Source organism: Chenopodium album, chromosome 11 (assembly GCF_948465745.1).
Source record: "Chenopodium album chromosome 11, dcCheAlbu1.1, whole genome shotgun sequence".
Lineage (NCBI taxonomy): Eukaryota > Viridiplantae > Streptophyta > Magnoliopsida > Caryophyllales > Amaranthaceae > Chenopodium > Chenopodium album.
Window position 1 is genome coordinate 32,483,825 of NC_137844.1, and position 72,089 is coordinate 32,555,913.

Here is a 72,089-nt window from a genome sequence, read left to right on the forward strand (position 1 = left end):
ATCCCCTTTTACGGAAGACGTGTGACAACATCAAAACAGACTAGTGCTCAAACAAGCGAACTTACAATACTTATGGTTGAGGAAAACGTATCGATAACCTTAGTGGGATGTACTTATAACGATTTTAAATTTCTTAAATTATTCTCATAGGTCGATTTGGTATAGTTCAAAACTAATATCTGGTTATCTGTGCAAATAATTTATAACTTTATGTCCTCGTAGCACAAGAAACGGTGCTATAAATCATACTGCACACTAATCTCACATGTTTTTTAGTCTTCCAACCTTTAAATGACCTCGATTAGGGTTTATTTCGATATGACCAGGCCATCAATGTTAACTGAATAGGTGTTTTCTTATCCAAGACATTGTCTTGATACAATATATTGAATATTGTCAAATCAAATGGACTTATTATTTAATTCTAATCCATAATTAAATAGCCATGGAATATTAATTTTTGCGAAAATTAAAATTACTCTGTGATAAGGTAATTTGTTTATGATTTTTAGAGGTGAGCAAATTTTGTAGGGGTGGGGTGAGTAATATTGAAGGGTGAAGTAATTGTATATGATTTTTAGGATTGGTCAACTTATTTAGTAATGGGTAAATTATTTAGCGGTGGACAATTTAGTAGAGATGAGTTAATTTGCATATGATTTTTAAGGTTGAACAAATGTGTTAGGAGTGAGGTAATTGTGTATGATTGTTAAAGGTAAATAAATTTGTTCGGGGTGAGTAAATTATTTAGGGGTAATCAAATTATTTAGGGGTGAACATTTGATTTAGGGGAGAGATAATTACATATAGAATTTAGATGTTAGAAAATTATTTAGATGTAAGCAAATTTTTAGAAGTAATTGTATATGATTGTTTAGAGATTGTGAAGGAAGCTCACTTATTATGTCCAAATGTAATAGATTTTTCGTGGTTAATATAATTTCAAACATCTCCACAAATTACAATTGTACAAATCACAATCATACACTCATAAAAATTTATATACCCAAATAAATTAACATCGAAACTATATTGGTTAAAATTATTTCTTGCATTGACAACTATTTCTTACATCACGTTTTACAAATTGGACCTGCGCATTGTGGCGAGAAGTCCTTACTAGTAAAAATAGAAACAAATGAAGCAGCGAATGCTTTCTACCAAAAATAAATAATAAATAAATAAATGCAATAAAGAAAACTGAGTTTTGAATGAGATATGCTTTTTGCCCTTATCCATGCCATATCTTCTATTCAGGGATGTCCACTTAATTATTTTCCCCAGTTTCAAAATTATAAAGTAGATTATTTTGACTTAATTACAGCTCACTAGTCCAAAGTCAATAGTCCTAAATTTGATCAAACTTACAAAAGTACAAAACCAATAATGCCGCACTAGTAATACCGACCTAAATAAAATCATAATGCACAAAGTCCCCACTATTTCCTTTTTATTTTAGGAGAAAATTGTGAGAAATGACCTTTTAAGTGGTCGACTTTTTAAAAAAGGACCTTTTAAGTTAAAATTTGTGAAAAAGGACCTTTTAAGTTGCATTTTGTTTGTAGAGGACTAGAGGGTACTTGGGTGCTCTTGCGTGGTGGTCAACGCCGGACCTCCGGCGTTGACTCCGGCATTGACTATCACATGACTTATTATTATTTAAAAAAAAAAATTCCCCAAATTTTCTTCTTTCCCAACCTAACCCTTTCATTCCCCCCCTTTCCCTCTTTTTCTCTCTCCTCCTGGAAACTCTTTTTTTTTAAAACATCCTGGAAACTTAAACAACATGACAGTAAAAGACCATAACACATAAAGATAAGGAAGATCAAATTGTTGGGATTTAATTTATAGCATATTCATTCATTCATACTCCATATCTACACCAAAACATTGTTCATCAAAATATTGTTCATCAACCAAAATATCCAAAAGACGGAGCATAATTCTAAGTACAGACATAGTTTACCAAAACACAAATGTTTACAACATTAATCAAATTTTAGATAAACAACTTTGCTGGGAAGGTTACGATGCTTGGAATGCATTCACATAAGCTGTCTTCCTTCTCTTATTTCTTGTTATAGTAGGTTGCACTACCACAAAAACTAGATTACAGATCACAAAATATAAAACGGTTATCAAAGATAGGCGTTCTCCAGAAGAATATAGAACGTATTTGTGCAAGAGGCGTTTTATGAGTTATTTATAGAACGGTTAGAATAGCTAACCGTTCTCTATTATTTTACTCAAATAATAAAAAACAAATAATTATTCATTTTAGATGATACAGAACGGTCATCTTGACAACCGTTTTGTATTTATTTTTATTCTTTATTTTTTAAAAAAAATTTTGGAGGGATATTTATGTGGACCATTGGGATATTTAGAATTACCCTAATTATTCAAAGGCTGCTTAACATGATTGAAATGCTTTTATAGTGCACTATCACTAATTCACTATTCACCAGAGTATTAACTGCTTACTGCTTCAAAAAACGATGAAAAGTAAAACCTGCTGTTGCTCAATCCACCAATTACTGCTTCGCCGCCCTACCGCACCACCGTCGCCTCATCTCCCCACTGTCGTTCCATCGCCACACTGTTGAACGTCTACTTCACCGCATCGCACCGCTCCGCTACACCGCCACTGCACTTTCTAGGTAATTCGTTCAAATTTTCTTGATTCGGATGAGTTTGTCAATCTAGTTGTATTAGTCAATCGAATTTTTCAATTCAACTGTAGTGAATTCATCGTTTTCATCCATTACAGTAATTTCAATCGAATTTTAGGTGGATTTAAAAAATTTACAATTTTAGTTTTTGGGAAATAATTCAATCGATTCTTATAAATGCAAATAATTCAATAAAATTGCAGTTTTTTCAATCAAATTACACTTAATTTATTCGAATTACAAGAAATTTCAGTATTAATCAAATTATTTTCTCCAAATTATTCTTACCTAGGTCAAATATAGAACCCTAATTAGATTAAGAAAGAAGGGTAGGGGAAATTGATTACCACTAGATTATTATGTTCTATTTGTAAATTATTTTAGAAAAATTGATTTGCTTTGCTTTGCTTTCATAAAAGGGTTGGTTATGAGATGTTGTGATTGAAATTCAGTGATGATTAAATCTAATTCTAGTGATGTATAATAGTAGTCATGGTGTTTGTGGATTTTAGGTAGCTTATTGTGAAGAGAGAAGAGCAGGAAATCAGAATCTTTTGGAAGTGAATTTAATAATAATGATAAGGTGGCAGAGTTGATTAAGGAAAAATTCTTGTTGGTTGATTGTGAAGAGTTGATACGTTAGTGCCCCTCCTCCCCTAACACTAGTAATATTTGTTGATTATATCTGCATCCTACTTTTGAAACTATAACGTCAACTAATCCATCTCTTAACAGTTAACAGGGACTTTTGCTAAGTCATCCAAAGAAAGACATGGTGACATTGCAGAATACCAGCCATTTATAAAGTATGTATCTTGTTTCATACTGTAGACACCCAAATATGTCTCCCCAAAACCAAACCCAGTGATGAATACCTTTTGCGTCGAATGATAATCGAACGAGGTGAAAGTGTGAAAGGTCACGTGTTGCGGTTAGTTTTTATTAAAAATTCTTTCTTTCTGTTTTTGAAAACAACTCTATTTTAAGAAAACAGCCAATCCAGTTTAGTTTGGTCCACGACAAAGGTCCAATAATAGTGTATTGGATGGGGCTTGCAAAGAGATTTCCAATGATATATTATAAGCCCAATTCCGATGAATAATGAGGAAGTTATGGCCAAAATACTAAACTAGGCCCGGTTTGATCTTTACATGCGGCCCAATGATTTAGGGGAGGGCCCAATGTTAATTATTATTCCTAAAGTTATTAGAATTGATTATAGTCTTCTAGAATCCTTTAGAAGGTTCTCTTTAATCCTAATAAGGTTAGAATTAATAATTATATTTTGATAAGTTTTATTTGAAATAAAATATTATTTTATAAAAAATACGATTTCAGTTTTCATACGGACTTTACAAATCGATTTTGATTGATAAGTGGACTCCGTGTTTGAAAGCGCGTAGGAATCCAGGCTGTCGCCAAACGACAGGCTTGTCGCTAAGCGACAGACCCTGTCGCCACGCGACATACCTTGTCAAATTCTACCTATTTTCGGACTATTTTCTTATAAATAGGGTCCTAAACCTCCGTTTTTCTCATCAATTCTCATCTACAATCAACTATCTACAATTAATCATCTTTCTCTCTCAAAAGCTAGAAGCTTTCTCTATTCTTTTTCTAAACCTTCCCTCTTACAAAATTCCGCATTCACGAGATCTAGATACACCTAGCCAAGTTCGAAGTTTCCTTCGCCCTAGACGTGAAAGGTTATAATTTCTGAGGGTTTGGTCCCAAATCTCTATTTCAATTATTTAATTTAATCGTTTGATTTATTATTTTCTTTGAAGTTACTAACGCGTGTATTTTGTTATTAGAAAGAGGCGCGAGGCATCAAAGTATGTAGTTTTATTTCTCTATTCTTGTAGAAAGCATGTTTAAATTTGTTTAATTCCTAGTATCATGTTAGGATGTTATTATTGCTTTCTAGTATCATGTTTAGGGTGCCTTTTACTCTTTTCTAATATCATGTTAGTATCATGTTAGAGCTAAAGCTTTGATCTTTATTATTTAGTGACATGCTAGGGTTTGTTATTAATCTTGTTAGTATCATGCCTAGGGTCTTGCTATTATATTTAAGCTTTATTTTTAACATGATTATAATTGTTATGATTATTATGGTGATTATCATGTTGCTTGTTGCTTTATATTGTTATTGCTTGATCACACCTTTTATGCATGTTTAAAGGGAATTTGTACTTGTAATCACGCTTAATAAGATAATTAATAATCTTGTTTAGTGCTAATTTGATTATAATTCAAGTGATCGCCAATAATAGTTTTATTTGTGCATTAAGTTCAACCAACATAGATAAACATGTGTAGGGTTAACCTATTAATTGCATGTTAGTCAGAAAGCGCACATGAATACGAGAAAAATAAAGTAGAGGCCTATTTAGGGCAGGTTCAATCTCTTTTAGGTTGGATTTGTACCTTCATCCCCGAACCCTATTTGGTTCAAGACCTTTTGGAGTTGACGATCTCATGGATCGTTAAGGGGTGTAATCTTCACCTTGTGAACGGTTTACAAGTTCCTAAAACTTGTTGGCGACTCTTTTGCTCTAGCTTCCTTCCCTTTGGACGCCACCATGCTTAAGTGTATGATCACAGTGGGGTTCATGCTTGGGGTTAATGGCTTGAAATATTCCCTACACATACTCTTTTCTTTATCTAGCTTTTTCTTTCATATATGTTGAATTGCTCTTCTTGAACTAACTTATTTAGAATATTCTGCTCCATTGGAATACATGATAAGTAATTACATCTGTGAGTTTGATTTTGCTATAAAATACTAATTGCTTTTCTTAATATGAGTAGAGAAATTCGTAGAAAGGCACTTTGGCATCTTGCTGTTGAGTTTCTTGGTGCACAGATCCAGAACAGAGAGCATTGTCATGTGAGTATCTTATCTTGAATTCCTGATCCATCCAATGACGTGTCTTAGTTTATAAATTTATCTTTGATAGTTGAACTAGGGTGTCAAGCTGTCAACACTCAATACATGTAGTTTCTTACTTTGTATTATTTTGTTGAGATATGGATTCAACCGATTTGAAGGTGTTGATCTTGATACTATCCCTCTTGTTGAGATGGAGAGATGTGCATCACAAATTCATTGATTGTTCGTGGGCAATGTTTTGGATGCTCACTATTTACACTAAGTCACTAATTCACAATCGTTATATGTATCATAAGCCTTGCTTTCATCACCCTATTTTAACTGATTTAAACTTATGTTCACCGATTCTATATTATGTTTTCACTTATTATAGCTCTGATTTAATTTGATAGTACTGAAAAAACCTTACTTTTACTGCGAAAGAATGATGTATTTTACGTTGTTTTGCAGCATATTGACAAAGCTCCTCCTACATATTCTCGACAAATGATCGACAAGCTTAGGGGAAGATGGATTTCATATGTTACCGGATGCCATCAACCAAATGACGACGTTGATGATTTATGTGGATTGTAGATCTATGGTATTGGTATATCTAAGCTAGATTATACTTTTTAATTTATTTTTATCAACATTAATAAGAAAGGTGTTTTGATAAATGTATATATCTTGTATTTGTATAGAACAAATTTCTAATGAATGATTAAATTTAATTGTTGGATGTCTTAAATTATATGAAGTATATATTTATGGCTTTGGTTAATTCTATTATACTGAAATTGTACATACTAGATCATGAATTTCTTTTACACAGGAAATGTAGATTTTTTCTTACAGGGTAGATGTAAAAGATAAAATACAAGGATACAACAATTATACGTATACAGGAAAAAAGTCCAATAATATCGTCAAAAATAAAATACAGGAATAATACAACTAGCAGGAAAATAACGCAATATATGATCTCTTGATTGGATTTTTTTTTTTTTAAAAAAAGAAACTTTAGAGAACGGTTATCTAACTCAACCTTTCTCTATTGTAATGCAACATAGAACTGTTGAGTACTCTAAACCGTCCTATTTTCCTTCATTATTGTACGATTATAGGAAGGGTAAAGAGAACGGTTGTGACTAACAACCGTTCTCTATTTGTTAGTATATAAAACGCCTAATTGACCCGTTCCCTATACTTTACACATCACTTAGCAGAAGAACGGTCCTAAAGCGTTCCATAAAGCCTATTACAACCGTTCTCTAAGCCCTTTTTTGTACTAGTGTTGGCTGGCAGACTTTGATTTTTTTGATGTAGATGGTGCTTGTGAAGTTCTAGATGTTGTTAAAGCAGGGGTTAGTGCTTGTGAAGTTGCAGCTGTTGTTGAAGCAGGGGTTGTAGATGGTGTGGCCTGTTGTGAAGTGTTGGCCCCTTTGTCTCCCTTTGGTGGTCTGCCACCTTTGCTCAAAGGCCCTTTGCTCAAAAGTGGTCTGAAACATTTTGTTTTTGAACGACCTAAGCCACCACACCTTTTGCAATTGTTTTGCTTCTTTGGCCTATTCACATACTTACCCTCACCAAGTTCTTTCTTTCTGTTTTTCTTTGAAGGCCTGCCTGGCAAAACCCTATATGGAGGTGGGAGGGGTTTTGGCATGGTGGAGTTCTCCCATTGGTTATGACCTAGCATACCAGGGAACTTAGGAGAATAAGTTGCAGCATAAGTTGTTACATGATAGGCTGGATGCACATACTCTTTGTAGTTCAATCTTCTCTTTGCAATGCAAGCTAATGCATGCCAACATGGGATTCCCATCAAGCTCCTTCTATAACAACCACAAGTTTTATTTTGAAGGTTCACAACATAGGTATCTTCCTCATGGTCCACTTCAAACTCAAAAATATCAGCTTGTCTGATTCTCATGTTGCAGACTTGTTTCCGTCCCCTCTCAATCATCTTTACAAGACTTGGCATTATAAGACCATCAAAATCCTTTAAGCCTTCTCTCTTGGCACAACTTCTCATCATCACAAATCTACGATTCCACTCTGTTTTGGATGTTTTTGTCCCTCGGGAGAGTTACAACTCGAAGACTGGTCCGACTGGCTCTGTACCTGCAAAATCAACGGAGACTCCGGTTGGGTGGAGCTCCGCCTCCGACGATCAAGTTAGAAACTTGAAAAAGGATAAAAAGTGCGGAATTTAAGGTTGGGATATGCTTGGATTCCAAGCTCAGATATTCTCTGATATGAGAGAAAATGGATGTAATAAATGATTGTGAATTGCCCCTAAAATGGGGGAATATCTCCCTATTTACAGGGTCATGGGGAAAAGTGCCCTCTACTAGGTCATTCTGACCTAGGGCAGGTGGGCTGCGCCGCAAAAGTGCGGATTTGGGGAATTGGGGCCCTTGAAGGCCGCAATTCTGAGAACTGATCTGGGAGTGCCACGTGTCAGCTGGGGTTTGGTCAGAGGTGACTTGCCAGCCTCTGACACGTGGCAGGCCCTCATTGGTCCAAGCGTTTAAGGTAAAAATAACCCAAACATTTGCCCCTCACAAGTGGCACGTGACAGGCCACGTGGCGCCGGTGACACGTGTCCACCCGTGAAAGGTGAACAGTAAAAACGACTCTTTTAACGGAGGTGTGACGGGGATTCCGCCGTTTCACCCTCCTATAAATAGGGATTTACCCCCGTCTCTCTCCACTTCACTTTTCAATTTTTATTGACTTTTTAGAGAGAGAAAGAGAGATTTTAGAGAGAGGTGCTCTGATCCCGGTTGCGTTCTAGCAAATTCAAGATCTCCGTGTGCTTTCTCAAAGTCACCCGGTCACCGGTTGTTGCTTGTTTTCAGATTTTCAGAACTTAAAAGTAAGGTAACTATCCGTTCCCTTCTTTTAGTTTTTTCTTCTTTTAGCTTGTATACATTCATTTCTGGCTGTATACATTAGTTTTTCAAAAAATAAAATGGACTCTCCATCCGCACACACGACACTGCCTAGGACATTCAGCCGGTCTCCTGGTACGGCTGAGTCTAGAACCGGTGGTGTCTTGTTTGGAGTTTCAGAAATGCTTTGCTCATCTCCGGCTTCCTCCCTCTCTGTGTCTGTGCAGGAGACAATGGATAGAGTAAAACAAACGACTACCAAACCCAGGTGGCGGCGCACTAGGAAAGTGCCCGCTGATAAAGTTGTGAGAGAAGAGGACTATGAAGGTCCTGATGAACAAAGTGACTCCCAGAAGGATGCCCCCCTCCACTTCCTCAAGTAACGAAATGGAAGAGGGAGACGGTGAGGAAGTCGCCTACTCTCCAGAGCAGCAAAATAACTCCGACGGTGAAGCCGCTGAGAGGTCAGAGGCCGAGGCATCCGGCTCTGACCAAGACGACCTTGCTGAGGCGTACCCGAATTCAAGACCCTCGGAGGTCAAGGCATGGCCTTCGTCATTTCCCCTTCAAACAACCTCGGTAAGGCCCTCCCTAGTCAATACCTTGGCCTTTTCAATGCGGCGGATATCAGAAACATCACCAACCATATCTTTGCAGTTGAATTCGACACGGTACAGGATTTCGAGTTTGGTGATATAAATGATAATCATATTGGTATTGATCTTAACGGCTTGGTGTCGAACTTCTCTGTTCCAGCTACATATATTATGGAGAATTCTACCAAACAGAATGTGTCCATGAAAAACGGACATACCATTAAAGCTTGAATTGATTATGATGCTACAAATCATCTTATAAATGTCATTATATCACCTTTTCCTACAAAACCAAGTGTTCCTTTAATTTCATACAAATATGATCTTATCGAAATTTTTGAAGAAGAAATGTAAGTTGGATTTGCTGCTGCAACTGGTTTACTAGCAAGCTCACATTACGTTCTTGGTTGGAGTTTTAATATGAGTGGTCCGGCCAAATCTCTTCCAATGCCTTCACTCCCACACCCTTCTAGTACCTCTAATAGTAAACACAAGGAAACTTTGGCCATTTCTTTGTCGATTTCGGTATCGATTTTTGTCTTTCTCGTTATTATACGTGTCATTTATGTGATTGTCAGAATTAGAGACCGCGAAATAATAGAAGAATGGGAGCTAACAGTCGGGCCTCATAGGTTTCGGTACCTCGAACTGAGAGAAGCAACAAGAGGGTTTAAAGAGAAGGAGCTACTTGGGAGAGGTGGCTTTGGAAGGGTGTATAAGGGGAGTTTAAGAAAATGTAATACCCAGATTGCGGTAAAGCGAATAAACCACGAATCGAAACAGGGGCTACCTGAATTTGTTACTGAAATTGCAAGCATTGGTCGCCTACGCCACCGGAATTTAGTCCAGCTTTTAGGTTGGGGTCGTCGTAGAGGCGACTTATTGCTTGTGTATGATTATATGCCTAATGGAAGCTTGGATAAGTACTTGTTTGATCAAGAACAACAAGGTTTTTTACTTAGTTGGGAACAGAGGTTTAAAATAATTAAGGGTGTTGCTTCTGGGCTAATGTATTTACATGAAGGGTGGGAAAAAGTTGTTATTCATAGGGATATTAAGGCGAGTAATGTATTACTTTTTTTTTTTTTGACGGGGGAGTAATGTATTACTTGATGGTGACTTTAATGGTCGACTTGGTGATTTTGGGCTAGCACGATTGCACGACCATGGGGCGGACCTAGGCACGACTAGGGTCGTAGGCACATTGGGCTATCTAGCACCGGAGTTGTCACGAACGGGTCATGTAACAACTTGCTCTGATGTGTTTGCGTTTGGGGCACTTTTACTTGAGGTAGTATGCGGGAGAAGGCCTATAGAGCCAAGGTTTAAAACTGAGGAGCTAGTACTAGTTGATTGGGTTTGGTCAAAGTGGAATGAAAGGAAAATAATGGAAGTAATTGATCCTAAATTGAGAAGCAAATTCAACCATGTAGAAATCTTAATGGTATTAAAGCTAGGATTGAAGTGTTCGTGTGACGATCCTTGGTTTCCACCGAGTATGAGGGTCGTAGTGAGGTACTTGGATGGAGAGATGGCATTGCCAGAGGTTTTGAGAGCACCTAATACAGATGATGAGTTGATGGTTTTAAGTAGAGAACCTAGGCATTAAGGTTTTGTTTACTCATTTGCAAGGTCTTCTTCTGAGGTGAGTCTGCAATCACATAGTACTGGAGATAGAACTAGGGGTGCTAATAGCTATGCTAGTGTTAGTCCAAACACTATGTGATAAGTACATCAATGTGATACATTTTTTTTTGTTGATGATCGACTAGATGTATACTTGTATTACATAAGTGAGGCAATATCCATTTTTTTTGGAAATGAATAATCTTCTTCCATCTGTAATTCTGAAAATGATATTAGTGTATACAACTATACAAGTATTAAAGGTGAATGTCTTCAAAAAGATAGCTCCAAGTGAATCTGAATATCACAATTTGTAATTGAAAAAAATTATGACAAATTTTTGCGAAACTTTTTCATTGGTGCTATATCTCATTAAAATTCTACTTTATTTTTAAATGCAATACTTGTACGCTATTTATTTACCCCTTTTGTTTTTTAAATGTCTCATTGGGTCTTTTAGCACTATTTCATTTGATCTACTTTGATCAATGTTAAAAGCGGTGTTTTGTTAGTACTTGTTGAAATCATCGCAATAAATGTTTCATTTATATTTCATTGTTTTAATTCACAGTGATTGATAATTAAAGATATTACTGATCAATGTTCTACATTGGCATATATGTCAAAATGACAAGGGACTTAAAAATAAAGAAGGATTATTAACTTTAACGTTATTTTTTTTTATAAATATACATTTATTTAATATTATTATATAAGGCTTCGTTCACTTCACCTTATTTTTACTGAATTGAAATTATTTTTACTGAACTGAAATTATTTTTGCTGAACTTAAATTATTTTTACTAAACTGAAATTAATTTTAATGAACTTAAATTATTTTTGCTGATCTGAAATTATTATTTATTGAATTTTATTATATTTTTTCTTTGAAGTTATCGATTTTTACTGAACTGAAATTATTTTTACAGAACTGAAATTAATTTTACAGAACTGAACTTATTTTTACTAAACTAAACTTATTTTTACTAAATTGGAATTATTTTTAATGAATATTAATTTTTTTTTAAGGTGAAGTGAACAGAGCCTAATACTTCGTATGTTGTTAGATTAGTCACAATATCGATTATAACTTAATGTTTGTAGATTTTTTACTGACAATTAATTAATTAGAGATACTAATGGTCAGTGTTTTACTATGAGAGCTAAGTTATTAGCTTTCTTAATCAATGACCAAGAGATGAAATTAAGTTGTAGGCTCCTTTATGTTATTTGACTAACAACATGAGATTGAATAAGATTAATCAAATCAAGGGAATGTTTGTGTCATCTTGATTAAGCTTTAGGACTTGAGATTATGTTGTGTAACCATGAAAATAGGTTATAGTTCATGGTTCGATTCTAGCTTGAGAGATCAGAGTAGCTTGTGTGTCTTAGGTGATTTTCCCAAATTTGTCCCTGTTAATTGAGACGACCACTACAAGAGAGGGGGTGAATTGTAGGTGAGTTCCTATAGCTATTTTCGCAGAATATTAAAACAGAATGTAAAGGAACTTGCACATCACACAGTATTTTACGAGAAAACCTTCTAGGGCCCAATTGAAAGTAAAACCTCGACTCTCTAAGGGATTTCACTCACAAACCAATTCACTAAAATAGGGCAAACACACAAGTTACAACCTATTATAATCAAACCTAAAACTCACAAGTTCCAGACTGAATTTGCTACACAGTAGAACCCTATTCTACCTAATCTAAGTTCCTAACATAGATCCACTCTGTACTCCTTGAGTACTTAAACTCTCAGTCTCTCAAACGAAGCCTACAATATTGTATGTAGTTATAATTCACTCACCCAAACCCAGCCAATACAAACACTTGACTTTTAGTATATGAAAGGAAAGCTACACATGAAATCCGAAACTAATATAACAAAGTATGGACTTGGCAAACTTACACAATTAAGGACTCTTCAGATTCTTCACGCATAAACTCACAAGTTGTGTGAAATCTGAATTCTACCTTTTATACAAGATTAATTCTTGTAGAATGTAGGATTTTCAAAAGATAGAATTAATTAAATTGCCGAATTCACAAAACTCGTTTTTAAGTAAATCCTTTGTGAAGAAAATCTTTTTAGAAAACTTATCAAAGATAAAATCATGAAAAGAATAATATCTTTTAAAACTGGATTTTATCAAATAAAATCTTTTAGAAAATCATAAACTTAAACATATCTTTTATAAACATTCCATTTTGTAAGCTTGTCAAGCTTTGCCACGCTTCCAATAAATTTCATGTGTAATCTTACCAAACATATTTACAATTATCCTTAAAATATAAATTAGGAAAAATTGTCAAATATAATACAAACTGTGATCAATCCGTTAAAAATAAGTCGATCTTTTAATTATTTCTAAATAATACAAACTTTGAGTGATATCAACTTTAAACAAGTTATTTTACCTATAACTTATTTGGCCGGTTAATTTTTTTAGTTATCTTATAAAGTTGTTTGATAGTTTTAAAAAAATAATACAATGTCACGTGTTCCATATAACCTGTTCATGAGGTAACTAATCGGTTTTAACTTGTTTAAAGTAGATACCCCTCAAAGTTTGTATTATTTTTGACAATTTTTCCTATAAATTATTAGACAAGTTCTAACTTTTAAGTAAATTTTAAGATTTTTAAAAATTCCATCAATAATGTAATTTCAATTTAATTATTAATGCAATTTTTATCTTTGAATTAAACAAAGTTTGGCATTTAATGTTTTGTTTATTGAAAGCATAGAAACAACTTGAGTAAATTTGAAAATAACTTGAGTACGAAAGTTAAAAATTTATGAAAAATCGACTTTATCGCGGTGCGATATTCCATCGCGGCGCGATATTCCATCGCGGCGCGATACCTTTGACATGGCACGATAGGACTATACTGCGCGATGATTCTTATTCTGGTGCGATGCTTGATTTTTGCGATGCTGAGTTGACGCTTTGTCGTAAAAATGCAGGATTTTGTAAAATTAAAGTGGTCGTACATTGTACAGGCTTGCCTGTGTATCCTTACTAAGGAATCAGGCCGAATGTAGCTCTCTTTTGAGTATGATACTCAATTAAATCATGAGTAGAACTTTTTAAGTTTGTCAAGATTTGTCATATTCGAGAATTCTTTCCCGTCCAAAACTGGTAATTTAGCAGTGCCTCTAGATAGGATGGTTTTGACAATGTATGGTCCAGACCAATTAGGCCTAAACTTGCCTCTTGGATCTAGAACATTCTTTCTATGTGATTTTAACTCCAAGTCTCCTACTTTGATGTTTCTTGTCTTGACCTTCTTATTAAAGTGTCTAGCCGTGCGAGTTTGGTAGCGTTGGGTATGATGTATAGCTTCTAATCATTTCTCATCAAGTACAATTATCTTTTCATTTCTTGCTCTTGTCCATTCAACCTTATCGAGTTTACTCTCCAATGCTATGCGCAAGGACGGTATTTCTAGTTTTACAAGTTCTACAACGTCCATTTCATAGACCAAGGAGAACGACATATTTCCTGTGGATGAGCGAATTGACGTGCGATAACCCTAATGAGTGAAATGGAGTTTGTAAGGCCAATCCTCGTAATTTTCTATAATCTTTTCGATGATTGTCTTTAAGTTTATATTGGCTTCTTCTATTGCACCATTTGCGTGAGGTCTATATGGGGAAGAGTGGTGATGTTGAATCCCATATTTTTGAAGTAATTCCTCACAATTTGCTTGAAAGTGAGTTCCATTATCACTTATCATCTCATCTGAGACTCCTTATCTACATATGATGTTTCTTTCGATAAAGAGTGCTACATGTTTAGCTGTGAGTTTTGCATAAGACGCCGCTTCAACCCATTTGGTGAAATAGTCTTTGGCGCCGCGAATGTACTCATGGCCTCCTGTCCTAGGAGGAGTGATTTTTCCAATGATATCTATACCCTAATTTGAGAATGGCCATGGAGATGTGTAGGTGTAGAGAAGAGACGATGGAACATGATGTAAGTTGACATATATTTGGCACTTTGACATCTTTTAACGTATTGATGGCAATCTCTATTCAAGGTTGTTTCGGGTGTTTTTGTGATTTCCCCTAGGACATTGGTAACGCTCTACGGATAGACGGCCCGAACACCTACAAAATACGAATATCCCGTTGTCGGAATATTCGCCTCCGATGGTTAAGTTAGTAATCGGAAATTGGAAAAGTTAGAGAGAGAAAGTAGAGAGAAGTTGGAGGTGTTTTAATGCTTTATTGAATGTTATGTCACAATCCACCCCTCCCATCATAAATTATTGGGGTTTTTATAGGGGTGGGGAGTTACGCTTTTTTATGGTTGCTGCCCTAATATTTTGTACTCTGATTGGCGTCGCAATTAGGAGAGGACACGTGTCCTTGGGGGCGCCGTTTTGCGGCTTTCTTGGGATTTAGGCCTCCTGATGTAAGGAGGCCCTTGTCTCTCTTTTTCAAGTACTCTTTGTAGGGCTTGCATACGTGTCATCTTCCTATAGGGACACGTGTTGCCCTTTGATTCGGCCACGTGTCACTATGGGATTGGTCCATGCTTTGGGGGTAATTTTTACCCTAAACATTTGCCCCTCAGAGGGGGTGGCTCGTACTCTATGGGCCGCCTCCTCTAATTTTCTACTCGTCTAGATATGTCCGAGTATTTGTAGAAGTTTTGAACATTTCTTTGGTATGCGGACAGTACTGTCCGTCTTAATAGGGGATTCCTCCCTTGGGCTGAACTCTTTGTTTGGTTCGCCTGAAATTCCTTTATTGGACATTTCTGGGTCTTGAGGTCATGCGAACGGAACAGGCCGAATGTGTTTTAGGGAGGACACCTATTGTCCATAATTTTGGGATGGCGGTTTCAATTCCGCTGACATGGTCGTCTATTTCGATGCGCCGTTAGCCCGTTCGCATCCTCTTTCTTTTAGAATGACGGAATTGGTTTTTAACCATTTGAATTCTAGGTGAAATTTTTCAAAAAGTAACCGTTCCAATTCCTGTGCGGGAAAGACAAATTTACCGTGTTGGCCTTATAAATTTAGCCTATAAATATAAGACGTTTGACTTCATTTTGTTACTTTGGAACTTTGAGAATTTTAGAGAGAAGTTAGAACTTTTTACAGTGAGAAAGTGATTCCTCCCTAAATCCTCGAGAGCTCCACCGTAAGCTTGAGGTTTCTGGTCAGAGTTTTTGAATCTGGCTTAACACTCGACTTTGTCCGTTTCTCCTCATGAGGTCGGTCGTTCACCTGGGACTGAGGAGTCTAGAGTGGACGGGGACGAGTCATCTCCCTCGTGGAGTGGGTCCATTTCTAGTGCGTACCAAGCAACTCACCTGAACCTATTCGTCTCTGTCCATGTAGTCACAAATGGCATGGATCATGTAGACGTACGATAGGTATGCTGCCAGAAATCCAGACGATAGTCTGGCAAACCCAAGGGTTCCTTGTGATCTGAGTAACACAGACGGGGAGACCGCAAACACCACCACAAACACAAACACAAATACCGCCACGGTCAGTGGCGGCGAATGCTCGGTGGTCGAAGTGACGCTTCATTCGAAGAGCGCCAGAGGAGGCAAGGCATATCTTCTGCTAGGGAAGCATCTAGGCAGACTTCGGGCCTTCACTTTCCTCAATTTGCCAACTCGGTCAAAGATCCGGCCGAGTTGAAATCCTTGAAAGAACCTCAATTCTCTTCTTAGGCGGACGTTGGGGCGGACATTGGGGCGTCCGCCTGAATTCCTGAACTACCCTCATCACAAACTGCAAGGTCAGCTAGGCCTAGGACATGCATAGTAATTGTTGAACCGACCGACCTACATTCTCGCAGCGCTCCTCCTCCTAGAAATCAAGCGGACGCCAGGAGGAAGGATAAAGACAAAGGACCTTTTGAACCAGTGGGAGTCTATATCATCGAAGGAGGTCGGGGCTCCAAGACTAGGAGCTCGGCCGAGGCTGCTAAACTGGACACGGTGCTGTCCTCAGAATTTAGGGCCGCCCCTCACCCCGATGAAGGGGAGGCGGAGAATCAAGAGGCCGAGGAGGGGGGCGAGGAGGCCAATGCGGATAATTTTAAAGATCCGTACGCTTGTCCGGTGGAGACATGCCCTTGAGCTTCCTCAATGACGGGCTCAAAGAGTTCAAAAGTTTCCTCATGCTGTGAGAGGAGTATGAACTCAAGGCGCCGAAGCGTTCTCATTTTGTGGGCGCCTGGGAGAATGAGCGGCCGTGTCGACAATCTTTCAACGTTTATTGCGCTGCCTTGGAGGTGGGACTCCGCTTCCCTATTCACCCGTTCGTCTAGGAGCTCTTAGACGAGTACGACATTGCTCTCTTCCAGCTGATGCCGAATAGCTGGCTAAACATCTTTGGGTATCTGGTGACGTCCATTTAATAGGGCTTTAAGCATGACGTTCTAGTTTTTTGTGAGATTCACTCTATGGTCTGCCTGGACTCGGGAATGGACGGTTGGTTCATTTTGAGCACCACTAAGGACTACCTTGTGGTGATGGGAAGACTATCCAAGTGGCGTGACTGGAAGAAGTATTTCTACCGCATTAAGACAAAGATCTTGGAGTTCAACTTGCAGATGAATCGGTTTAATGCTAAACCCATCCACCTCGGCCGAGGGAAGCACTGACCCTACAAGCCACCCGTCCACCCTGACTATGCGTACCAACTTGACTACTTTGGAGTCAAGAGGGTGATTAGGGATGGCAAGAAGGTGGCCATGCCGAAGAACTGGATTCCCTTGTTCACCTGGCTTAGGGACCCGGTATTTATGTCGGCACGCAGCCTATACCGAAATCTTCCCCAAGGTGGAAACTCGTACCTTTGCCACTTTCAAGTAAATTGTGTTGAAATCTTTCTAACTTTTTCCTCTTTGTTGTACACAGAGAGCTAGCCATGCTAGACCCAGAGTAGAAGGGGGATGTGGATATGTGATAAAAGAATAATTGCGTTGTTAAACAACTACACCTAAATCAAATGCAACTTATAACACTCGACTTATCCTAATACAAGTATATGGCAAGAAGAGGGGTCGAACCACAGGGAAAAGCACATAAACACCGCATTCATCACTAAACTTTAAGCTATCTCGGGACAAAGGATAGGAATGACTAAGAGATTAAACTAAAGATAAAACGAGTTAAAATCAATATAACTAAACACCAAGGAAGATGGGTAGGTATAGATGCCGCTTGATCATGCAATAACATAAAAGCAAATCAATAGTGAACTAAACATGCATGAATATCGATATAAGGTTCAATCTAACTACCTTCCGGGGTTAATCGGTTTCTCCTAACATAGCCTCTACGTTTCCACACTAGAACCATATATTGGGAGGTGCAATCAAAGAACAATTGATAGAAATGAACCTTAACTAAGTCAACTTCCATTCCTTGTTAGCAAAGATTCACCTTTAATCAACTAACAATGTGCACTTGCAAGAAGATCAAAGAATATCAAGCATGCAAAGATTTTAATCACAATTAACTTAATCTCAATATTAAAAGCATGAACAATTAGCAACTACACCATCCCCACACCCTTGGCTAAGAGACTACTCACAAATCATGTTGAGAACAATATCAATCATCAAATCAATAAGCATCAACATGATTAATAAGCAAAGAAGGAAAATCAAAGTAAACAAGCAAAATTAAATGCAAAAGTAAAGAGAAAGAGTAAGAGATTGCTCATTAATTGAAGTTGAAGATCTACAAAAGATTAAACAAGCTTCTTCTTCAAAATCCAAGTTCATCAATGAAGAAATCCACACTTTCTCTCTCTACCAAGTGAAGACTAATAGTGTTTCTCTCTCTTGATTAAGCTAAAAATTGTGCAGCCAATTAAAACTAAGTTTTTTTCTAATTACATCAAAACATTCTAAAATGGGACTTATATAGTCCATACAGAGCCAGCTGAAATAGAGGAGTGGTCCGACCGAACACTGGGAAGGTTCGGCCGGACTACAGGATAGGTTCGGCCGGTCTACAGGGTAGGTTCGGTCGAACCTCCCTGATCCTGGTCTGGTCGAACTTCTGAGGTTCGACCACTTCTGCAAAATTGCCAAATTGCTTCTTGACTCTACCTCGGCGTTCGGCCGGACCACTGAGCAGGTTCGGCCACACCATGGTTCGGCCACACATTCAGGAGGTTCAGCCGAACCTCTTCTGAATCTTATTTCCTTCAACTTTTCTTGAGCTTAGCTTCCTCCTCTTGAAAACCCCGATGGTTCCTACAAAGTATAAGCATGGAAATAAAAAAAAATGTAGGAAAAAGGGGCAAAATCTAGGAAAGAAGATGCATAAAGGGAAAGGGAACTAAGTGCAAAGAAAAGGATGCAAACAAGCCGCAAATGTGGGAAAATGACCATCAAAATGAACCTTAATCGTGACATAAATGCCACTCATCAATATATCCGAGCTTGACTTAGCTCGGTACCAGGCTCGTCAGAAACTGTACGCGTAGATCAAGGAGGTACTGGTCGTCCGCTTATTTTCTTTTCTTCACTTTTTTTTATTTTTTTTATTTTTTTTTTCTGAGCTGGTAGGTTGGGAGAGGAGTCATTCCTTATTTAACTCGGACGATCCCAATTTGGCCCTTCGTCCGAGTTGAGACTCTGGAAGGGGCTTCCTTCCTACTTATGCTCGGACACTTTATTTCTTTTAGTTAGCCACTCCTACCCCAAGGTCAAAGAGGAAGCTGACGACCTCTACTTCAAAGGACGGGAAGCCGTCCAAGTCCAGGAAGTCCACTGCTATGAAAGTGACGTCTTCCAGCCAAGCGGCCAAGGCCACGCCGTAGACTGCTTCAAATCAGTCTAAGGGAGAGCCACCACAGCTGTCACCTGGTGGGGTCTCCAAGTCCATGGATCCAACTGTTGAGTTGATTCATGAGAAGTTCGTCCATGCGGACGATGGGGGTAAGTCGACTCCGACAAAACCGACCGTTCCGATCTCGACTCCACATGTCATGTTAGTGAAAAAATTTGATTAGTAGACGGCTCCCTCTCAGTTGGCCGAAGATCAACTCGGTCGCCAAGACGGAGAAAAGGGTGAACCTTTAACTCCTCCTCCTTTCAACCTTTCCACCCCACCATCTTTCTCGGATGGTAAGTTGGGTTCTTGACTTAGTCTTATTTTTAAGAAACTTATTTTGTTTACTCTAACCCTATTCTTGGCCATGTGCAAATATTGCCGAGGAGATGAATATAAAGTTACCCGGCCAGTCGCTTACGGGCAGGGACCAGAAGGCTATGAGGAAGCCATGCATTGAGCCGTCCCTCATGAGCAGCGGGACAAGTTTCGTGGGATTAATGATGGCTTCCTCGGCCCCATGATAAATTGCAGTTCTGAGGTAGTTTACTTTTCGGCTTATATGGCCGCTTTTGATTTTTTACTTAGAACATTTTTCACTTTTTCATGTTTGCTAACTTTTCTTTGTCCGAATATAACTCTTCCTTCGTCTCTGCGCCTTCTAAGAGTGGAAGGACAAGGAGAACGAGAAGATCAAGAAGGCTAGGGCCCTAATCAGGAGGACAGAGGACGCGAACACAAGCAACGTCGTCCTCCTGAAGATTCGTCATGAGACGCAAGTTTAAGGAGTGGGTGCGGTCGTCTGTTTTCTCTTCTTTGCTTATTTATATTCTTGTATTTCCTTTGGAAAGGAGAACTTTTAGACTAGCTTATGATTTCTCTTTCATATTTTTAGCTTAGTTGAGAGCTTCTCTCTCTAGTTTTAGGATTAGTTTAGGAGTAGTTTCAGAGTGAGAAAGTGAGGGATTTCAATGGTTGTTTGAGAGATTGAAGATTCAAGGTGATAATTGTATTGAAGATTTCCATCATCAATCAATGAAAATTTCTCACTCTGTCTCCTCTTTATTGCTTTGTTTGATTTCATATTTGTTTGATTTGGTTTGATTATTGATTCTTGATTAGTGTAGTTGTTCCTCTAAATTTGTTGATTCTTGAATTCCTTTTACTTTCTTGTTGTTTAGATGATGAATCTTTAGTAGTTGTTTGCTAAGGTTGGGTAAAACATGTATGATTGATGCATTGAGATTGATTTGGGAATTTGAGTAGTTCTTGTGTTGTAATTAAATTAATTAATAGAGGTTTGCATATTGTCTAGTTTGATTGGAGTAGCTGACCATGATGCTAAACTTGATTGCATGATTGAAATGATTGACATGACCACTTGATATTGATTTGATCATAATTGATTGAGTATTTGATTATGTTTCTCTTATTGTTTAGCACTAGAGAAATCTAGGTTAGAGAGTGTGAGGGTGATTAATTGAATGCTCTTAATTGTCCCTACTAATTTTCTTTACATTGCTTGCATTGCTTGATTCCCTAATTAGCTTGATTATCATGAATGCATGTTGATCCCCATTCCCTAGTGTTTTATTTGGTTGATTCTTGGTTAAGGTAGTTGATTAGTGCTAGCTTTCATCTTCGACTTCGACCTAGCTTAGGCGTTAATTGGAAATACTTGAACATAACCATTCCTAGTAGTTAGACCCTTGACTTACTTCTATACTTGTATTTAGGTTTGTTAAGTGATTATAATTTTGTTTGGCTCTAGGGTGGATTAGATAACGACCTACTTTTCCTTACGTCAGCGGCTTGGTTTTAATTGGTGCAAATTTTTGCTTTTCCATACTTAACATTTTTAGCAATATTTTCATGCTTTATATATGTCTGTACGTACGAGTATTGGGGGTATCCCCCTTTGTTCAGAATTCGCGTAGTCCATATTCCAGGTGGTTTGATTATCTTAGTGGGTTTTATAACTTAAAGGGTATAACGGCTAATAAGTTAATCAAATCATAATAATGATTGCCCTTGGACTAGGTGAATTCCGAATCAACATCTTATATGACCGCTTTATTGGCTTTGTTTGAGTTGTCCTTTGACACTATCTCTCGGACGCAACTCAAGAAATTTCATGTAATATCTCAACATGTAAATTTCTAAGTGTTGGCTGGGCTTATACACCTAGACATGCCCTTGCCCTTATTTGGGTAAAACTACCTTGGGCAATTTTTATGGCTTCCTAATGCTCAACCGTCTGACCATGTTGAGGTCGGACAGTTTGATTGACTTCACAGTCTCTGTGGCCGAGTTATGTAGCTAAGGGATGCCCTTGCTGTACACCTACTCGGTTGTTCTATAGCCCCTTTTAAAGGCCGAACTGTTATGTTGCAAGCAACGTTGTTATTATTTTCGTTCGGTATATCTGCTTAAATAATCATAAATAAATGGCAAAAAATTTAGATAACAATGTTCGACTATTAATTTTGTCAAAATTACATTATTGGGGTTCTACGGCTTTAATTAGAGTGCTCGGTCGTTTAGACCTAGTTGTATATACAAATTTTTGGCTAAGTACTAGATTTAAAAATAATACTTTCTTAGATTATCCGTATTCCAAGTACGAGGAATACGACGACCATCTAAAGCTTCGAGACGGTATGTACCATCCCGCACTTCTTCTCTGATTCAATATGGCTCTTCCCTGTTCGAAGTTAGCTTTCCGTCTTCATTAGCTCAACCAACTACTTCCATATAGCATTACCTGGAGGGTAGGCTCGTACATCTCAATTGGGAGCATGACTTTAGCACCTTAGACTAGAAAGAATGGGGTCTCTCCTGTTGAACTCTTGGCTATTGTTCAAATGAACCATAACACATTGACCAACTCATATGCTCAAAAGCCGCCTGCTTTCTCAAGCTTGCGCTTGATAACGTTGGAGATCACCTTGTTGTAAGCCTTAACGTGGCAGTTGGCTTGTGGGTGTCCGATTGAGACAAAACAGTGAGTGATGTATTGGGATCCATTGTCGAACACTATTGATTGTGGCACACCATAGCGAGTGATGATATTTTTCCAGATAAAGGCGGACACATATGTCTATTTGATTACTTAGACGGCCTCAGCTTCAACCCATTTGGTGAAGTAGTCTCCTGCTACTAACACATACCGCCTTACGCTGGAGTATACGACCCTAAGATGTTCATGCCCTATTTTGCAAAGGGGAGCAGACTGCTTATGGCCAACAAGCTATTTATCAGGCGGTGAATAAAGGTGGCAAACCTTTGGCACTTGTCACATTTTCACCATTTTCATGGTGTCCGAATTCATGCTCGGCCAGTACTACCCTAGGTGGGTAGCCTTTTCTGCTAAGGCCTGTCCGCCTATGTGCGATCCGCATTGTCCTTGATAAAGGTCATCTAACACATCATGCCCCCTCTCTAGGGTGATGCACTTCAAATATGGCTTAACAAACGCTCTTTTGAATAATTCCTCACTCTTCATTTTGAACCAAGCGGCCCTCCTCTTCATCAGCTAGCTCTCTTTGGGATCGTCCGGGAGTGTTCCACCCCTCAGATAGGAAACCACTCTGTCCATCCAAGTGGAGGTTCTGTCTATGATCTTCATAGGCTCGGCATCAATACTCGTCTTCTCTTTTACTTCCCAAAACACTGATCTGGGAGTATCATATGATGCCGAGGATGCTAACTTGGAGAGCGCGTCTGCTTGATGATTTTCTGAATGGGGAACTTGTTGCAGGGTGAAATGCTCTAGGCCCTCGGCCTCATCTTTCACCATCTGAAGGTATTTTATCATAGCCGGCTCCCTAGCCTAAAAGTCACCATTAACTTAGTTGACTATCAGTTGGGAGTCCAAACTAGCATCAATTTTTGTTGCCCCGGCCGCCTTACACATTCTAAGGCCAGCTAGAAGGGCTTCATACTTGGCCTCGTTGTTAGAAGCTTGAAACTAGAATCTCATAACATATTCAAACTTATCTCCCTCGAGAGACTGCCAAATGATACTAGCACCACATCCATTCGCTATAGCACTTTCATCCACAAAAAACTTCCAAATTTGTTCCCCTGCCAGCTGTAAATCCGACTGTGTCATTTTAGCTAGAAAATCAGCAAAGGCCTGCCCCTTGATTGCTCTCTTGGGCTCTAACGTAATATCAAAACCCCTTAACTCCAAGACCCATTTAAGCATTCGGCCACTGGCCTCCAATGTTGTGAACGACTTCTTTAGTTGTTGGTCCGTGTAGACCACTATTGAATGAGCAAGGAAGTATGGACTTAGCTTTTTTGATGCCATAAACAATGCCAGCCCAAATTTTTCAATGGGTGGGTACCTCAGCTCGGCATTGTGCAGGACGTGGCTTATAAAATACATGGGGATCTGATGGTCGTCTCTCTTAGCAAGGAGGACGGCACCTAAAGAGTGATCTGAAATTGCAAGATACATGTACAACTTTTCGTCTTTGAGCGGACTAACGAGCCTCGGAAGTGTATGCAGATGGTTTTTCAATTGTACAAAGGCTTCCTCCGTCACTTCGGTCCACTCGAACATGGCTTTTTTCTTGATTGTCCAAAGAAATATTGGCACTTATCCCCTAACCTTGACAGAAATCGGCCAAGTGCAGCTAGACAGCCAGTCAATCTTCGAACCTCTTTGATAGTTCTCGGCGATTTCATGTTTAGGACCGCTTGGATTTTTTCAGGGTTGGCCTCAATGCCGTGCTGATCAATTAGGAATCCGAGAAATTTACCAGACTTAACACCAAAAACAAACTTCTTTGGATTCAACATCACCTTATGCGACCTGAGTTCGGTAAATGTTTCTCGAAGGTCATTTAGATGGTCGGCCGGCTATTTTGATTTAACAATCATGTCATCAATGTACGCCTCCATATTCCGGCCGATCTGATCTCTAATGATAGTGTTGACAAGTCTGTAAAATGTAGCAGGGGCATTCTTCAAGCCAAACGACATGACTTTGTAGCAATGTAGGCCCTGCTCGGTCATAAATGCTGTTTTTTCTTAATCTTCTTCCCATAGAGGGATCTGGTGGAATCCGGAGTATGTGCCCATAAAGCTCGTTAGGGCGTCTCTGACCGTTGAATCGACCATGTAACACCCCGTCCTTTTAGAATTGGAAGCGTTAGTGAAAATACGCTTGAACGAGAGGTTACTTCACTTCGATTGTCAAAGTAAAATCTTTACCTAGGTCTAAAAGTTAAATTTAAGTCATTCAAATTAAGTTATTTAACTTAGCGCAAACTATGTGATGAAATTGAAATAAACAAAAGAACATAAACATAGACAAAAATTACATTAAAAAGCCAAGGGCAGAACAATCCTTATCGGCCAAATTGAAATCAAATTAAAACTAATTTCAAACTCATTAAACAATCAATTAACAACAAAGGTATACAAGCCCAAAGGTTGGTTTCTAAACTATCAATTCCCAACCCATCACCACATAGATCAAATAAGCAAATAGAACCTGAAAATTATAACAACGTTCCACAAACGGTGGGGAGAAACTAGCAGTTTTCCCTCAAATCAGAAATAAAAGATTTTAGACTTAAATTAATAGAAAGAAACCACAATCACAAAACTTGTAAACTCAAATGAAATCACCTAAAACCATCAAACCATAAAACAATAAAATATTTCGCAATAAACTTAAACTAAGAAATTGATATTAAAACACTTAATTTTATTCATCATTTATATAAGCTTTAAAATAAGTAATAATTTCATAGTTTCAATATTTCAAACTCAAAACATTCAAAACAGTAGACAAAGTTATTAAAATCGGGATTCTACTTTGAATCGGAAGGCGCTATCTGGATCAAATCGTAAAATCGAATCGTAGAATCGTAAGATTCTACCGACATGCATAATCAAGACGTCAAATCTAAATTTTATTAAATATATTGAAATTTTGAGTTTGAAACCTAATTATTGATAGATAATAGTTATTTACCTATTAATCAACCACTAATTGACAATATATATTTATAAATACCTATATAGACATGTTTTAAACTTGTAAGGATTTCAGTAGTTAAGAAAAATAAGTAAAATCGGGTAGAATCGTAAATCGAATAGTGTGACATAAATGAATCGTAAAATCGTAAGATTCTAAGATTACATCGGGATTTTAATAACAATGAAAGAAGAACTGGCATGGAGGGAATGCTAGTGGCCTCGCGATCCACTTTCTAAGGTTAGTCAGGACGAATCCCCGGTCATCTCGCAGAGACCGTGTCTAAGATTAACCAACTCTCGGTTATGGGTAGATGCCTATAAGGTCTTGCACACCTCCGAACGACAACAATTAACCCAGGTTTAGCTACCTAAGACTCGCAATCCAGGTAGTTAGCATGTTCATTACCCATCGGAAAGCAGACTATGCCTCACACCAGACTATGGCCCCACACACAATTCAAAAATCACTTAAAATACTTAATATAATATATCTCACTCTGAAATCTGCAGAGAAGCCCAAATGGTCTTACACTCAATTCAAACTGCATAAAAAAAATCATATTTCTTAAATTCTATTGAAACTCCATTTCAAAACACACTTCAACATAATAAATCATAAAAGGTATCGTCTGAGTTTGGGAATATAATTCATTATCGAAAAACAACAATTAACTGCATTCACAACTCTTGACGAAGTAATGCTAAAGACTGTGTTACTCTTCTCTAAAGCATTACGACGTCGACAATACAATTACCACTCACACATATTAAAACACACATCAATGTATTTTACTTTAGGGGTTTATAATACCCAAAGATTCCCACATCACTTATTTAAAAGATAATTTCAGCTAATATATAATAGTTATAAAAATTCCATAAATTCATTTGATAAAACCAAAAAATCCAAACTACAATTTCATAAAACAACTAAAATAGGACAGCAAGATGCGAGTCCAAAAATAATCATAAAAACCCAATCAAACATACTTCAAATGCGAAATAAAAATTAGGGCACATACATATACTCAATAAGAATCATATAAAACCAATTCGGACTTAAAATTCTAGAGTTAAGGTGCTTAAATGAAATCATAAACACAGTAGCTCCAATTTAGGTATTAGCAGTACCATTCCCACAAAACACCCCCAAAACCAACCTTAATCATGAAACTAAGCTTAGCCCATTTTAGTACACACTTTAAAAACACAATAGGCCATGTTGAACATGCATTTGCGCTTAGAAATCAAGGAATACACAACTGATAGTCACCATCATTCACACGCCTAGCAGATTAGGGGCAACAGCTATGTTACACTAATTTAGACACTTTAAACTATTCAAAATTATATAAAATCATGCCAAATCAATTTAGGGAATATCCTAACATGAAGCTAATTCAAATTTGGTAATAAAATCAATCAAGATAATTATTTTAAGGCTTAAGAACACAATATACACAAGCTGCTATAATAGACTAATGAATCAAAATGCATGCTCATATAAAAGGTACAATTTGCCTAAAAACATGAAATTTCACTTTTGTATAAACTCATAACAACCCTAGCATGATAATCTAAAAGATAAATATTCAATTAACAACAAAAATTTGAGTTTGATATGCCCTAGACTACTACACTTCCGGCCAAAACAGCACAGACAGCACTGCATTGGCTCGCAAATTCAGTTATTTGATGACCTTAAAGACCTCCAAATTTTACCCATAATATATCAAATTGATCGTAAAACAATCCTCTACATTAATATTAAATATAATCATTGAAATTAAGGCTCAGACATGAGTAAACTCCCCACAGAAATTTCAGTTGTATACGCTCATAATCAGTTTACATAACCTGATTTTTAGTGCCCAAAAGCCATCACAAAACCTAATATAATCATATCAAAATATCACATAACAATGAGGGACTAATAGTAATATAATTGCAGCACGAAAAACATGATTCAAACATCTTAAATCACCTTAATTGTACACGAAAATCTGACATACATATCAAGAATGAAAATAAAAAAATGCATCTAACCTTAACATGATTTCTACCAGTCAATTCAACCCTAAAACCTAGCATTTCTAATCTAAGGGAAGAGAGGCTAGTTACCTCTTGAAGTGTGAACAAATTATAGTCTAGCACGAGGTGGGAAAGCCACGAATTCAGCCCCTAAACCCACCCACAAGCAGCCCCTTGAAAACCCCCAAAATTCTTCAATTTTCACACTTCGAAAGAGGGGGAATTTGCACACGAATTGGAGTAGGTTTAAGCAGCAAGTTAGGCTTTGATTTCCCCCTTGATTTTCCTTTGAAACCCACGAATAATAGAAGGGAACAGGAAGATATGTGCTGCGTTTTTTTGGTGAAGAAAACCGATGAAAGCTAGCCTTGTTTGGTACGTAAAAGGAGAAGGAGAAGAGGAGGAGTTGGGCAGCCATAATTAGGTGTTCTTACCATTGATTAGAGGAGGTTAATTAGGTAAAATGATCAGCCACTAATCTCGCAAAGCTGCTTTGTAAATCAGCATAAAATGGGCTCAAATGAAGCTCACAAACAAGCCTCATAATACATCGGTTCAAGGCTCTTCTTTTGGGCTTGATTGAATGGTTAATTTAGGATTAAGAATGTATTAAAGGAAGGTAATAAACAAGTCTATCTTAATCTATTTAGTCATGAAAATGTTAAGGCAACCCGACCCATAAATAAATTCTAGTTAGCCCGAAACCAGACTAGTCAAGGAATGTAAAGAGAGGCGATTTGAAAATATGTTTAAAAACAATAATATAGATTATATTATTGATATCTTAAAAATAATATAAATAGTAATTACATTAATAATAATGAAAACAATAATGTAAATTACGATACAAAAATATATATAAAGTTCATATTTTACGGAAAAGCAATACAAAAAGGCGAGATGTGAAACCAATAATATTATCCATCTATTATGACCTAAATAATAAAAAGGAAATTATAATGAGTTTTATAAATATAAAATACAAGAATAGTTTATAAATAATATCAATTTGATAAATAAGTTGACTGAATCACCAAGTACAAGTTTACATATCGATATTGATACGATTGAACGTAAAATGTCTTTAAAACCATAGAATCACTTTATACCTATCAAATTGGCACTCCAGTCAAGGAATCACCCATGATGACCCGTATCAATTGCAATAGGTTAAATATTAAAATTACATATAATTTAGTAACACTTAATGAATTGGCGCTTAAGCTTAAGGAATCACCCTTTAAGGCTAATATCAATTCAAACATGTCAAATATAGTTGAAATGATTAAAACTCAAATATGAACCTTTTAAATAATAACGTTGAATCATTTTGTCAAAACATTAGGGTATCAAAAGTTGGGGATGATATTTAAATAAGAAATTAGGTTTAATAGGTTGAAATGCACATAAAATAGTGTTTTGAAAATACGGGGTGTCACAATCACCCCTCCTTATAAAAGTTTCGTCCTCGAAACTTGGAAACAACCTAGAAAACCCTAGATTCCCTAACATGTACACAAATAAAAATAGACAACAATGTCTACGTAACATTCAACAAATAGAGACGCACCCTTTCCTCCTAGCCAATTAACTCTCACTAAGGTCAAGTTTAAATTCATTTTACTTTGAACTACAAGTTTCTCTAGAAACTGCAGCAACTCGTTTAGAGTTTGGACCGTTTGCTCTGATCCCAACTGTAACTTCCCGTCCTTTTAGAACTGGAAGCGTTAGTGGAAATACGCCTGAATGGGAGGCTACTTAACTTCGACTTGCAAAATAAAGCTTTACCTAGGTCTAAAAGTTAAATTTAAGTCATTCAAACATCCAAATTAAGTTATTTGACTTAAGTGCAAACTAATTGATGAAATCAAAATAAACAAAAGAACATAAACATAGACAAATCAATTACATTCAAAAGCCAAGAGTAGAACAACCCTATTGGCCAAATTAAAATCAAACTAAAACCAATTTCAAAGTACTTAAACAATCAACTAACAACAAAGGCATACAAGCCCAAAGGTTGGTTTCTAAACTCTCAATTCCCAACCCATTGTCACATAGATCAAATAAACAAATAGAACCTACAAATTATAACAACTTTCCACAATCATTAGGGAGCAACTAGCAGTTCTCCCTGAAATAAGAAATAAAAGATTTTAGACTTAAATTAATAGAAACGAACCACAATCACAAACAACTTGTAAACTCAAATGAAATCACTTAAAACCATCAAACCATAAAACTATAAAATATTTTGCAAGAAACTTAAAATAAGAAATTGATATTAAAACAATTAATTTCATTCATAATTTATAGAAGCCTCAAAATAAGTAATTATTTCATAGTTTCAATATTTCAAACACAAAACATTCAAAACAGCAGAACTGGCATGGAGGGAATGCTAGTGGCCTCGCAATCCACTTCCTAAGGTTTGTCAGGACGAACCCCCGGTCGTCTCGCAGAGACCATGTCTAAGATTGGCCAACACCCGGTTATGGGTAGATGCCTATAAAGTCTTACACACCTCTGGACAACAACAATTAAACCTGGTTTAGCTACCTAAGACTCGTAATCCAAGTAGTTAGCATGTTCATTAACCATTGGGAAGTAACTTAGCCTCACACCCGACTATGGCCCCACACACAATTCAAAAATCACTTAAAATACTTAATATAATATATTTCACTCGAAAATCTGCCGAGAAGCCAAATGGTCTTACACTCAATTCAAATTGCATAAAAAAAAATCATATTTCTTAAATTCAATTGAAACTCCATTTCAAAACACACTTCAACATAATAAATCATAAAAGGTATCGTCTGAGTTTGGGAATATAATTAATTATCGGAAAACAACAATTAACTGCATTCACAACTTTTGGCGAAGTAATGCTAAAGACAGTGTTATTCTTCTCTAAAGCATTACGACATCGACAATACAATTACCACTCACACATATTAAAACAAACATAAAAGTATTTTACTTTAGGTGTTTATAATACCCAAAGATTCCCACATCACTTAATTAAAATATAATTTCATCTACTATATAATAGTTATATAAATTCCATAAATTCATTTGATAAAACCAAAAATAAAAACTACAATTTCATAAAACAACCAAAACAAGGCAGCAGATACGAGTCCAAAAATCATCATAAAAAACCCAATCAAACATACTTCAAATGCGAAATAAAAATTAGGGCACATACATATACTCAATAAGCATCATATAAAACCATTTCGGACATAAAATTCTAGAGTTAAGATGCTTAAATGAAATCATGAACACAGTAGCTCCAATTTAGGTTTTAGCAGTACGATTTCCACAAAACACCTCCAAAACCAACCTTAATCATGAAACTAAGCTTAGCCCATTATAGTAAACACTCTAAAAACACAATAGGCCATGTTTAAAATGCATTTGCGCTTAGAAATCAAGGAATACAAATTTGAAAGTCACCATCTTTCACACGCCTAGCAGATTAGGGGCAGCAGCTATGTTGCACTAATTTAGGCACTTTAAACTATTAAAAATTATATAAAATCATGCCAAATCAATTTAGGGAATATCCTAACATGATGTTAATTCAAATTTGGAAATAAAATCAATCAAGATAATTAATTTAAGGCTTAAGAACACAAGATACACAAGGTGCCATAACAGATTAATGATTCAAAATAGATGCTCATATAAAAAGGTACAATTTGCCTACAAACATGAAATTTCACTATGGTATAAACTTATAACAACCCTAACATGATAATCTAAAAGATACATATTAAATTAACAACAAAAATTTGAGTTTAATATGCCCTAAACTACTACTACATTCTCGGCCAAAATAGCACAGGCAGCACTGCAACGGTTCACAAATTCAATCATTTGGTGACCTTAAAAACCTTCGAATTTTACCCAAAATCTATCAAATCGATCGTAAAACAATCCTCTACAATAATATGAAATATAATCATTGAAATTAAGGCTCAGTCATGAATAAAAATCCACACAAAAATTACAATCTTATACATGTCAAGAACGAAAATCAACAAATCAATCTAACCTTAACATGATTTCTACCAGTCAATTCAACCCTAAAACCTAGCATTTCTAATCTAAGGGAAGAAAGGCTAGTTACCTCTTGAAGTGTGAACAAATTATAGTCTAGCACGAGGTGGGAAAGCCACGAATTCAGCCCCTAAACCCACCCACAAGCAGCCCCTTGAAAACCCCCAAAATTCTTCAATTTTCACACTTCGAAAGAGGGGGAATTTGCACACGAATTGGAGTAGGTTTAAGCAGCAAGTTAGGCTTTGATTTCCCCCTTGATTTTCCTTTGAAACCCACGAATAATAGAAGGGAACAGGAAGATATGTGCTGCGTTTTTTTGGTGAAGAAAACCGATGAAAGCTAGCCTTGTTTGGTACGTAAAAGGAGAAGGAGAAGAGGAGGAGTTGGGCAGCCATAATTAGGTGTTCTTACCATTGATTAGAGGAGGTTAATTAGGTAAAATGATCAGCCACTAATCTCGCAAAGCTGCTTTGTAAATCAGCATAAAATGGGCTCAAATGAAGCTCACAAACAAGCCTCATAATACATCGGTTCAAGGCTCTTCTTTTGGGCTTGATTGAATGGTTAATTTAGGATTAAGAATGTATTAAAGGAAGGTAATAAACAAGTCTATCTTAATCTATTTAGTCATGAAAATGTTAAGGCAACCCGACCCATAAATAAATTCTAGTTAGCCCGAAACCAGACTAGTCAAGGAATGTAAAGAGAGGCGATTTGAAAATATGTTTAAAAACAATAATATAGATTATATTATTGATATCTTAAAAATAATATAAATAGTAATTACATTAATAATAATGAAAACAATAATGTAAATTACGATACAAAAATATATATAAAGTTCATATTTTACGGAAAAGCAATACAAAAAGGCGAGATGTGAAACCAATAATATTATCCATCTATTATGACCTAAATAATAAAAAGGAAATTATAATGAGTTTTATAAATATAAAATACAAGAATAGTTTATAAATAATATCAATTTGATAAATAAGTTGACTGAATCACCAAGTACAAGTTTACATATCGATATTGATACGATTGAACGTAAAATGTCTTTAAAACCATAGAATCACTTTATACCTATCAAATTGGCACTCCAGTCAAGGAATCACCCATGATGACCCGTATCAATTGCAATAGGTTAAATATTAAAATTACATATAATTTAGTAACACTTAATGAATTGGCGCTTAAGCTTAAGGAATCACCCTTTAAGGCTAATATCAATTCAAACATGTCAAATATAGTTGAAATGATTAAAACTCAAATATGAACCTTTTAAATAATAACGTTGAATCATTTTGTCAAAACATTAGGGTATCAAAAGTTGGGGATGATATTTAAATAAGAAATTAGGTTTAATAGGTTGAAATGCACATAAAATAGTGTTTTGAAAATACGGGGTGTCACAATCACCCCTCCTTATAAAAGTTTCGTCCTCGAAACTTGGAAACAACCTAGAAAACCCTAGATTCCCTAACATGTACACAAATAAAAATAGACAACAATGTCTACGTAACATTCAACAAATAGAGACGCACCCTTTCCTCCTAGCCAATTAACTCTCACTAAGGTCAAGTTTAAATTCATTTTACTTTGAACTACAAGTTTCTCTAGAAACTGCAGCAACTCGTTTAGAGTTTGGACCGTTTGCTCTGATCCCAACTGTAACTTCCCGTCCTTTTAGAACTGGAAGCGTTAGTGGAAATACGCCTGAATGGGAGGCTACTTAACTTCGACTTGCAAAATAAAGCTTTACCTAGGTCTAAAAGTTAAATTTAAGTCATTCAAACATCCAAATTAAGTTATTTGACTTAAGTGCAAACTAATTGATGAAATCAAAATAAACAAAAGAACATAAACATAGACAAATCAATTACATTCAAAAGCCAAGAGTAGAACAACCCTATTGGCCAAATTAAAATCAAACTAAAACCAATTTCAAAGTACTTAAACAATCAACTAACAACAAAGGCATACAAGCCCAAAGGTTGGTTTCTAAACTCTCAATTCCCAACCCATTGTCACATAGATCAAATAAACAAATAGAACCTACAAATTATAACAACTTTCCACAATCATTAGGGAGCAACTAGCAGTTCTCCCTGAAATAAGAAATAAAAGATTTTAGACTTAAATTAATAGAAACAAACCACAATCACAAACAACTTGTAAACTCAAATGAAATCACTTAAAACCATCAAACCATAAAACTATAAAATATTTTGCAAGAAACTTAAAATAAGAAATTGATATTAAAACAATTAATTTCATTCATAATTTATAGAAGCCTCAAAATAAGTAATTATTTCATAGTTTCAATATTTCAAACACAAAACATTCAAAACAGCAGAACTGGCATGGAGGGAATGCTAGTGGCCTCGCAATCCACTTCCTAAGGTTTGTCAGGACGAACCCCCGGTCGTCTCGCAGAGACCATGTCTAAGATTGGCCAACACCCGGTTATGGGTAGATGCCTATAAAGTCTTACACACCTCTGGACAACAACAATTAAACCTGGTTTAGCTACCTAAGACTCGTAATCCAAGTAGTTAGCATGTTCATTAACCATTGGGAAGCAACTTAGCCTCACACCCGACTATGGCCCCACACACAATTCAAAAATCACTTAAAATACTTAATATAATATATTTCACTCGAAAATCTGCCGAGAAGCCAAATGGTCTTACACTCAATTCAAATTGCATAAAAAAAAATCATATTTCTTAAATTCAATTGAAACTCCATTTCAAAACACACTTCAACATAATAAATCATAAAAGGTATCGTCTGAGTTTGGGAATATAATTAATTATCGGAAAACAACAATTAACTGCATTCACAACTTTTGGCGAAGTAATGCTAAAGACAGTGTTATTCTTCTCTAAAGCATTACGACATCGACAATACAATTACCACTCACACATATTAAAACAAACATAAAAGTATTTTACTTTAGGTGTTTATAATACCCAAAGATTCCCACATCACTTAATTAAAATATAATTTCATCTACTATATAATAGTTATATAAATTCCATAAATTCATTTGATAAAACCAAAAATAAAAACTACAATTTCATAAAACAACCAAAACAAGGCAGCAGATACGAGTCCAAAAATCATCATAAAAAACCCAATCAAACATACTTCAAATGCGAAATAAAAATTAGGGCACATACATATACTCAATAAGCATCATATAAAACCATTTCGGACATAAAATTCTAGAGTTAAGATGCTTAAATGAAATCATGAACACAGTAGCTCCAATTTAGGTTTTAGCAGTACGATTTCCACAAAACACCTCCAAAACCAACCTTAATCATGAAACTAAGCTTAGCCCATTATAGTAAACACTCTAAAAACACAATAGGCCATGTTTAAAATGCATTTGCGCTTAGAAATCAAGGAATACAAATTTGAAAGTCACCATCTTTCACACGCCTAGCAGATTAGGGGCAGCAGCTATGTTGCACTAATTTAGGCACTTTAAACTATTAAAAATTATATAAAATCATGCCAAATCAATTTAGGGAATATCCTAACATGATGTTAATTCAAATTTGGAAATAAAATCAATCAAGATAATTAATTTAAGGCTTAAGAACACAAGATACACAAGGTGCCATAACAGATTAATGATTCAAAATAGATGCTCATATAAAAAGGTACAATTTGCCTACAAACATGAAATTTCACTATGGTATAAACTTATAACAACCCTAACATGATAATCTAAAAGATACATATTAAATTAACAACAAAAATTTGAGTTTAATATGCCCTAAACTACTACTACATTCTCGGCCAAAATAGCACAGGCAGCACTGCAACGGTTCACAAATTCAATCATTTGGTGACCTTAAAAACCTTCGAATTTTACCCAAAATCTATCAAATCGATCGTAAAACAATCCTCTACAATAATATGAAATATAATCATTGAAATTAAGGCTCAGTCATGAATAAAAATCCACACAAAAATTACAATCTTATACATGTCAAGAACGAAAATCAACAAATCAATCTAACCTTAACATGATTTCTACCAGTCAATTCAACCCTAAAACCTAGCATTTCTAATCTAAGGGAAGAAAGGCTAGTTACCTCTTGCAGCATGAACAAATTATAGTCCAGCACGAGGTGAGGAAAGCCACGAATTCAGCCCCTAAACCCACGCACAAGCAGCCCCTTGAAAACCCCCAAAGTTCTTCAATTTTCACACTTCGAAAGAGGGGGAATTTGCGCACGAATTGGAGTAGGTTTAAGCTGAAAGTTAGGCTTTGATTTCCCCCTTGATTTGCCTTTGAAACGCACGAATAATAGAAGGGAACAGAAAGGGATGTGCTGCGTTTTTTTGGTGAAGAAAACTGATGAAAGCTAGCCTTGTTTGGTACGTAAAAGGAGAAGGAGAAGAGGAGGAGTTGGGCAGCCATATTTAGGTGTTATTACCATTGATTAGAGGAGGTTAATTAGGGTAAAATGATCAGCCACTAATCCTTCAATGCTTCTGTGTAAATCAGCGTAAAATGGGCTCAAATGAAGCTCACAAACAAGCCTCATAGTACATCGGTTCAAGGCTCTTCTTTTGGGCTTGATTGAATGGTTAATTTAGGATTAAGAATGGAATTGAGGAAGCTAATAAACAAGTCTATCTTAATGTATTTAGTGATGAAAATGTTAAGGCAAAACCCGACCCAAAAACAAATTCTAGTTAGGCCGAAACCAGACTAGGAAAGGAATGTAAAAAAAAGGCGACTTGAAAATATGTTTAAAAACAATAATATAGATTATATTATTGATATCTCAAAAATAATTAAATTAGTAATTACATTAATAATAACGAAAACAATAATTTAAATTACAATACAAAAATATATATTAAGTTCATATTTTTACGGAAAAGCAATACAAAAAGGCGAGATGCGAAACTAATAATATTATTCATTTATAATGACCTTAATAATAAAAGGGTATTATAATGAGTTTTTTAAATAAAATACGAGAACAGTTTATAAATAATACCAATTTGATAAATAAGTTGACTGAATCACCCAGTACAACTTTATATATCGATATTTGATACGATTGAACGTAAAACGTCTTTAAAACCATAGAATCACTTTATACCTATCAAATTGGCACTTCAGTTAAGGAATCACTTATGATGACCCGTATCAATCGCGATAGGTTAAATATTAAAATTACATATAATTTAGTAACACTGACTGAATTTACGCTTAAGCTTAAGGAATCACGATTTAAGGCTAATATCATTTCAGACATTTCAAATATAGTTGAAATGATTAAAACTCAAATATGAAACCTTTTAAATAATAACGTTGAATCGTTTTGTCAAAACATTAGGATATCAAAAGTTGGGGATGATATTTAAATAAGAAATTAGGTCTAATAGGTTGAAATGCACATAAAAATAGTGGTTAGAAAATACAGGGTGTTACAGACCAATCGGTCAATTTTAGGCAAGGGAAAGCTATCCTTGGGACACACTTTGTTATGGTTGGTGTAGTCCACGCACATTCTCCATGTTCCATTCAGCTTCTTCAACCAAAACTACATTCGCTACCCAATTAGGGTAGTAATATTTGAAAGGACTAGTGTCCTTCGAACAAGTGTATTATTCCGATAGAGGGTTCAGAATTATTAGAAAGCTAATTTTTCAGTGAGGTCAAGTGATCGGAATGCTTGGGTGGAGGCCGCTTCCGATCAGTAATATTATTGCATAATTAATATTACAGCTTAATCTTGACTGAACCCTTCGGGTCACACCCAAGCAACTAACGAGCCAAAGTGACGAATTAATTAGGAATTTATTAATAAGTCGACCGAGTAATTAATATTTAGATGTCGGAAATTCGAGCTTGGAGCGTCGAAACCGAGCGTCGAAAGTCGAGTGGAAAATAGTAAAAGACAAGACGTGAAAATAATAATAAATCAACAATGACCAAAATACCACTAGCATCAGAAAACCGAGTGCTAGGGGCGCGACAAATTCTAGCAGCCCGCACCAAGTGCGGGGCTAGGCTAGCATACGGCAGCTAGCAGCCTGCCCACTTGGTGCGTGGCTTGCTAGGCCGAGGCACCAGCAACCCGCACATTTGGGTGTGTGGTGTGCGGGGCCGAAGCATCACAGCAGCACCGTGGCGGTCCACAAGGGAGCCATGGGTGCCCAAGTGAGCTGCTTCATTGCCGAAGCTAATGGGAGGGCTAGGAATAGAGGTGGCCGGTTATGGGAGTAAGAGTGGGAGGGGCAAGTTTGGTCCCCCCCTCCTCCAAATGGGGCTCACCTACTCTTCCTTATGAGCTTGCCACTTGTTGATTTATTACTAGTTTGATTATTAATTTTATTTTAGCAATAAAATAAAATGAGAAAATCAAATTCTCCCACATTGTTGGGAGAGCTTTTCACACTCTTGCATTTCCCTATAAATACCCAACTTGGGGTATTAGGAAAATTACTTGAGTAAGAGTTGGAAAATGCATCACTAGTAGTGAAAACCTTTGAACTCAAGAGTTGAAAAAGGCATCACCATTGTGAAAACCTTTGAACTCAATTACTCGGGTTTTTCGGTCGGGCCTTGCTAACTCCAAGGCATTGGACCTGGTCGGTGTTCGAGTTGTGGGTGGAATTCTGTTGGAGGTCGTCTTATTTTTTAGGCTAGCTTTCAAAGTAAGAGCCCCTCGAGGTCGGGCGAAGCACGCGTCAAAGGTATAATTATTATCTTAATCTTGTCATAAAGTTAATTATGTTTATGGTTTTATTTATTGCGAGTGCGGTCTTGTTTTTGGGTTTGTTTCCGTGGTGAGTCGGACTCACCAAACCCAAACAGCAGTATTGGAGCGTCGCTCGTTTATTTTTAAAATCATATTATTTTTCAAGGTGTTTTTATGGCTTTGTTTTTCTGGTTTTAAGTTGCTAATTAGATTAGTAGCTTGGTTTATTAATTTTAATCCCGTATTAGAGCTGACTTCAGCTCACGAACCCAGATTTCGACCCAAAAATAGTGAATTTTGGGTGAAAAAGGCGTTCTGGAAATGGTTTTACCCTTTAGGGCTTGGTTTTTAGCCAAAAAACGCCAGAAATGCACTTTTCGAGGGATTTTTCGTTTTTACGAAAAATTTTAAGTCTTTCTAACCTTGAAAATTAATTGCATATTTATGGTGGTTATGCAATTGGTTCAATCCTTATTTTACATGCAATTTTGAACCTCTTTAGGCATGATTACTTGGTAGTTATTTGTGTTTGAAAGCTTGGTTTTATTTTTCACATAATTGCAAATTAATTGCATTAAGTGTGAAATTGGTGTTCTTTGAGGCTTATAAGCACTAAAGATTCAATCTTTAATTATGTTAAGTGATTGAAACTTTGAGTTACTAAATTCCATGAATTTTTGTTGAACTTTGTTGATTTAATCATTTCTAAGTTGATTGGAATCATAAAGTTTGAAACTTGTGATAGAAAATTGTTTATTTTCATATTGGAAGATATAATTTTTCAAGGATTCACAAATATTAAAGTTGGAATCTTTATTGAACTTATGTTCATTTTTCTAACTCCCTTTTATTTTGTCAAAATCTCAAGATTAATTCAAATTGATTAAATTAGTAGTGAGTAATTGTCCTCTTATTTTTGTTGCACCATGTTAAATAAATTTTATTAAAGAATGGTTCTTGGAATAATTATTGGTTTTATGCACTTGGATGACTTTATTTAAGTTGGACTTGTTATGTTTTCATTTTTCCTCAAAATTAATTGATTCTACAATTAATTTAGAATTGATTAATTATGTCACACAAAATCGGGATTTTTCCCGAGGAAAGAGCACCACAAGTCAAGGCCGAAGAAGTCCCGAGCTAGCTCTCGGCCAGCCGGACTGCTTACGCAGCCATGGGCTGCGAGGCTGCTCGGGTGCCTCCACGTGGTGCTGCTGTGTGCAGGGAGGAGCTGCTGTGTGCGGCACCATGGCGCACAATGGCAGCCAAGGCAGCCACATAGTGCGGCAGTAGCTAGATGTTGTGCGCGCACCGTGTGTGCGGCCTCGTGGCTTGCCATGGGTAAGCCGTGTATGGTGCTTGCATTGAGCTTGCTTTGAGCGTGTTTTTAGTGCGTAGCTTGGTACATAATTAAGGGTAATATGCGTAGACATTTCTTGCGAAGCAATATGGTGCAATGAGATCGTGCAACACGGCCATAATGGGCCACGTATTGGTGTGTAAAAGTTCGTTGATGTGGGCGATGTAACGCTTAGCGACATCGTGTCCCACTCCCACGTTCCTTGAGCATCATTCGGTTGTGCGAGCTGTGAGCACTCCAAGTCTTAGTGCTAGGCACTTAGATATGTTGGGCTACGTAATTTTTTGCTTGATTTGTCGTTTTAATCGTTTTAATTACTTTATAAATTTAATTTGGTTTTAATTATTTTAATGAATTTTGGAGGCTAGGCCTTAGTTTTTTGAGCGGCATTTGAAAAAAATTTATTTTGGCAAATAATTGAGTTTTACCGGCTTAATTAATTGGATTAATTAAGTTGGATGCGGAATTTAGTGGGAGCTTCAAATATTAATTTCGCTTATTTAAATAATCGGTTAAAACAACTTTGACTAGTTTTAATTAGGCGTGTTAATTGGATTAACCACCTAGATTAGTTACTATTTATCGCGTGTTTATGCTTTGTTGCTTGTTTTATCGTTGTAAATTGCATGGGCCATTCACAAATAGTAAATGGATGAATGGAATGTATATTCTCTCACGGATTTAATAAAATGCCAACTAGTGGGGCCTGATTAGGATAGAAAATACGGACTGCGATCCGTGATGTATTTTTGTAAATCTAAATACGGTCTGCGTACCGTTGAGTATTTTTGTACCTTAATATTTATAATAGTCCTAATCGTAGATACTAGTAGTTGCATAATTTTGGTCAAGTCTTGAAGACGGAGGTTCTTGGAAGACAAAGCCATGAAGTTGCAAAAGAAGACCTTTTGAAGACTTGAAGAATTCAAGAGGTCATGCTAGTTGCAAATATGCATCAAAATGCTTATGCTTTACATATTTATGATCATTTATATATGAATTATATGTTAGATGCATGTTTAGGATTTCGAATGTTGTGATGATTAATTAAGTTCACTTAAATCAACCAACATAGAAACCCTAGGTCCCTAAAATATTGAGTGAAATTGCCATTCCGAAACAACACTTATTGACCTGTTGAGAGTAATGATGGGCTACGCCAAAGTGAGGCATCACTATTACTCCCTAGACTCATAAGGTATATCGGGTATGCAAGTTGGTTTTGGTTGTACTCAACAATATGAGTGATGGAGTCCTAACATGTCGTGGCAAAGTGAATAAATTGTTGAGAGAGCATTAGATGCGACGATTTATTCAACCAAGAGTGGCTTGAAGCCATTAGCAAAGCGTTGCTTACCTTGGGAGATTGAGTGCTAAGACAAGCCAAAGCATGCTTAACCACTCTTTGTTTCCTTGGATCTTAGAATCGACTTATTTTCACAAAATAGGGACAATTTTATGTGTAAATAAGACGTTAAATAAGTTTGAAATATGCATGAATTAAATTCAATCTTATTTAAGTATCATGAATGGTTTTTCATTAAAATTCTTTCAAATTGTAGAATCATGTCTTCAACTATCGACAACAATCTAATATTCCCAGATCTTCCCGAGAAGTTACCATTTAGCTTGAATTTGGTGAACTTCAAGGAATGGGAGGAAGAACTCCGTATGACCCTCCGCAATTGCTACCTAGAGCATATCTTGGATACACCCATCCCGAGTTTCTACTCAAAAGGGGTTATGAGCGATGAAGCTCATGAGGAGTGGAGTTATGATTGCAAGAGAGTCTCGCGACTCATGGCAAAATCCATTCCGAAACAGTGGAAGAAGAAATTCTCCAACTACCTTCCGGATGTACTCCTCAAGGCTCTAGAAGATGTGGTCAATCGGAGGGTCACAAAGAGCGACAGGGGCAACTATGATGGAATTGTGGAGGAAGTGACTAGGTCACTTTCTAATATGAGGATCAAGCCACCGCAAGATGGTTGTCTCAGCAAAGAGAGGCAAGAAGTATGGGCTAGGGTCTATAGTGCATGACTTAGACCCGGGATGCCGCTTCAAGCCCATGTGCAAGATGACAAGCTTATTTAACCATCTGGAACTGATTGGTAGGCCGGTGGAGGATGAGCAAGGGACTCGTATGCTTTTAAGCTCACTCCACTCGGAGTACATTGCAATTAAGATGCAACTTACCAACAATCGGGACAAACTATCCTACAAGGAAATTATCCAAGAGCTCTAGAAAACCTATTCTAGCAAGGCGGCTAAGTTTGCTCTAAGGCCCAAGAAGAAGGAGTTCAAGAACAAGGATAAGATGCGTTGCTTCTATTGTAGTAAGCAAGGTCACTACAAAGAGAATGTACCGAGTATCTGGAAGATGAGGCAAGAGGAAAAGGAGCCTCAATCTCAGGTATCATCTTGACACCTCAATACAAGCAATTTAAAAGGTATTAGATACCGAAAAATTGACTCACTCTATGCTCCTATTTGAGGAACAAAGTGAGCGGCGCTTTTCAAGTGGACATGAGTACACAAGTGGAAGATGAAGATAATCTATCCAAAGAAAGCTTGTATTCTCATGTGTTTTGTCTAAATTCTAAAACTTGTTGAGTTTTATCTACCATACTTTGATCTCTTAACGTTGGACGTCATTTAACTTTGATCACAAGACTTTTGTTTCATGTCTTGTTTATATTTATGGAAATGACACTTTTGTGTGTTTAGACAAAATTGTTTATAATGATACCATAAGAGCTAAGACCATGGAGTCAAATCAAACTTACTTGTGGCATTGTCGTCTTGGCCACATTAACATCAAACGCATCAAGAAGCTTCTACAAGAAGGCGTTCTTGACTCTTTCGATTTAGAATCTTTTGAGAATTGCGAAGGATCTTTATTAGGCAAGATGATAAAGCAACCATTCTCCAAGTTGGGAGAAAGAGCAGGTGACTTATTGGCTCTAATACATACCGATGTATGCGGACCAATAAGCTCCGCCACAAGAAATGGACATCGATATTTCATCACCTTCCCAGATGATTATAGTAGATATGGCTATGTCTACCTCATTTCGCATAAATCTGAATCGTTTGACAAGTTCAAAGAATTTCAGAGTGAAGTGGAGAATCAGCTTGGCAAGAAAATCAAAGCCCTTCAATCAGATCGAGGTGGTGAATAGTTGAGCTAAGAATTCGATGACCATCTAAAAGACCATGGCACTTTCAGAACTGACACCTCCGGGAATTCCACAATGGAACGGAGTATCCGAACGGAGAAATAGAACCTTGTTAGACATGGTACGATCAACCATGGGTCTTAGTGATCTACATATCTCTTTCTGGGGACACGCACTTTTAACTGCGGCACTAACATTGAACCGTGCTCCATCGAAAGCTGTAGAAAAGACTCCATACGAGTTATGGACGAAGAAACCTCCTAGGTTGTCTTTTCTAAAGATATGGGGATGCAAAGCATATGTCAAGAAATTGATTTCTAATAAACTTCATCTTAAATCTGATAAGGTTTACTTTGTGGGCTACCCAAAAGAAACCAAAGGGTATTACTTCTACAACAAATGGGATAAGAAAGTGTTTGTTGCTCGCGATGGTGTCTTTTTGGAGAAGGAGCACCTTTCTAAAATGACAAGTGGGAGGATGAGCAACAAAGTCACAATGACAGTCAAAGTGCTTAAAGAGCATCTGTTGAAAAAAGTCAAAGTGATCAAACTATGCATAGTCGAACCGACAATGCAAATGCTCAATCCATTACCCTACGCAGGTCTCAGAGGCCAAGATACCAACCTGATAGATATCTTGGTTTAGTATTAATCGAGAATCAGGACATCCTGATCATGGATGGAGAAGAACCGGCAACCTACAAGCAAATGATGAAAGCACCGACTCTGCTAAATGGCAAGAGGCCATGAGATCTGAAATGGATTCCATGTTTAAAAATTAAGTCTGGGACTTGGTTGACTTACCCGAAGGTTACACACCTATCGAATGTAAGTGGATTTTCAAGTTGAAAATCGACAAAGATGGAAATGTATTCATTTACAAAGCTAGATTGGTAGCAAAAGGTTATAGACAAGTTCATGGTATTTATTACGATGAAGCCTTTTCTCCAGTCGCAATGCTTAAATCCGTTCGGATTCTCCTAGCGATTGCTGCATATTACAATTATGAAATATGGCAGATGGACGTCAAAACTGCCTTCTTAAATGGTATTTTGGAAGAAACTGTGTATATGACACAGCCTGAAGGTTTTGTCAACCAAAACAACGCTGGAAAGGTATGCAAGCTTAAGAAGTCCATTTATGGATTAAAGCAAGCAATCAGAAGTTGGAATCTGCGATTCGATGAAGCCATCAGTAAGTTTGGTTTTATCAAGAATCCAGATGAGTCTTGTGTTTACAAAAAGGTTAGTGGGAGTGACATCGCCTTCCTAGTCTTATATGTCGAAGACATATTACTCATTGGAAACAGCATTCCATTATTAGAGTCTGTAAAGGCTTGGCTCGGAAAATTTTTCTCAATGAAAGACTTGGGAGAGGCTCAGTACATACTAGGCATCAAGATCTATAGGGATAGATCGAAAAGCATGATAGGATTGAGTCAAAGTACTTATATTGATAAGGTACTAGCTCGTTTCCAAATGGAAGGGGCCAAGAGAGGTCATCTACCCATGTCTCATGGCATAACCCTAAGCAAGAAGTAGTGTCCTAAGACACCTGATGAGAGAGAAAGGATGAACCAGATTCCATATGCTTCGCTAATTGGACCAATCATGTATGCCATGTTATGTACTAGGCCAGATGTATCGTATACCTTGAGCGCTATGAGCCGATACCAATCAGACTTAGGAGAGGTGCATTGGACTGCAGCCAAGAATATCTTAAAGTACCTAAAAAGGAACAAGGAATTAGTTGTTGAGGGTTATACCGACGTAAGCTTCCAGACAAACAGAGACGACTTCAAGTCACAGTTTGGGTACATATTCTGTCTCAATGGAGGAGCGTTTAGTTGGAAGAGTGCTAAGCAAAGCACAACTGCAGATTCTACAACTAAAGTCGCATACTTAGCAGCATCTAAGGCAGCTAAGGAGGCAGTTTGGATTCGCAAGTTCATTGGTGAACTTGGTGTTGTACCCTCCATCAAGGGTTCAATAGACTTCTATTGTGACAACAATGGAGCTATTGCTCAGGCCAGAGAGCCAAGAGAACATCAGAAGGTCAAACATGTCAAGCGGCGATTTCACATGATTCGAGAATGGAAATCAGAAGGTGAAATCAGAATTTGTAAGGTTGGAATGAATGATAATGTAGCCGATCCAATGACTAAACCTTTGCCTCAATTGAAGCACAACAAGCACGTTGAGGCAATGGGAATCAGGCATATCAGAGATTGGCTTTGATTTCCTTATTTTTAGTGTTTTAATTAATTTTGGACAATTTTAATGTAAAGCACTATAATGAACTATTCAGCTTTGGAGTAATTAAAATTTTCATGCGATTTAAATCACTCCGTTGACTATTTAATTGTGGTTTAGAATTAAATAATGAGTCCATTCGATTCTTGGGATATTCAAAATAGGGTATCAAGACCAGCCTTGGTAAGGAAACACCTATTAAGTGAACATTGAATATTATAATCGAAAATTATCCATAATCGAGGTCATTTAAACGATGGACGATTAATGACCATTTGAGATTAGTGTGTAGTTTGATTTAGAGCACCGTTTCTTGTGCTACAAGGACAGGATCGTCATAAATCATTTACACAGGTATTGGTTTAGAACCATACTGGATCGACCTATGAGAATACTTTAAGAGATTAAAATCGTCATAAGTATACTTCTCATTATTGCTATCAGAACCTTTTTTCCTCAACCATGAGTATTGTGAGCTTTCTTATTTGAGTACTAGTCCGCTTTAATGATTGTCAAACGTCTGCCATAATAGGGGATTATAATGACATCACTCGGGCGGCTAGGTTCTCTCAGTAAGAGGAGCTACATTACAAGACTGGAAATGTCCCCCCTACTAAAGTAGGGAAGATATCTTTGTTGTTTACAAGGCCTCTCGTAGAGCAAGACTGTAAAATGCATGGCCGTGCTCGAATGGATTTTAGAAATCATCTGTTTATTGACAGTCGGACTCGGAATCGAGAAACACTTCTGGACGCAATAAGGATGACAAATTAACCTTACCTTATAGTTCATGAAGAGGCATTAAGCGACATAGGAAAAGGGCTATACACTGAAAGCACACTTGTCCAGAAGGACAAGTGGGAGATTGAAAGGAATAGTGTCCTTCGAACAAGTGTATAATTCCGATAGGGGGTTCGGAATTATTAGAAAGCTAATTTTTCAGTGAGGTCAAGTGATCAGAATGCCTGGGTGGAAGCCGCTTCCGATCAATAATATTAATGCATAATTAATATTACAGCTTAATCTTGACTGAACCCTTCGGGTCATACCCAAGCAACTAACGAGCCGAAGCGACGAATTAATTAATAAGTCGACCAAGTAATTAATATTTAGATGTCGGAAATTCGAGCTTGGAGCGTCGAAACCAAGCATCGGAAGTCGAGTCGAAAATAGTAAAAGACGAGACGTGAATATAGTAATAGATCAACAATGACAAAAATACCCCTAGCATCGGAAAACCGAGTGCTAGGGGCGCGGCAAATGCTAGCAGCCCGCACCAAGTGCGGAGCTAGGCTAGCATACCGCAGCTAGCAGCCAGCACTAGTGTGCGTGGCTGTGCTAGCATACGAAAGCTAGCAGCCCGCACACTTGGTGCTTGGCTTGCTAGGCCGAGGCACCAGCAGCTCGCACATTTGGGTGCGTGGTGTGCTGGGCCGAAGCATCAACGCAGCACCGCGGCAGCCCACAAGGGTGCCATGGTTGCCCAAGTAAGCTTCCACATGGCCGAAGCTAATGGGAGGGCTAGGAATAGAGGTGGCCGGTTATGGGAGTAAGAGTGGGGGAAAGTTTGGTCCCCCCCTCCTCCAAATGGTCCTCACCTACTCTTCCTTATGAGCTTGCCACTTGTTGATTTATTACTAGTTTGATTATTAATTTTATTTTAGATTTAAAATAAAATGAGAAAATCAAATTCTCCCATATTAATGGGAGAGCTTTTCACACTCTTGCATTTCCCTATAAATACCCAACTTGGAGTATTGGGAAAAGCACTTGAGTAAAAGTTAGAAAAGGTATCACTAGTAGTGAAAACCTTTGAACTCAAGAGTTGAAAAAGGCATCACCATTATGAAAACCTTTGAACTCAAATACGCGGGTTTTTCGGTCGGGCCTTGCTAACTCCAAGGCATTGGACCTAGTCGGTGTTCGAGTTGTGGGTGGACTTCCGTTGGAGGTCTTCGTATTTTCGAGGCTAGCTTTCGAAGTAAGAGCCCCTCGAGGTTGGGCGAAGCACGCGTCAAATTTATAATTATTATCTTAATCTTGTCATTAAGTTAATTATGTTTATGGTTTTATTTTTTGCGAGTGCGGTCTTGTTTTTGGGTTTGTTTCCGCGGTGAGTCGAACTCACCAAACCCCAATAATATTCCCGAATGAAACCGGTGTCCAGCAGCTTCTTTACTTCTTCTACAGTCTCCATATTCCTTTCTTCTCCGTGATTTTTCTTTTTCGCCGGACAAGCTTTATCACCGGATTCACCGCCAACTTGTCACTAGTAGAAAAAACCAATTTGGAAGCGGGTTTTCAATTCTGCTTCCAAAAACCCACAAAAACCCTCCAAAAAAAACCAAAGATTTGCAAAGGGAAGCGGTTTGAACCGAACTGCTTCCATAAATCAAAAGGGAAGCGGTTCAAACCGCTTCCTTTTAAAAAAAAATTTGCCGCCCAGCACAAAAGTAGCTCTCTGTTTTTCGATTTCTCTCCTCTCATTTTTCATTCCAAATTCACATTTCCCTCCACTCCTCTCATACTTTCGTTCCCCTCTCATTTCAGTCCGACGAGACTCAACCACCACTCCTTCTCTATTCATGGGTGTTGCTGCTGGTCGTGGTTGTTACTACAGGGTTGCTGGTGCTCGTAGGTGGTTGTCGGGGTGATGTGCTGTGGGGGAGCTGGTCGTGTTGCTGTGGTTGTTGATGTGGTGTTGCTGCATGTAGGTTGGTTGCTGCTGCCGGAAGCTGGTGGTGTTCGTGGTGTTGCTGCTCGGGTTTGCTGTTGGTGTTCACCTCTCCTCCCTGCCATAAGTACCTAGCACCACCACTACACCTCCCTCTCTCACTCCACATTCCTTCTCTTTCTCACTCTCAAATTAGGGTGAGTTTTTGCTCAATTTTACTTTCATTTGATATAATTGTTTGTTTATTCCAAACTTAAAAGTTAGGGTTTCAAATTTAGTTAACACAATTTTTACTTAATTGTTTAATTAATTGTTTGTTTATTTCATATTGTTAAATTTTTGTTTAATTGTTTACATGTTATATATTTATATGTTGTGTGAATTAAAGTAGCTTTAAAGTAATTTTATTGAATATATTACTTGTTAGTTAACTAGTTAGTTTGTTAAAATTGGTTAGTAAAATATAAGTTATGAATGGATTGTTATGAATGAATGTATGGATTGTAAAGTAACATTAGTTTGCTTGTAGTTACTCTAATTAGCACTATATAAATGAATGAAATTGTGTATTGTTGAATGTCAAATAAATGCAAATTATTGAATGCTTGCATCATCATTTGCCTAGATACCCATTCGAGTCTTTCTTATTAGGAGAAAGTCTTGAATAGTCCCCGGTTGGGACTATTCTTGGACGTTTGATCTCAATTAAGTAGTGAATGTATGTCTCTTTTTCGATTTTAAGGAATATCCTGGCTTATCGTTTTCCTACCTTGTTTTCTGGGTGCATATGTAGGTAAGTTATTACCTACATAGTGTACTTGGAGAACTGGGGGAAATGCTGCCGGATTTTCCCTAAAATTGGAAAGTTGACATACATTCACTACTGAGATTAAACGTTCAAGGATGGGTTAGGTTGGAGTGATAAGGACCTTTTTGGAGCATTCATTTTTACGCAATATGAATGATATATATGGATTGTACTCTAATTGACATCATAAATGTGTTGGTATGCTTAATCATATATGTATTGGTATGCTTAAAGGAAATTTAAAACGTCGATGTATGGTAGACGTGATACATTGGAATTCTTTAATGGTGTTCAAGAGTTTTTCAAGACTGCTTCACAATATCAGCTCAGAACGGGTGTCAATGCCCTTTATTGCCCTTGTGTGAATTGTAATAATGTCACATTGGTGGATAGTGTTGATACTATCATGGTTCATGTACAATGTCATGGGTTTAGGCCTCAATATCATGTGTGGGTTTGGCACGGTGAAAAGGGGTCATATAGAGACAATGTTGTTGGAAATGATACGCATGATAAGAGTGCCGAGTTTTGTGTGGAAGAGGAATATGGGACTGATGATGGTGGAGATGGGGATGAGGGGATGGATGAGATCGAGGATGGTGGCGTTGATCACTTGGATGAGATGATGCATGATGTTGAAGGTGACTTCGGGGACCGATCCGATGTATTTGAGTCCTTATCAGAGGCTGCCAAAAAGCCTTGTATCCCGAGTCCAAAAAATATACAAAACTCTCGGCCGTGCTAACACTTTTTAACATTAAGTCAAAGCATAACTGGAGTGACACTAGTTTCACTTCTTTGTTGACTACGTTATGTGACATGTTGCCAAAAGGGAATGAACTTCCTAATTCCTACTATTATGCAAAGAAACTCATGTTTCCATTTGGTTTGGAGTATAAAAAGATTCATGCATGTCCTAATGATTGTGTTTTGTATCGAAATGAATATGAAGAGTTGGAGGAGTGTCCACGTTGCGGTAAGTCGCGTTACAAGCGGACAAGCTGCAATGCTGGGATAAAGGGACCTCCTGCGAAGGTGTTGTGGTATCTTCCCATTATTCCAAGGTTTAAGCATCTATTTTCAATTCCAAAAGACGCTAAGAACTTGAGATGGCATGTAGAGGGAAGAAAGAAAAACGGTTTGTTGAAGCATCCGGTCGACTCTCCAGAATGGAAGAACATTGATATGAAGTTTAGGGCATTTGGTGATGAAGTAAGAAATTTAAGACTTGGGTTGTGCACACACGGTATGAATCCATTTGGCACTCTTAGTACCAAACATAGCACATGGCCGGTTCTTTTAGTGATCTACAACTTGCCTCTATGGTTGTGCATGAAACGCAAATACGTAATGCTTTCACTTTTGATAACAGGGCCAAGGGAACTTGGAAACGACATTGATGTTTACCTTGAGCCCCTTGTTGATGATTTGAGAAAAATATGGGACGAAGGAGTTTTCGTTTATGATGCCCATAAGAACGAGATGTTCCTATTGCGTGCAGCCTTGTTGTGGACCATTAATGATTTTCCAGCATATGGCAACCTGTCCGGGTATAAGAACAAAGGGCACAAAGCATGTCCCATTTGTGTCGATGACACACCGAACGTGTACCTTGATCACTACGGCAAAGATGTGTACGTGAGGACCCGAAGATTTCTTAGGCGAGATCACCCATATCGTAGGCAGAAAAAGGCCTTCAATGGGAGAGTAGAAGAGGATGCTGCTCCTAGGCCATTAAGTGGACAGGAGGTTTATGCTCCAGTGAAGGGTATATCAACTGTTTTTGGTAAAACATCAAAACCTGTTGATCCACATGCTCTCTATAAAAAGGAATCAATCTTTTGAAAGCTTGAGTACTGGAAAGAACATGATGTCAGACATTGTCTCGATGTGATGCATATAGAGAAGAATGTTTGTGATGCAATTGTTGGGACAATTATGAACATTCCAGGCAAAACAAAGGATGAAAAGGGTGCGCGATTAGATTTGGAAGTGTAGGGGGTTCGTCCGGAATTGTGGGTTAAGCCAAAGGCAGGGAAGGTAAAGGAAAAGAAATGGGAAGCGAAGATTCTGGCAAAACACGTAAGGGGAAGCGCAAGGGAAAGGCCACGGGTGTATCAAAGAAGACAGATGATGGACCTGGCAAGAAGGAAAAGGTTTATTTACTTCCAGCATGCTATACATTGTCAAAGGAAGAAAAACGAAAGTTCTGTGCTTGTTTGTATGACATCAAGCTTCCATCTGGGTTCTCGTCAAACATGAAAAGATTTGTTTCCTTAAATGGAGAATTGAAGTTGACAAGTATGAAATCCCATGATTATCACATGATGATGCAAGTATTTCTACCCATTGCAATTCGTGGTATTTTACCGAAGCACGTTAGAGAAGCTATTACTAGTCTTTGTTCGTTTTTCAATACTATATGCAGCAAAGTGCTGATCCTCTTACACTTGATGCTCTCCAGGCGAATGTTGTTGTTACTTTGTGCAAATTTGAGATATATTTCCCGCCGTCACTTTTTGACATAATTGTGCATTTGATTCTTCATTTGGTTCGTGTGATTAAGTTGTGCGGTCCAGTTTTTATGAGATGGTGCTACCCTTTTGAAAGACACATGGGTACATTGCAAGATAAAGTTAGAAATCCAGCCCATCCGGAAGGTAGTATGATTCAAGGGGTTGTTGCTGAGGAGATTGGTAATTTTGTTGCAGAGTATGTTGCTTTTGCCGAACATATTGGGCTTCCCACTTCCCGACATGAAGGGAGACTTGATGGTCATGGCACAATCGGGTCAAAACGGATCTCACCCACTTGAGAACAATTCTTGCAAGCTCAGCTATTTGTGCTTCATCATGTTGCGGAGGTTCACCCATATTTAGAAGAGCACATGGAAAGTTTGCGAGTTGAATTTCCATCAAAAGGGGAAAGGGCACTAATGCAGTTGCATAATAAGACGTTTGTGACGTGGTTCCATGATAGAGTGATGCGTCAATTGGATGACAGTGTCTCTGATACAATAAAGTGGCTAGCTTATGGTCCAAAGGAAGATGTTCATTCATTTAAGGGATATGACATAAATGGGTATACATTTTGGACTGAGCATCGGGATTAGAAATCCTCATCAACTCAAAATAGTGGTGTGACTCTAGTGGCTTCATCAAGAGAGTTTTGTAGTGCAAAGGATACATCACTAGTTGACGCACTATTATCCTACTACGGTCAAATTCAGGAAATATGGAAATTGGATTACCGTGAGTTCAAGGTAGGTCTTTTCAAGTGTAAATGGATCGATAATAATAGGCGCAACGTAAGACATGACGACCTCACTCTTGTAGACCTTGGCCATTTGCGGGATAGTTTGGAACCATTTATCTTTGCGTCACAAGCTAAGCAAGTGTTCTATGTAACCGACCCAGCCGATCCAAAATGGTCTATCGTTTTAGCTGGAAAACGAAGGATTTTAGGGGTTGGAGATGTGGAAGACGAGGAAGAATATGATGCGTTTGATGATTCTCCCCCTTTCACTACTCCTAGAGTTGATATAGCAAATGATGCAGACAACGATGCAAATTATATTCGATGTGACCACAACGAGGGAATACTCGAATGAGGTACTTTATTTTTGCGTTTTTGAACTTAATTCGCTGTTATAATCTTGTTTGGGCATGAAATCAAGTACTTGTAAGCAATTTCAACTTGTGATCATTGTAAGAACCTCATTTAGGCCATTTTGAACTTATTTCGCTCTTAGAAGCTTGTTATTGCATTAAAAAAATTACTTGTGATCATTTTGGACTTATAAAGATGTTATGTATACCAATTATGAGTTTTTAGATGAATTACATGTGATTTTTAATGACTATGTAGAATAAGGGACGTAAGAACCTCATTTACGCCATTTTGAACTTATTTTGCTCCTAGAAGCTTGTTTTTGCATGAGAACAATTACTTGTGAGCATTTTGTACTTATAAACATGTTATATAGTCCAAATATGAGTTGTTAGATGAATTAGATATAGACATGTAATGACTATTTAGAATTAGGGAAGTTAGAACCTCATTTGAGCCATTTTGAATTTATTTCGCTCCTAGGAGCTTCTGCAGCTTGAAAACAATTACTTGTGAGCATTTTGTACTTATAAACATGTTATATATACCAATTATGAGTTGTTAGATGAATTAGATGTGAATTTGTTTTCAAAACAAAGAAGTCGGGTAACTGTTTGGCTATTTTGGGTACTCACCATTAATTTGATTGTTTTTAATGATGACTAATGATTTGGTTTGCTTGTGATGTTAGGTGTGTATATATAATGGGCAGTGATGATGAGTACCTTCATTGTGATGACAATATGGATGATGAAGACCATGGGAATTCTCAATCTGATGATGAGGCATATGATATCAATAAGGAGATAGATTTGGGTGAACTAGAAGACCAAGCTCTCGATGAGTTGCTATGTAGGCTTGACGAATATGAGAGATCAGCTGAATGTGCCCCCCCTATTGTGGATAATGTTGTTACCGAGTTTGTAACTGATTCACAAAGACAAAGGAAAACACAAACTCAATTGAAGACCACCGTTGGTGGAGGGGGGGTAAAGGCACCGGTGAAGAGAAAGGGACAGGGTGCAACAAAAGCTTTTAAGAAACCCGGGGTTCCCATGGTTCTCGAGTGGGATGAGTTTGATCAACCTACTGGCCAATGGCTCCGCCAATATTCTAGTCACATTGGCATACTTACTCGTAAAATACCCATTACACTTGATTGGGCCGAGGTACTTGAAGGGTTCTTTAGACGTTTTGGGATGATACAAGGTAAATGGTTTTATTTCCTATTAGCTATGTATATGTAAATGATAAGTGAAGTGGCAAATGTTGCACGAAAAAAAAAAAAAAAAAAAGTGAAGTGGCAAGGTTCTGCCGCTGCCGAGGCCTGCTGCAGCTCCCCATGAAGCTGCCTGGGCTGCTGCAGCTGCCTGGGGTGCTGTTGCAGCTCCCTGTGCATTTGTCTGGGCTGCAGCATCTGGCCTAGGCAGCTGCCTGGGGTGCTGCTGCAGCTCCCGGGGCAGCTGCCTGGGGTGCTGCAGCTGGCCTGGGCAGCTGCCTGGGCTACTGCACTGGCCTTGGCAGTTGCCTGGGCTACTGCACTACCCTGGGCAGTTGGTTGGGCTACAGCTTGTTGTCCCGGGTTTTTTTTTTTGTTTTATTACTTTTCTTTATTTTTCCATTGTCTAATTTAGGACGTTTTCATATAATATTCCAGAGTGTGTTCAATATTGTTGATGAGCCGGCCAAGAGAAAATCTTTTTTCGCATTTGTTCAAGAGAGGTTCAAAAACTTCAAAAGTTCCTTGTGAACAAGATGGATCCATAAGACAAGACGGAAAAGTTCGAAGAAAAAAGTGAAAGCTAATGGAGAACAGGAGGAACCTGAGAAGAAACCATGGGATGTATATCCACAAATAACGGTGATGGAGTGGGAGAAGTTTATGGCGAAATCAACTAGTTTTACTGCACTTGTATGTATTTATCTATCTATCTATCAATTAGAGTTGACAAATAAATATGGTTCAATACAAATAATGATGCTAACATTTCGTAATGTGTAGGAAAAAAGTGAGCAAGCTAGAATCAATGCGGGGAAGAAATTGTATAGCCATCATATGGGTTGTAGGACATTTGCGGAAAGTAGACCAAAGTGGATCAAAGAGGGTCTATACCCTACATCAAAGCTATCAACATATGATAAACCAATGCCGTCCACGGTCTCCACTTTGGTATGTCGTGCAATTGATTGGTGGTGTTCTATGCATGGTATGGACAAGGGCATCGGCAAGTAAGTTATTGGCTAGTTATATTTCTAACTTTGAGCTTATTTTCCTACAATGTTATGAAGAAGCTAAATTGTCGTTCGGTTGCGGGTCCTACGTTGAAATATGCAAAGGTAATGCCTTGACATACTAACTTGTTTAATAAACTTCGCATCGATAATGGCTATGCATGATATCATTAACACATGGTATTTTAGTGTGCGCAACAAGGCAACGGGGGGTTTATGCTTGACACAGTCAATAGTTGCACGGAAGCTCAACACATTGATGAGGTGTCGGTTTATTTTGTTATCATTTTTTTCCGTTCGATCAATACTAGCTTTCATTATTACACCGAACACATAAATGGGAAAGAGAAAACCCGAGGCAGCAGCCTAACTAATGCTGAACCCGAGGCATAGTCCGAAGTAGTTGCACCTGAGACAGCTGTACCCAGGATAGCTGCACCCGAGACAACTGCAACCGAGGCAGTTGCACCTAGGCCACCTGCCCAAGCAGCTACAGCAGCAGCCAAGGCAGGGCTGCCCGTGGAAGCTGCAGCAACAGCCCAGCCACGTGCCCAAGCAACTGCAGCAGCAGCCAAGGCAGGGCTGCTCATGGCAGCTGCAGCAGCAGCCTAGGCAGGTGCCTATGCAGCTACAACAACAGCCAAGGCAGCTGCAGCAGAAGCCCAGGCACCTGCAGCAACAGCCAAGGCAGGGCTGCCCATGGCAGCTGTAGTAGTAGCCTAGGCAGGTGCACAGGCAGCTGCAGCAGCAACCCAGGCACCTACAGCGGAAACCAAGGCAGGGCAGCCCATGGCAGCTGCAGCAGCAGCCTAGGAAGTTGCCCAGGCAGCTGCAGCAGCAGTCGAGGGAGCTGCTGCATCGCCGCCGGGGAGTGGCCGAGATGATTTTTGTGAATATGTTTACCTTTCGTGAATTTGGTAAATTTTTGTGAACTTGGTGCGTAATTTTTGCTAAAATTGGTTAATAAATCATTTTACTATTCTTTGTGCCTTATACGATAAAAATGTGTCTTTAAACTTACTAACATGCTATTTTCATGTGAATATAAACCTTAGACACCTAGTACTAGGTAATATTGACATGTTATGAGAAAGAAACACTTCATTTGATAAGAAATGTAGAATATGGGAAAAGTAGAAGTCGTATAGGCCTTATATGGGCCATTTTGGTTGGAATGCGTCCTAAAACTTAGTAAATTACTATATTGGTGTGATTTCCAACATTAGACACTTAAGACTAGGTAATATTTACATGTTATGAGAAGGAAACACTTCATTTGATAAGAAATGTAGAAAATGGGCAAAGTAGAAGTCGTATAGGCCTTAAGTAGGCCATTTTGGATGGAATGTCTCCTAAAACTTAGTAAATGTCTATATTAAGGTGATTTAAAAAATTAGACACTTAAAAATAAGTAATATTGACATGTTATGAGAAAGAAACACTTCATTTGATAAGAAATGTAGAAAATGGGGAAAGTAGAAGTCGTATAGGCCTTATATGGGCTATTTTGGATGGAATGCGTCCTGAAACTTGAAAAATTGCTATATTGGTGTGATTTAAAACATTAGATACTTAAGAATAGGTAATATTGGCATGTTATAAGAAAGAAACACTTCATTTGATAAGAAATGTAGAAAATGGGCAAAGTAGAAGTCGTATAGGCCATATATGGGCCATTTTGGATGTAAGGCGTCCTAAAACGTATTAAATTGCTATATTGGTGTGCTTTCAAAAATAGACACTTAATCCTAGGTATTATTTACATTTTATGAGAAAGAAACACTTTATTTGATAAGAAATGTAGAAAATGGGCAAAGTAGAAGTCGTATAGACCTTATATGGGCCATTTTGGATGGAATGCGTCCTTAAACTTAGTAAATTTCTATATTGGTGTGATTTCAAACATTAGACACTTAAGACTAGGTAATATTGACATGTTATTAGAAAGAAACACTTCGTTTGACAAGAAATGTAGAAAATGGGCAAAGTAGATGTCGTATAGGCCTTATATAGGCCATTTTGGATGGAATGCGTCTTAAAACATAGTAAATTGCTATATTGGTGTGATTTCAATCATTAGCAACTTAATACTAGGTAATATTGACATTTTATGAGAAAGAAACACTTCATTTCATAAGAAATGTAGAAAATGGGCTAAGTGGAAGTCATATAGGCCTTATATGGGCCATTTTGGATGGAATGCGTCCTAAAACTTAGTAAATTGCTATATTGAGGTGACTTCAAAAATTAGACACTTTAAACTAAGTAATATTGACATGTTATGAGAAAGAAACACTTCATTTGATAAGAAATGTAGAAAAAGGGCAAAGTAGAAGTCGTATAGGCCGTATATGGGCTATTTTGGATAGAATGTGTCCTGAAACTTAGAAAATTGCTATATTGGTGTGATTTCAAACATAATACATTTAAGAATAGGTAATATTGACATGTTTTAAAAAAGAAACACTTCATTTTATAAGAAATGTAGAAAATGGGCAAAGTAGAAGTCGTATAGGCCTTATATGGGCCATTTTGGATGTAAGGCGTCCTAAAACGTATTAAATTTCTATATTGGTGTGATTTCAAAAATTAGACACCTAATAATAGGTAATATTGACATTTTATGACAAAGAAACACATTTTTTGGATAAGAAATGTAGAAAATGGGCAAAGTAGAAGTCGTATAGGCCTTATATGGGCCATTTTGGATGGAATGCATCCTTAAATGGAGTAACTTTCTATATTGGTGTGATTTCAAACATTAGACACTTAAGACTAGGTAATATTGACATGTTATGGGAAAGAAACAGTTCATTTGATAAGAAATGTAGAAAATAGGCAAAGTAGAAGTTGTATAGGCCTTATATGGGCCATTTTGGATGGAATGCGTCTTAAAAGTTTGTAAATTGCTATATTGGTGTGATTACAAAGATTAGAAACTTAAGAATAGGTAATGTTGACATGTTATGAGAAAGAAACTCTTCATTTGATAAGAAATGTAGAAAATGGGCAAAGTGGAAGTCATATAGGCCTTATATGGGCCATTTTGGATGGAATGCGTCCTAAAACTTAGTAAAGTGCTATATTGAGGTGATTTCAAAAATTTACACTTAAAACTAAGTAATTTTTACATGTTATAAGAAAGAAACACATCTTTTGATAAGAAATGTAGAAAATGCGCAAAGTAGAACTCGTATAGGCCTTATATAGGCTATTTTGGATGGAATGCGTCCTGAAACTTAGAAAATTGCTATATTGATGTGATTTCAAACATTAGAAACTTACAAATAGGTAATATTGACATGTTATAAAAAAGAAACACTTCATTTGATTAGAAATGTAGAAAATGAGCAAATTAGAAGTCGTATAGGCCTTATGTTGGCCATTTTGGATGTAAGGCGTCCTAAAAGGTATTAAACTGCTATATTGGTGTGATTTCAAAAATTAGACCCTTAATACTAGGTAATATTGACATTTTATGAGAAAGAAACACTTCATTTGATAAGAAATGTAGAAAATGGGAAAAGTAGAAGTCGTATAGGCCTTATGTGGGCCATTTTGGATGGAATGCGTCCTAAAACTTAGTAAATTTCTATATTGGTGTGATTTCAAACATTAGACACTTATGAATAGGTAATATTGACATGTTATGAGAAAGAAACACTTCATTTGATAAGAAATTTAGAAAATGGGCAAAGTAGAAGTCGTATAGGCCTTATATGGGCAATTTTTGATAGAATGCATTCTTAAACTTAGTAACTTTCTATATTGGTGTGATTTCAAAAATTAGACCCTTAATACTAGGTAATATTGACATTTTATGAGAAAGAAACTCTATATTTGATAAGAAATGTAGAAAATGGGCAAAGTAGAAGTCGTATAGGCCTTATATGGGCCATTTTGGATGGAATGCGTCATAAAACTTAGTAAATTGCTATATTGGTGTGATTTCAAAGGTTAGACACTTAACACTAGATAATATTGACATGTTATGAGAAAGAAACACTTCATTTGATAAGAAATGTAGAAAATGGGTAAAGTGGAAGTCATATAGGCCTTATATGGGCCATTTTGGATGGAATGCGTCCTTAAACTTAGTAAATTTCTATATTGGTGTGATTTCAAACATTAGACACTTATGAATAGGTAATATTGACATGTTATGAGAAAGAAACACTTCATTTGATAAGAAATTTAGAAAATGGGCAAAGTAGAAGTCGTATAGGCCTTATATGGGCAATTTTTGATAGAATGTGTCCTTAAACTTAGTAAATTTCTATATTGGTGTGATTTCAAACATTAGAAACTTAAGACTAGGTAATATTGACATGTTATGAGAAAGAAACAGTTCATTTGATAAGAAATGTGGAAAATGGGCAAAGTAGAAGTCGTATAGGCCTTTTATGGGCCATTTTGGATGGAATGCGTCTTAAAACTTAGTAAATTGCTATATTGGTGTGATTTCAAAGAATAGAAACTTAGGACTAGGTAATATTGACATGTTATGAGAAAGAAACATTTCATTTGATGAGAAATGTAGAAAATGGGCAAAGTGGAAGTCATATAGGCCTTATATGGGCCATTTTGGATGGAATGCGTCCTAAGTAATATTGACATGTTATGCTATATTGAGGTGATTTCAAAAATTAACAATTAAAACTAAGTAATATTGACATGTTATGAGAAATAAACACTTCGTTTTATAAGAAATGTGGAAAATAAGCAAAGTAGAAGTCGTATAGGCCTTATATAGGCTATTTTGGATGGAATGCGTCCTGAAACTTAGAAATATGCTATATTGGTGAAATTTCAAACATTAGACACTTAATAATAGGTAATCTTGACATTTTATAAGAAAGAAACACTTCATTTGATAAGAATTGTAGAAAATGAGCAAAGTCGAAGTTGTATAGGCCTTATATGGGCCATTTTGGATGTAAGGCATCCTAAAACGTATTAAACTGCTATATTGGTGTGATTTCAAAAATTAGACCCTTAATACTAGGTAATATTGACATTTTATGAGAAAGAAACACTTTATTTGATAAGAAATGTAGAAAATGGGCAAAGTAGAAGTCGTATAGGCCTTATATGGGCCATTTTGGATGGAATGCGTCCTTAAACTTAGTAAATTTCTATATTGGTGTGATTTCAAACATTAGACACTTAAGACAAGGTAATATTGACATGTTATGAGAAAGAAACACTTCATTTGATAAGAAATGTAGAAAATGGGCAAAGTAGAAGTCGTATAGGCCTTATATGGGCCATTTTGGATGGAATGCGTCCTAAAACTTAGTAAATTTCTATATTGGTGTGATTTCAAACATTAGACACTTATGAATAGGTAATATTGACATGTTATGAGAAAGAAACACTTTATTTGATAAGAAATTTAGAAAATGGGCAAAGTAGAAGTCGTATAGGCCTTATATGGGCAATTTTTGATAGAATGCATTCTTAAACTTAGTAACTTTCTATATTGGTGTGATTTCAAACATTAGACACTTAAGAATAGGTAATATTGACATGTTATGAGAAAGAAACACTTCATTTGATAAGAAATGTAGAAAATGGGCAAAGTAGAAGTCGTATAGGCCTTATATGGGCCATTTTGGATGGAATGCGTCATAAAACTTAGTAAATTGCTATATTGGCGTGATTTCAAAGGTTAGACACTTAAAACTAGGTAATATTGACATGTTATGAGAAAGAAACACTTCATTTAATAAGAAATGTAGAAAATGGGCAAAGTAGAAGTCGTATAGGCCTTATATGGGCCATTTTGGATGGAATGCGTCATAAAACTTAGTAAATTGCTATATTGGTGTGATTTCAAAGGTTAGACACTTAACACTAGGTAATATTGACATGTTATGAGAAAGAAACACTTCATTTGATAAGAAATGTAGAAAATGGGCAAAGTGGAAGTCATATAGGCCTTATATGGGCCATTTGGGATGGAAAGTAAATTGCTATATTGAGGTGATTTCAAAAATTAACACTTAAAACTAAGTAATATTGACATGTTATGAGAAAGAAACACTTCGTTTGATAAGAAATGTGGAAAATGCGCAAATTAGAAGTCGTATAGGTCTTATATAGGCTATTTGGGATGGAATGCGTCCTGAAACTCAGAAAATTGCTATATAGGTGTGATTTCAAACATTAGACACCTAATAATAGGTAATATTGACATTTTATAAGAAAGAAACACTTCATTTGATAAGAAATGTAGAAAATGAGCAAATTAGAAGTCGTATAGGCCTTATATTGGCCATTTTGGATGTAAGGCGTCCTAAAACGTATTAAACTGCTATATTGGTGTGATTTCAAAAATTAGACCCTTAATACTAGGTAATACTGACATTTTATGAGAAAGAAACTCTATATTTGATAAGAAATGTAGAAAATGGGCAAAGTAGAATTCGTATATGCCTTTTATGGGCCATTTTGGATGGAATGCGTCCTTAAACTTAGTAAATTTCTATATTGGTGTGATTTCAAACATTAGACAGTTATGAATAGGTAATATTGACATGTTACGAGAAAGAAACACTTCATTTGATAAGAAATTTAGAAAATGGGCAAAGTAGAAATCGTATAGGCCTTATATGGGCAATTTTTGATAGAATGTGTCCTTAAACTTAGTAACTTTCTATATTGGTGTGATTTCAAACATTTTTAACTTAAGACTAGGTAATATTGACATGTTATGAGAAAGAAACACTTCATTTGATAAGAAATTTAGAAAATGGGCAAAGTAGAAGTCGTATAGGCCTTATATGGGCAATTTTTGATAGAATGCATTCTTAAACTTAGTAACTTTCTATATTGGTGTGATTTCAAAAATTAGACCCTTAATACTAGGTAATATTGACATTTTATGAGAAAGAAACTCTATATTTGATAAGAAATGTAGAAAATGGGCAAAGTAGAAGTCGTATAGGCCTTATATGGGCCATTTTGGATGGAATGCGTCATAAAACTTAGTAAATTGCTATATTGGTGTGATTTCAAAGGTTAGACACTTAACACTAGATAATATTGACATGTTATGAGAAAGAAACACTTCATTTGATAAGAAATGTAGAAAATGGGTAAAGTGGAAGTCATATAGGCCTTATATGGGCCATTTTGGATGGAATGCGTCCTTAAACTTAGTAAATTTCTATATTGGTGTGATTTCAAACATTAGACACTTATGAATAGGTAATATTGACATGTTATGAGAAAGAAACACTTCATTTGATAAGAAATTTAGAAAATGGGCAAAGTAGAAGTCGTATAGGCCTTATATGGGCAATTTTTGATAGAATGTGTCCTTAAACTTAGTAAATTTCTATATTGGTGTGATTTCAAACATTAGAAACTTAAGACTAGGTAATATTGACATGTTATGAGAAAGAAACAGTTCATTTGATAAGAAATGTGGAAAATGGGCAAAGTAGAAGTCGTATAGGCCTTTTATGGGCCATTTTGGATGGAATGCGTCTTAAAACTTAGTAAATTGCTATATTGGTGTGATTTCAAAGAATAGACACTTAGGACTAGGTAATATTGACATGTTATGAGAAAGAAACATTTCATTTGATGAGAAATGTAGAAAATGGGCAAAGTGGAAGTCATATAGGCCTTATATGGGCCATTTTGGATGGAATGCGTCCTAAAACTTAGTAAATTGCTATATTGAGGTGATTTCAAAAATTAACAATTAAAACTAAGTAATATTGACATGTTATGAGAAATAAACACTTCGTTTTATAAGAAATGTGGAAAATAAGCAAAGTAGAAGTCGTATAGGCCTTATATAGGCTATTTTGGATGGAATGCGTCCTGAAACTTAGAAATATGCTATATTGGTGAAATTTCAAACATTAGACACTTAATAATAGGTAATCTTGACATTTTATAAGAAAGAAACACTTCATTTGATAAGAATTGTAGAAAATGAGCAAAGTCGAAGTTGTATAGGCCTTATATGGGCCATTTTGGATGTAAGGCATCCTAAAACGTATTAAACTGCTATATTGGTGTGATTTCAAAAATTAGACCCTTAATACTAGGTAATATTGACATTTTATGAGAAAGAAACACTTTATTTGATAAGAAATGTAGAAAATGGGCAAAGTAGAAGTCGTATAGGCCTTATATGGGCCATTTTGGATGGAATGCGTCCTTAAACTTAGTAAATTTCTATATTGGTGTGATTTCAAACATTAGACACTTAAGACAAGGTAATATTGACATGTTATGAGAAAGAAACACTTCATTTGATAAGAAATGTAGAAAATGGGCAAAGTAGAAGTCGTATAGGCCTTATATGGGCCATTTTGGATGGAATGCGTCCTAAAACTTAGTAAATTTCTATATTGGTGTGATTTCAAACATTAGACACTTATGAATAGGTAATATTGACATGTTATGAGAAAGAAACACTTTATTTGATAAGAAATTTAGAAAATGGGCAAAGTAGAAGTCGTATAGGCCTTATATGGGCAATTTTTGATAGAATGCATTCTTAAACTTAGTAACTTTCTATATTGGTGTGATTTCAAACATTAGACACTTAAGAATAGGTAATATTGACATGTTATGAGAAAGAAACACTTCATTTGATAAGAAATGTAGAAAATGGGCAAAGTAGAAGTCGTATAGGCCTTATATGGGCCATTTTGGATGGAATGCGTCATAAAACTTAGTAAATTGCTATATTGGCGTGATTTCAAAGGTTAGACACTTAAAACTAGGTAATATTGACATGTTATGAGAAAGAAACACTTCATTTAATAAGAAATGTAGAAAATGGGCAAAGTAGAAGTCGTATAGGCCTTATATGGGCCATTTTGGATGGAATGCGTCATAAAACTTAGTAAATTGCTATATTGGTGTGATTTCAAAGGTTAGACACTTAACACTAGGTAATATTGACATGTTATGAGAAAGAAACACTTCATTTGATAAGAAATGTAGAAAATGGGCAAAGTGGAAGTCATATAGGCCTTATATGGGCCATTTGGGATGGAAAGTAAATTGCTATATTGAGGTGATTTCAAAAATTAACACTTAAAACTAAGTAATATTGACATGTTATGAGAAAGAAACACTTCGTTTGATAAGAAATGTGGAAAATGCGCAAATTAGAAGTCGTATAGGTCTTATATAGGCTATTTGGGATGGAATGCGTCCTGAAACTCAGAAAATTGCTATATAGGTGTGATTTCAAACATTAGACACCTAATAATAGGTAATATTGACATTTTATAAGAAAGAAACACTTCATTTGATAAGAAATGTAGAAAATGAGCAAATTAGAAGTCGTATAGGCCTTATATTGGCCATTTTGGATGTAAGGCGTCCTAAAACGTATTAAACTGCTATATTGGTGTGATTTCAAAAATTAGACCCTTAATACTAGGTAATACTGACATTTTATGAGAAAGAAACTCTATATTTGATAAGAAATGTAGAAAATGGGCAAAGTAGAATTCGTATATGCCTTTTATGGGCCATTTTGGATGGAATGCGTCCTTAAACTTAGTAAATTTCTATATTGGTGTGATTTCAAACATTAGACAGTTATGAATAGGTAATATTGACATGTTACGAGAAAGAAACACTTCATTTGATAAGAAATTTAGAAAATGGGCAAAGTAGAAATCGTATAGGCCTTATATGGGCAATTTTTGATAGAATGTGTCCTTAAACTTAGTAACTTTCTATATTGGTGTGATTTCAAACATTTTTAACTTAAGACTAGGTAATATTGACATTTTATGAGAAAGAAACAGTTCATTTGATAAGAAATGTGGAAAATGGGCAAAGTAGAAGTCGTATAGGCCTTATATGGGCCATTTTTGATGGAATGCGTCTTAAAACTTAGTAAATTGCTATATTGGTGTGATTTCAAAGAATAGACACTTAGGACTAGGTAATATTGACATTTTATGAGAAAGAAACACTTCAGTTGATAAGAAATGTAGAAAATGGGCAAAGTGGAAGTCATATAGGCCTTATATGGGCCATTTTGGATGGAATGCGTCCTAAAACTTAGTAAATTGCTATATTGAGGTGATTTCAAAAGTTAACACTTAAAACTAAGTAATATTGAAATGTTATAAGAAAGAAACACTTCGTTTTATAAGAAATATGGAAAATAAGCAAAGTAGAAGTCGTATAGGCCTTATATAGGCTATTTTGGATGGAATGCGTCCTGAAACTTAGAAAATTGCTATATTGGTGAAATTTCAAACATTAGACACTTAATAATAGGTAATATTGACATTTTATAAGAAAGAAACACTTCATTTGATAAGAATTGTAGAAAATGAGCAAAGTCGAAGTTGTATAGGCCTTATATGGGCCATTTTGGATGTAAGGCATCCTAAAACGTATTAAACTGCTATATTGGTGTGATTTCAAAAATTAGACCCTTAATACTAGGTAATATTGACATTTTATGAGAAAGAAACACTTTATTTGATTAGAAATGTAGAAAATGGGCAAAGTAGAAGTCGTATAGGCCTTATATGGGCCATTTTGGATGGAATGCGTCCTTAAACTTAGTAAATTTCTATATTGGTGTGATTTCAAACATTAGACACTTAAGACAACGTAATATTGACATGTTATGAGAAAGAAACACTTCATTTGATAAGAAATATAGAAAATGGGCAAAGTAGAAGTCGTATAGGCCTTATATGGGCCATTTTGGATGGAATGCGTCTTAAAACTTAGTAAATTTCTATATTGGTGTGATTTCAAACATTAGACACTTATGAATAGGTAATATTGACATGTTATGATAAAGAAACAATTCATTTGATAAGAAATTTAGAAAATGGGCAAAGCAGAAGTCGTATAGGCCTTATATGGGCAATTTTTGATAGAATGCATTCTTAAACTTAGTAACTTTCTATATTGGTGTGATTTCAAACATTAGACACTTAAGACTAGGTAATATTGACGTGTTATGAGAAAGAAACACTTCATTTGATAAGAAATGTAGAAAATGGGCAAAGTAGAAGTCGTATAGGCCTCATATGGGCCATTTTGGATGGAATGCGTCATAAAACTTAGTAAATTGCTATATTGGCGTGATTTCAAAGGTTAGACACTTAACACTAGGTAATATTGACATGTTATGAGAAAGAAACACTTCATTTGATATGAAATGTAGAAAATGGGCAAAGTGGAAGTCATATAGGCCTTATATGGGCCATTTTTGATGGAAAGTAAATTGCTATATTGAGGTGATTTCAAAAATTAACACTTAAAACTAAGTAATATTGACATGTTATGAGAAAGAAACACATTATTTGATAAGAAATGTAGAAAATGCGCAAAGTAGAACTCGTATAGGCCTTTTATAGGCTATTTTGGATGGAATGCGTCCTGAAACTTAGAAAATTGCTGTATTGGTGTGATTTCAAACATTAGAAACTTACAAATAGGTAATATTGACATTTTATGAGAAAGAAACACTTTATTTGATAAGAAATGTAGAAAATGGGCAAAGTAGAAGTCGTATAGGCCTTATATGGGCCATTTTGGATAGAATGCGTCCTTAAACTTAGTAACTTTCTATATTGGTGTGATTTCAAACATTAGACACTTAAGACTAGGTAATATTGACATGTTATGAGAAGGAAACAGTTTATTTGATAAGAAATGTAGAAAATGGGCAAAGTAGAAGTCGTATAGGCCTTATATGGGCCATTTTGGATGGAATGCGTCATAAAATTTAGTAAATTGCTATATTGGTGTGATTTCAAACATTAGAAACTTAAGACTAGGTAATATTGACATGTCATAAGAAAGAAACACTTCATTTGATAAGAAATGTGGAAAATGGGCAAAGTAGAAGTCGTATAGGCCTTATATGGGCCATTTTGGATGGAATGTGTCTTAAAACTTAGTAAATTGCTATATTGGTGTGATTTCAAAGATTAGACACTTAATACTAGGTAATATTGACATGTTATGAGAAAGAAACACTTCATTTGATAAGAAATGTAGAAAATGGGCAAATTGGAAGTCATATAGGCCTTATATGGGCCATTTTGGATGGAATGCGTCCTAAAACTTAGTATATTGCTATATTGAGGTGATTTCAAAATTTAACACTTAAAACTAAGTAATATTGACATGTTATGAGAAAGAAACACTTCGTTTGATAAGAAATGTGGAAAATGCGCAAAGTAGAAGTCGTATAAGCCTTATTTACGCTATTTTGGATGGAATGCGTCCTGAAACTTAGAAAATTGTTATATTTGTGTGATTTCAAACATTAGACACTTAATAATAGGTAATCTTGACATGTTATAAGAAAGAAACATTTCAGTTGATAAGAATTGTAGAAAATGAGCAAAGTAGAAGTCATATAGGCCTTATATGGGCCATTTTGGATGTAAGGCGTCCTAAAACGTATTAAACTGCTATATTGGTGTGATTTCAAAAATTAGACCCTTAATACTAGGTAATATTGACATTTTATGAGAAAGAAACACTTTATTTGTTAAGAAATATAGAAAATGGGCAAAGTAGAAGTCGTATAGGCCTTATATGGGCCATTTTGGATGGAATGCGTCCTTAAACTTAGTAAATTTCTATATTGGTGTGATTTCAATCATTAGACACTTATGAATAGGTAATATTGACATGTTTTTAGAAAGAAACACTTTAATTGATAAGAAATTTAGAAAATGGGCAAAGTAGAAGTCGTATAGGCCTTATATGGGCAATTTTTGATAGAATGTGTCCTTAAACTTAGTAACTTTCTATATTGGTGTGATTTCAAACATTAGAAACTTAAGAATAGGTAATATTGAAATGTTATAAGAAAGAAACACTTCATTTTATAAGAAATGTGGAAAATGGGCAAAGTAGAAGTCGGATAGGCCTTATATGGGCCATTTTGGATGGAATGCGTCCTAAAACTTAGTATATTGCTATATTGAGGTGATTTCAAAAATTAACACTTAAAACTAAGTAATATTGACATGTTATGAGAATGAAACACTTCGTTTGATAAGAAATGTGGAAAATGCGCAAAGTAGAAGTCATATAGGCCTTATATGGGCCATTTTGGATGTAAGGCGTCCTAAAACGTATTAAACTGCTATATTGGTGTGATTTCAAAAATTAGACCCTTAATACTAGGTAATATTGACATTTTATGAGAAAGAAACACTTTATTTGTTAAGAAATATAGAAAATGGGCACATTAGAAGTCGTATAGGCCTTATATGGGCCATTTTGGATGGAATGCGTCCTTAAACTTAGTAAATTTCTATATTGGTGTGATTTCAAACATTAGACACTTATGAATAGGTAATATTGACATGTTATGAGAAAGAAACTCTATATGGGCAATTTTTGATAGAATGCGTCCTTAAACTTAGTAACTTTCTATATTGGTGTGATTTCAGACATTAGACACTTAAGACTAGGTAATATTGACATGTTATGAGAAAGAAACACTTTATTTGATAAGAAATGTAGAAAATGGGCAAAGTAGAAGTCGTATAGGCCTTATATGGGCCATTTTGGATGGAATGCGTCCTTAAATGGAGTAAATTTCTATATTGGTGTGATTTCAAACATTAGACACTTAAGACTAGGTAATATTGACATTTTATGAGAACGAAACACTTTATTTGATAAGAAATGTAGAAAATGGGCAAAGTAGAAGTCGTATAGGCCTTACCTGGGCAATTTTTGATAGAATGAATCCTTAAACTTAGTAACTTTCTATATTGGTGTGATTTCAAACATTAGACACATAAGACTAGGTAATATTGACATGTTATGGGAAAGAAACAGTTCATTTGATAAGAAATGTAGAAAATGGGCAAATTAGAAGTCGTATGGGCCTTATATGGGCCATTTTGGATGGAATGCGTCTTAAAAGTTAGTAAATTGCTATATTGGTGTGATTTCAAAGATTAGACACTTAAGAATAGGTAATATTGACATTTTATGAGAAAGAAACACTTTATTTGATAAGAAATGTAGAAAATGGGCAAAGTAGAAGTCGTATCGGCCTTATATGGGCCATTTTGGATGGAATGCATCCTTAAACTTAGTAAATTTCTATATTGGTGTGATTTCAAACATTAGACACTTATTAATAGGTAATATTGACATGTTATGAGAAAGAAACACTTCATTTGATAAGAAATTTAGAAAATGGGAAAAGTAGAAGTCGTATAGGCCTTATATGGGCAATTTTTGATAGAATGAGTCCTTTAACTTAGTAAATTTCTATATTGGTGAGATTTAAAATATTAGACACTTAAGACTAGGTACTATTGACATGTTATAAGAAAGAAACACTTCATTTGATAAGAAATGTAGAAAATGGGCAAAGTGGAAGTCATATAGGCCTTATATGGGCCATTTTGGATGGAATGCGTCCTAAAACTTTGTAAATTGCTATATTGAGGTGATTTCAAAAATAAACACTTAAAACTATGTAATATTGACATTTTACGAGAAAGTAACACTTCATTTGATTACAAATGTAGAAAATGAGCAAAGTAGAAGTCGTATAGGCTTTATATGGGCCATTTTGGATGTAAGGCGTCCTAAAACGTATTAAACTGCTATATTGGTGTGATTTAAAAAATTAGACCCTTAATACTAGGTAATATTGACATTTTATGAGAAAGAAACACTTTATTTGATAAGAAATGTAGAAAATGGGCAAAGTAGAAGTCGTATCGGCCTTATATGGGCCATTTTGGATGGAATGCGTCCTTAAACTTAGTAAATTTCTATATTGGTGTGATTTCAAACATTAGACAGTTATGAATAGGTAATATTGACATGTTATGAGAAACAAACACTTCATTTGATAAGAAATTTAGAAAATGGGCAAAGTAGAAGTCGTATAGGCCTTATATGGGCAATTTTTGATAGAATGAGTCCTTCAACTTAGTAACTTTCTATATTGGTGAGATTTAAAACATTAGACACTTAAGACTAGGTACTATTGACATGTTAAGAGAAAGAAACACTTCATTTGATAAGAAATGTAGAAAATGGGCAAAGTGGAAGTCATATAGGCCTTATATGGGCCATTTTGGATGGAATGCGTCCTAAAACTTTGTAAATTGCTATATTGAGGTGATTTCAAAAATAAACACTTAAAACTAAGTAATATTGACATGTTACGAGAACATAACACTTAATTTGATTAAAAATGTAGAAAATGAGCAAAGTAGAAGTCGTATAGGCCTTATATGGGCCATTTTGGATGTAAGGCGTCCTAAAACGTATTAAACAGCTATATTGGTGTGATTTAAAAAATTAGACCCTTAATACTAGGTAATATTGACATTTTATGAGAAAGAAACACTTTATTTGATAAGAAATGTAGAAAATGGGCAAAGTAGAAGTCGTATAGGCCTCATATGGGCCATTTTGGATGGAATGTGTCCTTAAACTTAGTAAATTTCTATATTGGTGTGATTTCAAACATTAGACACTTAAGAATAGGTAATATTGACATGTTTTAAGAAAGAAACACTTCATTTGATAAGAAATGTACAAAATGGGCAAAGTAGAAGTCGTATAGGCCTTATATGGGCCATTTTGGATGGAATGCGTCCTTAAACTTAGTAAATTTCTATATTGGTGTGATTTCAAACATTAGACAGTTATGAATAGGTAATATTGACATGTTATGAGAAAGAAACACTTCATTTGATAAGAAATTTAGAAAATGGGCAAAGTAGAAGTCGTATAAGCCTTATATGGGCAACTTTTGATAGAATGAGTCCTTCAACTTAGTAACTTTCTATATTGGTGAGATTTAAAACATTAGACACTTAAGACTAGGTACTATTGACATGTTAAGAGAAAGAAACACTTCATTTGATAAGAAATGTAGAAAATGGGCAAAGTGGAAGTCATATAGGCCTTATATGGGCCATTTTGGATGGAATGCGTCCTAAAACTTTGTAAATTGCTATATTGAGGTGATTTCAAAAATAAACACTTAAAACTAAGTAATATTGACATGTTACGAGAACATAACACTTAATTTGATTACAAATGTAGAAAATGAGCAAAGTAGAAGTCGTATAGGCCTTATATGGGCCATTTTGGATGTAAGGCGTCCTAAAACGTATTAAACAGCTACATTGGTGTGATTTAAAAAATTAGACCCTTAATACTAGGTAATATTGACATTTTATGAGAAAGAAACACTTTATTTGATAAGAAATGTAGAAAATGGGCAAAGTAGAAGTCGTATAGGCCTTATATGGGCCATTTTGGATGGAATGCGTCCTTAAATGGAGTAAATTTCTATATTGGTGTGATTTCAAACATTAGACACTTAAGACTAGGTAATATTGACATTTTATGAGAACGAAACACTTTATTTGATAAGAAATGTAGAAAATGGGCAAAGTAGAAGTCGTATAGGCCTTACCTGGGCAAGTTTTGATAGAATGAGTCCTTAAACTTAGTAACTTTCTATATTGGTGTGATTTCAAACATTAGACACATAAGACTAGGTAATATTGACATGTTATGGGAAAGAAACAGTTCATTTGATAAGAAATGTAGAAAATGGGCAAATTAGAAGTCGTATGGGCCTTATATGGGCCATTTTGGATGGAATGCGTCTTAAAAGTTAGTAAATTGCTATATTGGTGTGATTTCAAAGATTAGACACTTAAGAATAGGTAATATTGACATTTTATGAGAAAGAAACACTTTATTTGATAAGAAATGTAGAAAATGGGCAAAGTAGAAGTCGTATCGGCCTTATATGGGCCATTTTGGATGGAATGCATCCTTAAACTTAGTAAATTTCTATATTGGTGTGATTTCAAACATTAGACACTTATTAATAGGTAATATTGACATGTTATGAGAAAGAAACACTTCATTTGATAAGAAATTTAGAAAATGGGAAAAGTAGAAGTCGTATAGGCCTTATATGGGCAATTTTTGATAGAATGAGTCCTTTAACTTAGTAAATTTCTATATTGGTGAGATTTAAAACATTAGACACTTAAGACTAGGTACTATTGACATGTTATAAGAAAGAAACACTTCATTTGATAAGAAATGTAGAAAATGGGCAAAGTGGAAGTCATATAGGCCTTATATGGGCCATTTTGGATGGAATGCGTCCTAAAACTTTGTAAATTGCTATATTGAGGTGATTTCAAAAATAAACACTTAAAACTATGTAATATTGACATTTTACGAGAAAGTAACACTTCATTTGATTACAAATGTAGAAAATGAGCAAAGTAGAAGTCGTATAGGCTTTATATGGGCCATTTTGGATGTAAGGCGTCCTAAAACGTATTAAACTGCTATATTGGTGTGATTTAAAAAATTAGACCCTTAATACTAGGTAATATTGACATTTTATGAGAAAGAAACACTTTATTTGATAAGAAATGTAGAAAATGGGCAAAGTAGAAGTCGTATCGGCCTTATATGGGCCATTTTGGATGGAATGCGTCCTTAAACTTAGTAAATTTCTATATTGGTGTGATTTCAAACATTAGACAGTTATGAATAGGTAATATTGACATGTTATGAGAAAGAAACACTTCATTTGATAAGAAATTTAGAAAATGGGCAAAGTAGAAGTCGTATAGGCCTTATATGGG

At 36.2% G+C, this 72,089-nt stretch overlaps 1 long non-coding RNA gene and 1 pseudogene across 2 annotated transcripts; both read left to right on the plus strand.

Moving 5' to 3' along the window:
- The first annotated feature begins 2,455 nt into the window (after window positions 1-2,455).
- On the plus strand, window positions 2,456-6,287 carry LOC145568782 (uncharacterized). 2 transcript variants are annotated; one of them, XR_014095954.1, is made up of 4 exons: window positions 2,456-2,660; window positions 3,408-3,478; window positions 4,487-4,507; window positions 5,487-6,287. It is a non-coding gene; the product is annotated as an uncharacterized LOC145568782 (long non-coding RNA). The 2 variants fall into 2 exon arrangements; XR_014095955.1 differs by having other exon boundaries at window positions 4,491-4,507.
- Window positions 6,288-8,677: 2,390 nt separating this feature from the next.
- On the plus strand, window positions 8,678-10,832 carry LOC145566515 (L-type lectin-domain containing receptor kinase S.4 pseudogene; annotated as a pseudogene).
- The last annotated feature ends 61,257 nt before the right edge of the window (window positions 10,833-72,089 follow it).